The following is a 72,089-nucleotide window of genomic DNA, read 5'->3' as shown; positions in this document are numbered from 1 at the left end:
ACTTGGTTCCCCAAATTTTGTTCTTCTATGTTGAAGCGTTCGTTTCCAGTAACAGTTTGAATTTTTAGGTTTCACTCTGTTTTCTCCTATATAGATAGATGTATTTGGAACTATAAATCCAACACGGTTTGTGCTAGCTTCTTGAAACTTGACACAATAAAGTAGTTTCACGTTCTATCTCTATGTTTTGTTTCCTCTTGATGTAGCCCTAAGCAGTGACTGGCGAGAAACACTTTCATGGAAAGGGGTTGCCGGGCTTCCCAAAATGACGAATCTCCAGAAATCTCAGCAAATATTTTTTCACCCAAACTGGATGATACTTTCAGGTAATGATCAGTACACTAAGGCGACTTGGTTCCCCAGATTTCGTTCTTCTATGTTGAAGCGTTCGTTTCCAGTAACAGTTTGAATTTTTAGGTTTCACTCTGTTTTCTCCTATATTCATAGATGTATTTGGAACTCTAAATCCAACACGGTTTGTGCTAGCTTCTTGAAACTTGACACAATAAAGTAGTTTCACATTCTATCTCTATGTTTTGTTTCCTCTTGATGTAGCCCTAAGCAGTGACTGGCGAGAAACACTTTCATGGAAAGGGGTTGCCAGGCTTCCCAAAATGACGAATCTCCAGAAATCTCAGCAAATATTTTTTCACCCAAACTGGATGATACTTTCAGGTAATTATCAGTACACTAAGGCGAATTGGTTCCCCAGATTTCGTTCTTCTATGTTGAAGCGTTCGTTTCCAGTAACAGTTTGAATTTTAAGTTTCACTCTGTTTTCTCCTATATTGATAGATGTATTTGCAACTCTAAATCCAACACGGTTTGTGCTAGCTTCTTGAAACTTGACACAATAAAGTAGTTTCACGTTCTATCTCTATGTTTTGTTTCCTCTTTTTGTAGCCCTAAGCAGTGACTGGCGAGGAACACTTTCATGGAAAGGGGTTGCCAAGCTTCCCAAAATTAGGAATCTACAGAAATCTCAGCAAATATTTTTTCTCCCAAACTGGATGATACTTTCAGGTAATGATCAGTACACTAAGGCGACTTGGTTCCCCAAATTTTGTTCTTCTATGTTGAAGCGTTCGTTTCCAGTAACAGTTTGAATTTTTAGGTTTCACTCTGTTTTCTCCTATATTGATAGATGTATTTGGAACTCTAAATCCAACACGGTTTGTGCTAGCTTCTTGAAACTTGACACAATAAAGTAGTTTCACGTTCTATCTCTATGTTTTGTTTCCTCTTGATGTAGCCCTAAGCAGTGACTGGCGAGAAACACTTTCATGGAAAGGGGTTGCCAAGCTTCCAAAAATTACGAATCTACAGAAATCTCAGCAAATATTTTTTCACCCAAACTGGATGATGCTTTCAGGTAATGATCAGTACACTAAGGCGACTTGGTTCCCCAAATTTCGTTCTTCTATGTTGAAGCGTTCGTTTCCAGTAACAGTTTGAATTTTTAGGTTTCACTCTGTTTTCTCCTATATTGATAGATGTATTTGGAACTCTAAATCCAACACGTTTTGTGCTAGCTTCTTGAAACTTGACACAATAAAGTAGTTTCACGTTCTATCTCTATGTTTTGTTTCCTCTTGATGTAGCCCTAAGCAGTGACTGGCGAGAAACACTTTCATGGAAAGGGGTTGCCAGGCTTCCCAAAATGACGAATCTCCAGAAATCTCAGCAAATATTTTTTCACCCAAACTGGATGATACTTTCAGGTAATGAGCAGTACACTAAGGCGACTTGGTTCCCCAGATTTTGTTCTTCTATGTTGAAGCGTTCGTTTCCAGTAACAGTTTGAATTTTTAGGTTTCACTCTGTTTTCTCCTATATAGATAGATGTATTTGGAACTATAAATCCAACACGGTTTGTGCTAGCTTCTTGAAACTTGACACAATAAAGTAGTTTCACGTTCTATCTCTATGTTTTGTTTCCTCTTGATGTAGCCCTAAGCAGTGACTGGCGAGAAACACTTTCATGGAAAGGGGTTGCCGGGCTTCCCAAAATGACGAATCTCCAGAAATCTCAGCAAATATTTTTTCACCCAAACTGGATGATACTTTCAGGTAATGATCAGTACACTAAGGCGACTTGGTTCCCCAGATTTCGTTCTTCTATGTTGAAGCGTTCGTTTCCAGTAACAGTTTGAATTTTTAGGTTTCACTCTGTTTTCTCCTATATAGATAGATGTATTTGGAACTCTAAATCCAACACGGTTTGTGCTAGCTTCTTGAAACTTGACACAATAAAGTAGTTTCACGTTCTATCTCTCTGTTTTGTTTCCTCTTGATGTAGCCCTAAGCAGTGACTGGCGAGAAACACTGTCATGGAAAGGGGTTGCCGGGCTTCCCAAAATGACGAATCTCCAGAAATCTCAGCAAATATTTTTTCACCCAAACTGGATGATACTTTCAGGTAATGATCAGTACACTAAGGCGACTTGGTTCCCCAGATTTCGTTCTTGTATGTTGAAGCGTTCGTTTCCAGTAGCAGTTTGAATTTTTAGGTTTCACTCTGTTTTCTCCTATATTCATAGATGTATTTGGAACTCTAAATCCAACACGGTTTGTGCTAGCTTCTTGAAACTTGACACAATAAAGTAGTTTCACGTTCTATCTCTATGTTTTGTTTCCTCTTTTTGTAGCCCTAAGCAGTGACTGGCGAGGAACACTTTCATGGAAAGGGGTTGCCAAGCTTCCCAAAATTAGGAATCTACAGAAATCTCAGCAAATATTTTTTCACCCAAACTGGATGATACTTTCAGGTAATGATCAGTACACTAAGGCGACTTGGGTCCCCAAATTTCGTTCTTCTATGTTGAAGCGTTCGTTTCCAGTAACAGTTTGAATTTTTAGGTTTCACTCTGTTTTCTCCTATATTCATAGATGTATTTGGAACTCTAAATCCAACACGGTTTGTGCTAGCTTCTTGAAACTTGACACAATAAAGTAGTTTCACGTTCTATCTCTATGTTTTGTTTCCTCTTGATGTAGCCCTAAGCAGTGACTGGCGAGAAACACTTTCATGGAAAGGGGTTGCCAAGCTTCCAAAAATTACGAATCTACAGAAATCTCAGCAAATATTTTTTCACCCAAACTGGATGATACTTTCAGGTAATGATCAGTACACTAAGGCGACTTGGTTCCCCAAATTTCGTTCTTCTATGTTGAAGCGTTCGTTTCCAGTAACAGTTTGAATTTTTAGGTTTCACTCTGTTTTCTCCTATATTGATAGATGTATTTGGAACTCTAAATCCAACACGGTTTGTGCTAGCTTCTTGAAACTTGACACAATAAAGTAGTTTCACGTTCTATCTCTATGTTTTGTTTCCTCTTGATGTATCCCTAAGCAGTGACTGGCGAGAAACACTTTCATGGAAAGGGGTTGCCAGGCTTCCCAAAATTACGAATCTCCAGAAATCTCAGCAAATATTTTTTCACCCAAAATGGATGATACTTTCAGGTAATGAGCAGTACACTAAGGCGACTTGGTTCCCCAAATTTTGTTCTTCTATGTTGAAGCGTTCGTTTCCAGTAACAGTTTGAATTTTTAGGTTTCACTCTGTTTTCTCCTATATAGATAGATGTATTTGGAACTATAAATCCAACACGGTTTGTGCTAGCTTCTTGAAACTTGACACAATAAAGTAGTTTCACGTTCTATCTCTATGTTTTGTTTCCTCTTGATGTAGCCCTAAGCAGTGACTGGCGAGAAACACTTTCATGGAAAGGGGTTGCCGGGCTTCCCAAAATGACGAATCTCCAGAAATCTCAGCAAATATTTTTTCACCCAAACTGGATGATACTTTCAGGTAATGATCAGTACACTAAGGCGACTTGGTTCCCCAGATTTCGTTCTTCTATGTTGAAGCGTTCGTTTCCAGTAACAGTTTGAATTTTTAGGTTTCACTCTGTTTTCTCCTATATTCATAGATGTATTTGGAACTCTAAATCCAACACGGTTTGTGCTAGCTTCTTGAAACTTGACACAATAAAGTAGTTTCACATTCTATCTCTATGTTTTGTTTCCTCTTGATGTAGCCCTAAGCAGTGACTGGCGAGAAACACTTTCATGGAAAGGGGTTGCCAGGCTTCCCAAAATGACGAATCTCCAGAAATCTCAGCAAATATTTTTTCACCCAAACTGGATGATACTTTCAGGTAATTATCAGTACACTAAGGCGAATTGGTTCCCCAGATTTCGTTCTTCTATGTTGAAGCGTTCGTTTCCAGTAACAGTTTGAATTTTAAGTTTCACTCTGTTTTCTCCTATATTGATAGATGTATTTGCAACTCTAAATCCAACACGGTTTGTGCTAGCTTCTTGAAACTTGACACAATAAAGTAGTTTCACGTTCTATCTCTATGTTTTGTTTCCTCTTTTTGTAGCCCTAAGCAGTGACTGGCGAGGAACACTTTCATGGAAAGGGGTTGCCAAGCTTCCCAAAATTAGGAATCTACAGAAATCTCAGCAAATATTTTTTCTCCCAAACTGGATGATACTTTCAGGTAATGATCAGTACACTAAGGCGACTTGGTTCCCCAAATTTTGTTCTTCTATGTTGAAGCGTTCGTTTCCAGTAACAGTTTGAATTTTTAGGTTTCACTCTGTTTTCTCCTATATTGATAGATGTATTTGGAACTCTAAATCCAACACGGTTTGTGCTAGCTTCTTGAAACTTGACACAATAAAGTAGTTTCACGTTCTATCTCTATGTTTTGTTTCCTCTTGATGTAGCCCTAAGCAGTGACTGGCGAGAAACACTTTCATGGAAAGGGGTTGCCAAGCTTCCAAAAATTACGAATCTACAGAAATCTCAGCAAATATTTTTTCACCCAAACTGGATGATACTTTCAGGTAATGATCAGTACACTAAGGCGACTTGGTTCCCCAAATTTCGTTCTTCTATGTTGAAGCGTTCGTTTCCAGTAACAGTTTGAATTTTTAGGTTTCACTCTGTTTTCTCCTATATTGATAGATGTATTTGGAACTCTAAATCCAACACGTTTTGTGCTAGCTTCTTGAAACTTGACACAATAAAGTAGTTTCCCGTTCTATCTCTATGTTTTGTTTCCTCTTGATGTAGCCCTAAGCAGTGACTGGCGAGAAACACTTTCATGGAAAGGGGTTGCCGGGCTTCCCAAAATGACGAATCTCCAGAAATCTCAGCAAATATTTTTTCACCCAAACTGGATGATACTTTCAGGTAATGATCAGTACACTAAGGCGACTTGGTTCCCCAGATTTCGTTCTTCTATGTTGAAGCGTTCGTTTCCAGTAACAGTTTGAATTTTTAGGTTTCACTCTGTTTTCTCCTATATTCATAGATGTATTTGGAACTCTAAATCCAACACGGTTTGTGCTAGCTTCTTGAAACTTGACACAATAAAGTAGTTTCACATTCTATCTCTATGTTTTGTTTCCTCTTGATGTAGCCCTAAGCAGTGACTGGCGAGAAACACTTTCATGGAAAGGGGTTGCCAGGCTTCCCAAAATGACGAATCTCCAGAAATCTCAGCAAATATTTTTTCACCCAAACTGGATGATACTTTCAGGTAATTATCAGTACACTAAGGCGAATTGGTTCCCCAGATTTCGTTCTTCTATGTTGAAGCGTTCGTTTCCAGTAACAGTTTGAATTTTAAGTTTCACTCTGTTTTCTCCTATATTGATAGATGTATTTGCAACTCTAAATCCAACACGGTTTGTGCTAGCTTCTTGAAACTTGACACAATAAAGTAGTTTCACGTTCTATCTCTATGTTTTGTTTCCTCTTTTTGTAGCCCTAAGCAGTGACTGGCGAGGAACACTTTCATGGAAAGGGGTTGCCAAGCTTCCCAAAATTAGGAATCTACAGAAATCTCAGCAAATATTTTTTCTCCCAAACTGGATGATACTTTCAGGTAATGATCAGTACACTAAGGCGACTTGGTTCCCCAAATTTTGTTCTTCTATGTTGAAGCGTTCGTTTCCAGTAACAGTTTGAATTTTTAGGTTTCACTCTGTTTTCTCCTATATTGATAGATGTATTTGGAACTCTAAATCCAACACGGTTTGTGCTAGCTTCTTGAAACTTGACACAATAAAGTAGTTTCACGTTCTATCTCTATGTTTTGTTTCCTCTTGATGTAGCCCTAAGCAGTGACTGGCGAGAAACACTTTCATGGAAAGGGGTTGCCAAGCTTCCAAAAATTACGAATCTACAGAAATCTCAGCAAATATTTTTTCACCCAAACTGGATGATACTTTCAGGTAATGATCAGTACACTAAGGCGACTTGGTTCCCCAAATTTCGTTCTTCTATGTTGAAGCGTTCGTTTCCAGTAACAGTTTGAATTTTTAGGTTTCACTCTGTTTTCTCCTATATTGATAGATGTATTTGGAACTCTAAATCCAACACGTTTTGTGCTAGCTTCTTGAAACTTGACACAATAAAGTAGTTTCCCGTTCTATCTCTATGTTTTGTTTCCTCTTGATGTAGCCCTAAGCAGTGACTGGCGAGAAACACTTACATGGAAAGGGGTTGCCAGGCTTTGCAAAATTACGAATCTCCAGAAATCTCAGCAAATATTTTTTCACCCAAACTGGATGATACTTTCAGGTAATGATCAGTACACTAAGGCAACGTGGTTCCCCAAATTTCGTTCTTCTATGTTGAAGCGTTCGTTTCCAGTAACAGTTTGAATTTTTAGGTTTCACTCTGTTTTCTCCTATATTGATAGATGTATTTGGAACTCTAAATCCAACACGGTTTGTGCTAGCTTCTTGAAACTTGACACAATAAAGTAGTTTCACGTTCTATCTCTATGTTTTGTTTCCTCTTGATGTAGCCCTAAGCAGTGACTGGCGAGAAACACTTTCATGGAAAGGGGTTGCCAGGCTTCCCAAAATTACGAATCTCCAGAAATCTCAGCAAATATTTTTTCACCCAAAATGGATGATACTTTCAGGTAATGAGCAGTACACTAAGGCGACTTGGTTCCCCAGATTTCGTTCTTCTATGTTGAAGCGTTCGTTTCCAGTAACAGTTTGAATTTTTAGGTTTCACTCTGTTTTCTCCTATATTGATAGATGTATTTGGAACTCTAAATCCAACACGGTTTGTGCTAGCTTCTTGAAACTTGACACAATAAAGTAGTTTCACGTTCTATCTCTATGTTTTGTTTCCTGATGATGTAGCCCTAAGCAGTGACTGGCGAGAAACACTTTCATGGAAAGGGGTTTCCAAGCTTCCCAAAATTACGAATCTCCAGAAATCTCAGCAAATATTTTTTCACCCAAACTGGATGATACTTTCAGGTAATGATCAGTACACTAAGGCGACTTGGTTCCCCAAATTTCGTTCTTCTATGATGAAGCGTTCGTTTCCAGTAACAGTTTGAATTTTTAGGTTTCACTCTGTTTTCTCCTATATAGATAGATGTATTTGGAACTATAAATCCAACACGGTTTGTGCTAGCTTCTTGAAACTTGACACAATAAAGTAGTTTCACGTTCTATCTCTATGTTTTGTTTCCTCTTGATGTAGCCCTAAGCAGTGACTGGCGAGAAACACTTTCATGGAAAGGGGTTGCCGGGCTTCCCAAAATGACGAATCTCCAGAAATCTCAGCAAATATTTTTTCACCCAAACTGGATGATACTTTCAGGTAATGATCAGTACACTAAGGCGACTTGGTTCCCCAGATTTCGTTCTTCTATGTTGAAGCGTTCGTTTCCAGTAACAGTTTGAATTTTTAGGTTTCACTCTGTTTTCTCCTATATTCATAGATGTATTTGGAACTCTAAATCCAACACGGTTTGTGCTAGCTTCTTGAAACTTGACACAATAAAGTAGTTTCACGTTCTATCTCTATGTTTTGTTTCCTCTTGATGTAGCCCTAAGCAGTGACTGGCGAGAAACACTTTCATGGAAAGGGGTTGCCAGGCTTCCCAAAATGACGAATCTCCAGAAATCTCAGCAAATATTTTTTCACCCAAACTGGATGATACTTTCAGGTAATTATCAGTACACTAAGGTGACTTGGTTCCCCAGATTTCGTTCTTGTATGTTGAAGCGTTCGTTTCCAGTAGCAGTTTGAATTTTTAGGTTTCACTCTGTTTTCTCCTATATTCATAGATGTATTTGGAACTCTAAATCCAACACGGTTTGTGCTAGCTTCTTGAAACTTGACACAATAAAGTAGTTTCACGTTCTATCTCTATGTTTTGTTTCCTCTTTTTGTAGCCCTAAGCAGTGACTGGCGAGGAACACTTTCATGGAAAGGGGTTGCCAAGCTTCCCAAAATTAGGAATCTACAGAAATCTCAGCAAATATTTTTTCACCCAAACTGGATGATACTTTCAGGTAATGATCAGTACACTAAGGCGACTTGGTTCCCCAAATTTCGTTCTTCTATGTTGAAGCGTTCGTTTCCAGTAACAGTTTGAATTTTTAGGTTTCACTCTGTTTTCTCCTATATTGATAGATGTATTTGGAACTCTAAATCCAACACGGTTTGTGCTAGCTTCTTGAAACTTGACACAATAAAGTAGTTTCACGTTCTATCTCTATGTTTTGTTTCCTCTTGATGTAGCCCTAAGCAGTGACTGGCGAGAAACACTTTCATGGAAAGGGGTTGCCAGGCTTCCCAAAATTACGAATCTCCAGAAATCTCAGCAAATATTTTTTTACCCAAAATGGATGATACTTTCAGGTAATGAGCAGTACACTAAGGCGACTTGGTTCCCCAGATTTTGTCCTTCTATGTTGAAGCGTTCGTTTCCAGTAACAGTTTGAATTTTTAGGTTTCACTCTGTTTTCTCCTATATAGATAGATGTATTTGGAACTATAAATCCAACACGGTTTGTGCTAGCTTCTTGAAACTTGACACAATAAAGTAGTTTCACGTTCTATCTCTATGTTTTGTTTCCTCTTGATGTAGCCCTAAGCAGTGACTGGCGAGAAACACTTTCATGGAAAGGGGTTGCCGGGCTTCCCAAAATGACGAATCTCCAGAAATCTCAGCAAATATTTTTTCACCCAAACTGGATGATACTTTCAGGTAATGATCAGTACACTAAGGCAACTTGGTTCCCCAGATTTCGTTCTTCTATGTTGAAGCGTTCGTTTCCAGTAACAGTTTGAATTTTTAGGTTTCACTCTGTTTTCTCCTATATTCATAGATGTATTTGGAACTCTAAATCCAACACGGTTTGTGCTAGCTTCTTGAAACTTGACACAATAAAGTAGTTTCACATTCTATCTCTATGTTTTGTTTCCTCTTGATGTAGCCCTAAGCAGTGACTGGCGAGAAACACTTTCATGGAAAGGGGTTGCCAGGCTTCCCAAAATGACGAATCTCCAGAAATCTCAGCAAATATTTTTTCACCCAAACTGGATGATACTTTCAGGTAATTATCAGTACACTAAGGCGACTTGGTTCCCCAGATTTCGTTCTTCTACGTTGAAGCGTTCGTTTCCAGTAACAGTTTGAATTTTTAGGTTTCACTCTGTTTTCTCCTATATTGATAGATGTATTTGCAACTCTAAATCCAACACGGTTTGTGCTAGCTTCTTGAAACTTGACACAATAAAGTAGTTTCACGTTCTATCTCTATGTTTTGTTTCCTCTTTTTGTAGCCCTAAGCAGTGACTGGCGAGAAACACTTTCATGGAAAGGGGTTGCCAAGCTTCCCAAAATTAGGAATCTACAGAAATCTCAGCAAATATTTTTTCACCCAAAATGGATGATACTTTCAGGTAATGATCAGTACACTAAGGCGACTTGGTTCCCCAAATTTCGTTCTTCTATGTTGAAGCGTTCGTTTCCAGTAACAGTTTGAATTTTTAGGTTTCACTCTGTTTTCTCCTATATTGATAGATGTATTTGGAACTCTAAATCCAACACGGTTTGTGCTAGCTTCTTGAAACTTGACACAATAAAGTAGTTTCACGTTCTATCTCTATGTTTTGTTTCCTCTTGATGTAGCCCTAAGCAGTGACTGGCGAGAAACACTTTCATGGAAAGGGGTTGCCAAGCTTCCAAAAATTACGAATCTACAGAAATCTCAGCAAATATTTTTTCACCCAAACTGGATGATACTTTCAGGTAATGATCAGTACACTAAGGCGACTTGGTTCCCCAAATTTCGTTCTTCTATGTTGAAGCGTTCGTTTCCAGTAACAGTTTGAATTTTTAGGTTTCACTCTGTTTTCTCCTATATTGATAGATGTATTTGGAACTCTAAATCCAACACGGTTTGTGCTAGCTTCTTGAAACTTGACACAATAAAGTAGTTTCACGTTCTATCTCTATGTTTTGTTTCCTCTTGATGTAGCCCTAAGCAGTGACTGGCGAGAAACACTTTCATGGAAAGGGGTTGCCAAGCTTCCAAAAATTACGAATCTACAGAAATCTCAGCAAATATTTTTTCACCCAAACTGGATGATACTTTCAGGTAATGATCAGTACACTAAGGCGACTTGGTTCCCCAAATTTCGTTCTTCTATGTTGAAGCGTTCGTTTCCAGTAACAGTTTGAATTTTTAGGTTTCACTCTGTTTTCTCCTATATTGATAGATGTATTTGGAACTCTAAATCCAACACGGTTTGTGCTAGCTTCTTGAAACTTGACACAATAAAGTAGTTTCACGTTCTATCTCTATGTTTTGTTTCCTCTTGATGTAGCCCTAAGCAGTGACTGGCGAGAAACACTTTCATGGAAAGGGGTTGCCAGGCTTCCCAAAATTACGAATCTCCAGAAATCTCAGCAAATATTTTTTCACCCAAAATGGATGATACTTTCAGGTAATGATCAGTACAATAAGGCGACTTGGTTCCCCAGATTTTGTTCTTCTATGTTGAAGCGTTCGTTTCCAGTAACAGTTTGAATTTTTAGGTTTCACTCTGTTTTCTCCTATATAGATAGATGTATTTGGAACTATAAATCCAACACGGTTTGTGCTAGCTTCTTGAAACTTGACACAATAAAGTAGTTTCACGTTCTATCTCTATGTTTTGTTTCCTCTTGATGTAGCCCTAAGCAGTGACTGGCGAGAAACACTTTCATGGAAAGGGGTTGCCGGGCTTCCCAAAATGACGAATCTCCAGAAATCTCAGCAAATATTTTTTCACCCAAACTGGATGATACTTTCAGGTAATGATCAGTACACTAAGGCGACTTGGTTCCCCAGATTTCGTTCTTCTATGTTGAAGCGTTCGTTTCCAGTAACAGTTTGAATTTTTACGTTTCACTCTGTTTTCTCCTATATTCATAGATGTATTTGGAACTCTAAATCCAACACGGTTTGTGCTAGCTTCTTGAAACTTGACACAATAAAGTAGTTTCACATTCTATCTCTATGTTTTGTTTCCTCTTGATGTAGCCCTAAGCAGTGACTGGCGAGAAACACTTTCATGGAAAGGGGTTGCCAGGCTTCCCAAAATGACGAATCTCCAGAAATCTCAGCAAATATTTTTTCACCCAAACTGGATGATACTTTCAGGTAATTATCAGTACACTAAGGCGACTTGGTTCCCCAGATTTCGTTCTTCTATGTTGAAGCGTTCGTTTCCAGTAACAGTTTGAATTTTTAGGTTTCACTCTGTTTTCTCCTATATTGATAGATGTATTTGCAAATCTAAATCCAACACGGTTTGTGCTAGCTTCTTGAAACTTGACACAATAAAGTAGTTTCACGTTCTATCTCTATGTTTTGTTTCCTCTTTTTGTAGCCCTAAGCAGTGACTGGCGAGGAACACTTTCATGGAAAGGGGTTGCCAAGCTTCCCAAAATTAGGAATCTACAGAAATCTCAGCAAATATTTTTTCTCCCAAACTGGATGATACTTTCAGGTAATGATCAGTACACTAAGGCGACTTGGTTCCCCAAATTTCGTTCTTCTATGTTGAAGCGTTCGTTTCCAGTAACAGTTTGAATTTTTAGGTTTCACTCTGTTTTCTCCTATATTGATAGATGTATTTGGAACTCTAAATCCAACACGGTTTGTGCTAGCTTCTTGAAACTTGACACAATAAAGTAGTTTCACGTTCTATCTCTATGTTTTGTTTCCTCTTGATGTAGCCCTAAGCAGTGACTGGCGAGAAACACTTTTATGGAAAGGGGTTGCCAAGCTTCCAAAAATTACGAATCTACAGAAATCTCAGCAAATATTTTTTCACCCAAACTGGATGATACTTTCAGGTAATGATCAGTACACTAAGGCGACTTGGTTCCCCAAATTTCGTTCTTCTATGTTGAAGCGTTCGTTTCCAGTAACAGTTTGAATTTTTAGGTTTCACTCTGTTTTCTCCTATATTGATAGTTGTATTTGGAACTCTAAATAAAACACGTTTTGTGATAGCTTCTTGAAACTTGACACAATAAAGTAGTTTCACGTTCTATCTCTATGTTTTGTTTCCTCTTGATGTAGCCCTAAGCAGTGACTGGCGAGAAACACTTACATGGAAAGGGGTTGCCAGGCTTTGCAAAATTACGAATCTCCAGAAATCTCAGCAAATATTTTTTCACCCAAACTGGATGATACTTTCAGGTAATGATCAGTACACTAAGGCGACTTGGTTCCCCAAATTTCGTTCTTGTATGTTGAAGCGTTCGTTTCCAGTAACAGTTTGAATTTTTAGGTTTCACTCTGTTTTCTCCTATATTGATAGATGTATTTGGAACTCTAAATCCAACACGGTTTGTGCTAGCTTCTTGAAACTTGACACAATAAAGTAGTTTCACGTTCTATCTCTATGTTTTGTTTCCTCTTGATGTAGCCCTAAGCAGTGACTGGCGAGAAACACTTTCATGGAAAGGGGTTGCCAGGCTTCCCAAAATTACGAATCTCCAGAAATCTCAGCAAATATTTTTTCACCCAAAATGGATGATACTTTCAGGTAATGAGCAGTACACTAAGGCGACTTGGTTCCCCAGATTTCGTTCTTCTATGTTGAAGCGTTCGTTTCCAGTAACAGTTTGAATTTTTAGCTTTCACTCTGTTTTCTCCTATATTGATAGATGTATTTGGAACTCTAAATCCAACACGGTTTGTGCTAGCTTCTTGAAACTTGACACAATAAAGTAGTTTCACGTTCTATCTCTATGTTTTGTTTCCTGATGATGTATCCCTAAGCAGTGACTGGCGAGAAACACTTTCATGGAAAGGGGTTTCCAAGCTTCCCAAAATTACGAATCTACAGAAATCTCAGCAAATATTTTTTCACCCAAACTGGATGATACTTTCAAGTAATGATCAGTACACTAAGGCGACTTGGTTCCCCAAATTTCGTTCTTCTATGATGAAGCGTTCGTTTCCAGTAACAGTTTGAATTTTTAGGTTTCACTCTGTTTTCTCCTATATAGATAGATGTATTTGGAACTATAAATCCAACACGGTTTGTGCTAGCTTCTTGAAACTTGACACAATAAAGTAGTTTCACGTTCTATCTCTATGTTTTGTTTCCTCTTGATGTAGCCCTAAGCAGTGACTGGCGAGAAACACTTTCATGGAAAGGGGTTGCCGGGCTTCCCAAAATGACGAATCTCCAGAAATCTCAGCAAATATTTTTTCACCCAAACTGGATGATACTTTCAGGTAATGATCAGTACACTAAGGCGACTTGGTTCCCCAGATTTCGTTCTTGTATGTTGAAGCGTTCGTTTCCAGTAGCAGTTTGAATTTTTAGGTTTCACTCTGTTTTCTCCTATATTCATAGATGTATTTGGAACTCTAAATCCAACACGGTTTGTGCTAGCTTCTTGAAACTTGACACAATAAAGTAGTTTCACGTTCTATCTCTATGTTTTGTTTCCTCTTTTTGTAGCCCTAAGCAGTGACTGGCGAGGAACACTTTCATGGAAAGGGGTTGCCAAGCTTCCCAAAATTAGGAATCTACAGAAATCTCAGCAAATATTTTTTCACCCAAACTGGATGATACTTTCAGGTAATGATCAGTACACTAAGTCGACTTGGTTCCCCAAATTTCGTTCTTCTATGTTGAAGCGTTCGTTTCCAGTAACAGTTTGAATTTTTAGGTTTCACTCTGTTTTCTCCTATATTCATAGATGTATTTGGAACTCTAAATCCAACACGGTTTGTGCTAGCTTCTTGAAACTTGACACAATAAAGTAGTTTCACGTTCTATCTCTATGTTTTGTTTCCTCTTGATGTATCCCTAAGCAGTGACTGGCGAGAAACACTTTCATGGAAAGGGGTTGCCAAGCTTCCAAAAATTACGAATCTACAGAAATCTCAGCAAATATTTTTTCACCCAAAATGGATGATACTTTCAGGTAATGATCAGTACACTAAGGCGACTTGGTTCCCCAAATTTCGTTATTCTATGTTGAAGCGTTCGTTTCCAGTAACAGTTTGAATTTTTAGGTTTCACTCTGTTTTCTCCTATATTGATAGATGTATTTGGAACTCTAAATCCAACACGGTTTGTGCTAGCTTCTTGAAACTTGACACAATAAAGTAGTTTCACGTTCTATCTCTATGTTTTGTTTCCTCTTGATGTAGCACTAAGCAGTGTCTGGCGAGAAACCCTTTCATGGAAAGGGGTTGCCAGGCTTCCCAAAATTACGAATCTCCAGAAATCTCAGCAAATATTTTTTCACCCAAAATGGATGATACTTTCAGGTAATGAGCAGTACACTAAGGCGACTTGGTTCCCCAGATTTTGTTCTTCTATGTTGAAGCGTTCGTTTCCAGTAACAGTTTGAATTTTTAGCTTTCACTCTGTTTTCTCCTATATTGATAGATGTATTTGGAACTCTAAATCCAACACGGTTTGTGCTAGCTTCTTGAAACTTGACACAATAAAGTAGTTTCACGTTCTATCTCTATGTTTTGTTTCCTCTTGATGTAGCCCTAAGCAGTGACTGGCGAGAAACACTTTCATGGAAAGGGGTTGCCAGGCTTCCCAAAATGACGAATCTCCAGAAATCTCAGCAAATATTTTTTCACCCAAACTGGATGATACTTTCAGGTAATTATCAGTACACTAAGGCGACTTGGTTCCCCAGATTTCGTTCTTCTATGTTGAAGCGTTCGTTTCCAGTAACAGTTTGAATTTTTAGGTTTCACTCTGTTTTCTCCTATATTGATAGATGTATTTGCAACTCTAAATCCAACACGGTTTGTGCTAGCTTCTTGAAACTTGACACAATAAAGTAGTTTCACGTTCTATCTCTATGTTTTGTTTCCTCTTTTTGTAGCCCTAAGCAGTGACTGGCGAGGAACACTTTCATGGAAAGGGGTTGCCAAGCTTCCCAAAATTAGGAATCTACAGAAATCTCAGCAAATATTTTTTCTCCCAAACTGGATGATACTTTCAGGTAATGATCAGTACACTAAGGCGACTTGGTTCCCCAAATTTCGTTATTCTATGTTGAAGCGTTCGTTTCCAGTAACAGTTTGAATTTTTAGGTTTCACTCTGTTTTCTCCTATATTGATAGATGTATTTGGAACTCTAAATCCAACACGGTTTGTGCTAGCTTCTTGAAACTTGACACAATAAAGTAGTTTCACGTTCTATCTCTATGTTTTGTTTCCTCTTGATGTAGCACTAAGCAGTGTCTGGCGAGAAACCCTTTCATGGAAAGGGGTTGCCAGGCTTCCCAAAATTACGAATCTCCAGAAATCTCAGCAAATATTTTTTCACCCAAAATGGATGATACTTTCAGGTAATGAGCAGTACACTAAGGCGACTTGGTTCCCCAGATTTTGTTCTTCTATGTTGAAGCGTTCGTTTCCAGTAACAGTTTGAATTTTTAGCTTTCACTCTGTTTTCTCCTATATTGATAGATGTATTTGGAACTCTAAATCCAACACGGTTTGTGCTAGCTTCTTGAAACTTGACACAATAAAGTAGTTTCACGTTCTATCTCTATGTTTTGTTTCCTGATGATGTATCCCTAAGCAGTGACTGGCGAGAAACACTTTCATGGAAAGGGGTTTCCAAGCTTCCCAAAATTACGAATCTACAGAAATCTCAGCAAATATTTTTTCACCCAAACTGGATGATACTTTCAGGTAATGATCAGTACACTAAGGCGACTTGGTTCCCCAAATTTCGTTCTTCTATGATGAAGCGTTCGTTTCCAGTAACAGTTTGAATTTTTAGGTTTCACTTTGTTTTCTCCTATATAGATAGATGTATTTGGAACTATAAATCCAACACGGTTTGTGCTAGCTTCTTGAAACTTGACACAATAAAGTAGTTTCAGGTTCTATCTCTATGTTTTGTTTCCTCTTGATGTAGCCCTAAGCAGTGACTGGCGAGAAACACTTTCATGGAAAGGGGTTGCCAGGCTTCCCAAAATTACGAATCTCCAGAAATCTCAGCAAATATTTTTTCACCCAAAATGGATGATACTTTCAGGTAATGATCAGTACACTAAGGCGACTTGGTTCCCCAGATTTTGTTCTTCTATGTTGAAGCGTTCGTTTCCAGTAACAGTTTGAATTTTTAGGTTTCACTCTGTTTTCTCCTATATAGATAGATGTATTTGGAACTATAAATCCAACACGGTTTGTGCTAGCTTCTTGAAACTTGACACAATAAAGTAGTTTCACGTTCTATCTCTATGTTTTGTTTCCTCTTGATGTAGCCCTAAGCAGTGACTGGCGAGAAACACTTTCATGGAAAGGGGTTGCCGGGCTTCCCAAAATGACGAATCTCCAGAAATCTCAGCAAATATTTTTTCACCCAAACTGGATGATACTTTCAGGTAATGATCAGTACACTAAGGCGACTTGGTTCCCCAGATTTCGTTCTTCTATGTTGAAGCGTTCGTTTCCAGTAACAGTTTGAATTTTTACGTTTCACTCTGTTTTCTCCTATATTCATAGATGTATTTGGAACTCTAAATCCAACACGGTTTGTGCTAGCTTCTTGAAACTTGACACAATAAAGTAGTTTCACATTCTATCTCTATGTTTTGTTTCCTCTTGATGTAGCCCTAAGCAGTGACTGGCGAGAAACACTTTCATGGAAAGGGGTTGCCAGGCTTCCCAAAATGACGAATCTCCAGAAATCTCAGCAAATATTTTTTCACCCAAACTGGATGATACTTTCAGGTAATTATCAGTACACTAAGGCGACTTGGTTCCCCAGATTTCGTTCTTCTATGTTGAAGCGTTCGTTTCCAGTAACAGTTTGAATTTTTAGGTTTCACTCTGTTTTCTCCTATATTGATAGATGTATTTGCAACTCTAAATCCAACACGGTTTGTGCTAGCTTCTTGAAACTTGACACAATAAAGTAGTTTCACGTTCTATCTCTATGTTTTGTTTCCTCTTTTTGTAGCCCTAAGCAGTGACTGGCGAGGAACACTTTCATGGAAAGGGGTTGCCAAGCTTCCCAAAATTAGGAATCTACAGAAATCTCAGCAAATATTTTTTCACCCAAACTGGATGATACTTTCAGGTAATGATCAGTACACTAAGGCGACTTGGTTCCCCAAATTTCGTTCTTCTATGTTGAAGCGTTCGTTTCCAGTAACAGTTTGAATTTTTAGGTTTCACTCTGTTTTCTCCTATATTGATAGATGTATTTGGAACTCTAAATCCAACACGGTTTGTGCTAGCTTCTTGAAACCTGACACAATAAAGTAGTTTCACGTTCTATCTCTATGTTTTGTTTCCTCTTGATGTAGCCCTAAGCAGTGACTGGCGAGAAACACTTTTATGGAAATGGGTTGCCAAGCTTCCAAAAATTACGAATCTACAGAAATCTCAGCAAATATTTTTTCACCCAAACTGGATGATACTTTCAGGTAATGATCAGTACACTAAGGCGACTTGGTTCCCCAAATTTCGTTCTTCTATGTTGAAGCGTTCGTTTCCAGTAACAGTTTGAAATTTTAGGTTTCACTCTGTTTTCTCCTATATTGATAGATGTATTTGGAACTCTAAATCCAACACGTTTTGTGCTAGCTTCTTGAAACTTGACACAATAAAGTAGTTTCACGTTCTATCTCTATGTTTTGTTTCCTCTTGATGTAGCCCTAAGCAGTGACAGGCGAGAAACACTTCAATGGAAAGGGGTTGCCAGGCTTTGCAAAATTACGAATCTCCAGAAATCTCAGCAAATATTTTTTCACCCAAACTGGATGATACTTTCAGGTAATGATCAGTACACTAAGGCGACTTGGTTCCCCAAATTTCGTTCTTGTATGTTGAAGCGTTCGTTTCCAGTAACAGTTTGAATTTTTAGGTTTCACTCTGTTTTCTCCTATATTGATAGATGTATTTGGAACTCTAAATCCAACACGGTTTGTGCTAGCTTCTTGAAACTTGACACAATAAAGTAGTTTCACGTTCTATCTCTCTGTTTTGTTTCCTCTTGATGTAGCCCTAAGCAGTGACTGGCGAGAAACACTGTCATGGAAAGGGGTTGCCGGGCTTCCCAAAATGACGAATCTCCAGAAATCTCAGCAAATATTTTTTCACCCAAACTGGATGATACTTTCAGGTAATGATCAGTACACTAAGGCGACTTGGTTCCCCAGATTTCGTTCTTGTATGTTGAAGCGTTCGTTTCCAGTAGCAGTTTGAATTTTTAGGTTTCACTCTGTTTTCTCCTATATTCATAGATGTATTTGGAACTCTAAATCCAACACGGTTTGTGCTAGCTTCTTGAAACTTGACACAATAAAGTAGTTTCACGTTCTATCTCTATGTTTTGTTTCCTCTTTTTGTAGCCCTAAGCAGTGACTGGCGAGGAACACTTTCATGGAAAGGGGTTGCCAAGCTTCCCAAAATTAGGAATCTACAGAAATCTCAGCAAATATTTTTTCACCCAAACTGGATGATACTTTCAGGTAATGATCAGTACACTAAGGCGACTTGGTTCCCCAAATTTCGTTCTTCTATGTTGAAGCGTTCGTTTCCAGTAACAGTTTGAATTTTTAGGTTTCACTCTGTTTTCTCCTATATTCATAGATGTATTTGGAACTCTAAATCCAACACGGTTTGTGCTAGCTTCTTGAAACTTGACACAATAAAGTAGTTTCACGTTCTATCTCTATGTTTTGTTTCCTCTTGATGTAGCCCTAAGCAGTGACTGGCGAGAAACACTTTCATGGAAAGGGGTTGCCAAGCTTCCAAAAATTACGAATCTACAGAAATCTCAGCAAATATTTTTTCACCCAAACTGGATGATACTTTCAGGTAATGATCAGTACACTAAGGCGACTTGGTTCCCCAAATTTCGTTCTTCTATGTTGAAGCGTTCGTTTCCAGTAACAGTTTGAATTTTTAGGTTTCACTCTGTTTTCTCCTATATTGATAGATGTATTTGGAACTCTAAATCCAACACGGTTTGTGCTAGCTTCTTGAAACTTGACACAATAAAGTAGTTTCACGTTCTATCTCTATGTTTTGTTTCCTCTTGATGTATCCCTAAGCAGTGACTGGCGAGAAACACTTTCATGGAAAGGGGTTGCCAGGCTTCCCAAAATTACGAATCTCCAGAAATCTCAGCAAATATTTTTTCACCCAAAATGGATGATACTTTCAGGTAATGAGCAGTACACTAAGGCGACTTGGTTCCCCAAATTTTGTTCTTCTATGTTGAAGCGTTCGTTTCCAGTAACAGTTTGAATTTTTAGGTTTCACTCTGTTTTCTCCTATATAGATAGATGTATTTGGAACTATAAATCCAACACGGTTTGTGCTAGCTTCTTGAAACTTGACACAATAAAGTAGTTTCACGTTCTATCTCTATGTTTTGTTTCCTCTTGATGTAGCCCTAAGCAGTGACTGGCGAGAAACACTTTCATGGAAAGGGGTTGCCGGGCTTCCCAAAATGACGAATCTCCAGAAATCTCAGCAAATATTTTTTCACCCAAACTGGATGATACTTTCAGGTAATGATCAGTACACTAAGGCGACTTGGTTCCCCAGATTTCGTTCTTCTATGTTGAAGCGTTCGTTTCCAGTAACAGTTTGAATTTTTAGGTTTCACTCTGTTTTCTCCTATATTCATAGATGTATTTGGAACTCTAAATCCAACACGGTTTGTGCTAGCTTCTTGAAACTTGACACAATAAAGTAGTTTCACATTCTATCTCTATGTTTTGTTTCCTCTTGATGTAGCCCTAAGCAGTGACTGGCGAGAAACACTTTCATGGAAAGGGGTTGCCAGGCTTCCCAAAATGACGAATCTCCAGAAATCTCAGCAAATATTTTTTCACCCAAACTGGATGATACTTTCAGGTAATTATCAGTACACTAAGGCGAATTGGTTCCCCAGATTTCGTTCTTCTATGTTGAAGCGTTCGTTTCCAGTAACAGTTTGAATTTTAAGTTTCACTCTGTTTTCTCCTATATTGATAGATGTATTTGCAACTCTAAATCCAACACGGTTTGTGCTAGCTTCTTGAAACTTGACACAATAAAGTAGTTTCACGTTCTATCTCTATGTTTTGTTTCCTCTTTTTGTAGCCCTAAGCAGTGACTGGCGAGGAACACTTTCATGGAAAGGGGTTGCCAAGCTTCCCAAAATTAGGAATCTACAGAAATCTCAGCAAATATTTTTTCTCCCAAACTGGATGATACTTTCAGGTAATGATCAGTACACTAAGGCGACTTGGTTCCCCAAATTTTGTTCTTCTATGTTGAAGCGTTCGTTTCCAGTAACAGTTTGAATTTTTAGGTTTCACTCTGTTTTCTCCTATATTGATAGATGTATTTGGAACTCTAAATCCAACACGGTTTGTGCTAGCTTCTTGAAACTTGACACAATAAAGTAGTTTCACGTTCTATCTCTATGTTTTGTTTCCTCTTGATGTAGCCCTAAGCAGTGACTGGCGAGAAACACTTTCATGGAAAGGGGTTGCCAAGCTTCCAAAAATTACGAATCTACAGAAATCTCAGCAAATATTTTTTCACCCAAACTGGATGATACTTTCAGGTAATGATCAGTACACTAAGGCGACTTGGTTCCCCAAATTTCGTTCTTCTATGTTGAAGCGTTCGTTTCCAGTAACAGTTTGAATTTTTAGGTTTCACTCTGTTTTCTCCTATATTGATAGATGTATTTGGAACTCTAAATCCAACACGTTTTGTGCTAGCTTCTTGAAACTTGACACAATAAAGTAGTTTCCCGTTCTATCTCTATGTTTTGTTTCCTCTTGATGTAGCCCTAAGCAGTGACTGGCGAGAAACACTTACATGGAAAGGGGTTGCCAGGCTTTGCAAAATTACGAATCTCCAGAAATCTCAGCAAATATTTTTTCACCCAAACTGGATGATACTTTCAGGTAATGATCAGTACACTAAGGCAACGTGGTTCCCCAAATTTCGTTCTTCTATGTTGAAGCGTTCGTTTCCAGTAACAGTTTGAATTTTTAGGTTTCACTCTGTTTTCTCCTATATTGATAGATGTATTTGGAACTCTAAATCCAACACGGTTTGTGCTAGCTTCTTGAAACTTGACACAATAAAGTAGTTTCACGTTCTATCTCTATGTTTTGTTTCCTCTTGATGTAGCCCTAAGCAGTGACTGGCGAGAAACACTTTCATGGAAAGGGGTTGCCAGGCTTCCCAAAATTACGAATCTCCAGAAATCTCAGCAAATATTTTTTCACCCAAAATGGATGATACTTTCAGGTAATGAGCAGTACACTAAGGCGACTTGGTTCCCCAGATTTCGTTCTTCTATGTTGAAGCGTTCGTTTCCAGTAACAGTTTGAATTTTTAGGTTTCACTCTGTTTTCTCCTATATTGATAGATGTATTTGGAACTCTAAATCCAACACGGTTTGTGCTAGCTTCTTGAAACTTGACACAATAAAGTAGTTTCACGTTCTATCTCTATGTTTTGTTTCCTGATGATGTAGCCCTAAGCAGTGACTGGCGAGAAACACTTTCATGGAAAGGGGTTTCCAAGCTTCCCAAAATTACGAATCTCCAGAAATCTCAGCAAATATTTTTTCACCCAAACTGGATGATACTTTCAGGTAATGATCAGTACACTAAGGCGACTTGGTTCCCCAAATTTCGTTCTTCTATGATGAAGCGTTCGTTTCCAGTAACAGTTTGAATTTTTAGGTTTCACTCTGTTTTCTCCTATATAGATAGATGTATTTGGAACTATAAATCCAACACGGTTTGTGCTAGCTTCTTGAAACTTGACACAATAAAGTAGTTTCACGTTCTATCTCTATGTTTTGTTTCCTCTTGATGTAGCCCTAAGCAGTGACTGGCGAGAAACACTTTCATGGAAAGGGGTTGCCGGGCTTCCCAAAATGACGAATCTCCAGAAATCTCAGCAAATATTTTTTCACCCAAACTGGATGATACTTTCAGGTAATGATCAGTACACTAAGGCGACTTGGTTCCCCAGATTTCGTTCTTCTATGTTGAAGCGTTCGTTTCCAGTAACAGTTTGAATTTTTAGGTTTCACTCTGTTTTCTCCTATATTCATAGATGTATTTGGAACTCTAAATCCAACACGGTTTGTGCTAGCTTCTTGAAACTTGACACAATAAAGTAGTTTCACGTTCTATCTCTATGTTTTGTTTCCTCTTGATGTAGCCCTAAGCAGTGACTGGCGAGAAACACTTTCATGGAAAGGGGTTGCCAGGCTTCCCAAAATGACGAATCTCCAGAAATCTCAGCAAATATTTTTTCACCCAAACTGGATGATACTTTCAGGTAATTATCAGTACACTAAGGTGACTTGGTTCCCCAGATTTCGTTCTTGTATGTTGAAGCGTTCGTTTCCAGTAGCAGTTTGAATTTTTAGGTTTCACTCTGTTTTCTCCTATATTCATAGATGTATTTGGAACTCTAAATCCAACACGGTTTGTGCTAGCTTCTTGAAACTTGACACAATAAAGTAGTTTCACGTTCTATCTCTATGTTTTGTTTCCTCTTTTTGTAGCCCTAAGCAGTGACTGGCGAGGAACACTTTCATGGAAAGGGGTTGCCAAGCTTCCCAAAATTAGGAATCTACAGAAATCTCAGCAAATATTTTTTCACCCAAACTGGATGATACTTTCAGGTAATGATCAGTACACTAAGGCGACTTGGTTCCCCAAATTTCGTTCTTCTATGTTGAAGCGTTCGTTTCCAGTAACAGTTTGAATTTTTAGGTTTCACTCTGTTTTCTCCTATATTGATAGATGTATTTGGAACTCTAAATCCAACACGGTTTGTGCTAGCTTCTTGAAACTTGACACAATAAAGTAGTTTCACGTTCTATCTCTATGTTTTGTTTCCTCTTGATGTAGCCCTAAGCAGTGACTGGCGAGAAACACTTTCATGGAAAGGGGTTGCCAGGCTTCCCAAAATTACGAATCTCCAGAAATCTCAGCAAATATTTTTTTACCCAAAATGGATGATACTTTCAGGTAATGAGCAGTACACTAAGGCGACTTGGTTCCCCAGATTTTGTCCTTCTATGTTGAAGCGTTCGTTTCCAGTAACAGTTTGAATTTTTAGGTTTCACTCTGTTTTCTCCTATATAGATAGATGTATTTGGAACTATAAATCCAACACGGTTTGTGCTAGCTTCTTGAAACTTGACACAATAAAGTAGTTTCACGTTCTATCTCTATGTTTTGTTTCCTCTTGATGTAGCCCTAAGCAGTGACTGGCGAGAAACACTTTCATGGAAAGGGGTTGCCGGGCTTCCCAAAATGACGAATCTCCAGAAATCTCAGCAAATATTTTTTCACCCAAACTGGATGATACTTTCAGGTAATGATCAGTACACTAAGGCAACTTGGTTCCCCAGATTTCGTTCTTCTATGTTGAAGCGTTCGTTTCCAGTAACAGTTTGAATTTTTAGGTTTCACTCTGTTTTCTCCTATATTCATAGATGTATTTGGAACTCTAAATCCAACACGGTTTGTGCTAGCTTCTTGAAACTTGACACAATAAAGTAGTTTCACATTCTATCTCTATGTTTTGTTTCCTCTTGATGTAGCCCTAAGCAGTGACTGGCGAGAAACACTTTCATGGAAAGGGGTTGCCAGGCTTCCCAAAATGACGAATCTCCAGAAATCTCAGCAAATATTTTTTCACCCAAACTGGATGATACTTTCAGGTAATTATCAGTACACTAAGGCGACTTGGTTCCCCAGATTTCGTTCTTCTACGTTGAAGCGTTCGTTTCCAGTAACAGTTTGAATTTTTAGGTTTCACTCTGTTTTCTCCTATATTGATAGATGTATTTGCAACTCTAAATCCAACACGGTTTGTGCTAGCTTCTTGAAACTTGACACAATAAAGTAGTTTCACGTTCTATCTCTATGTTTTGTTTCCTCTTTTTGTAGCCCTAAGCAGTGACTGGCGAGAAACACTTTCATGGAAAGGGGTTGCCAAGCTTCCCAAAATTAGGAATCTACAGAAATCTCAGCAAATATTTTTTCACCCAAAATGGATGATACTTTCAGGTAATGATCAGTACACTAAGGCGACTTGGTTCCCCAAATTTCGTTCTTCTATGTTGAAGCGTTCGTTTCCAGTAACAGTTTGAATTTTTAGGTTTCACTCTGTTTTCTCCTATATTGATAGATGTATTTGGAACTCTAAATCCAACACGGTTTGTGCTAGCTTCTTGAAACTTGACACAATAAAGTAGTTTCACGTTCTATCTCTATGTTTTGTTTCCTCTTGATGTAGCCCTAAGCAGTGACTGGCGAGAAACACTTTCATGGAAAGGGGTTGCCAAGCTTCCAAAAATTACGAATCTACAGAAATCTCAGCAAATATTTTTTCACCCAAACTGGATGATACTTTCAGGTAATGATCAGTACACTAAGGCGACTTGGTTCCCCAAATTTCGTTCTTCTATGTTGAAGCGTTCGTTTCCAGTAACAGTTTGAATTTTTAGGTTTCACTCTGTTTTCTCCTATATTGATAGATGTATTTGGAACTCTAAATCCAACACGGTTTGTGCTAGCTTCTTGAAACTTGACACAATAAAGTAGTTTCACGTTCTATCTCTATGTTTTGTTTCCTCTTGATGTAGCCCTAAGCAGTGACTGGCGAGAAACACTTTCATGGAAAGGGGTTGCCAAGCTTCCAAAAATTACGAATCTACAGAAATCTCAGCAAATATTTTTTCACCCAAACTGGATGATACTTTCAGGTAATGATCAGTACACTAAGGCGACTTGGTTCCCCAAATTTCGTTCTTCTATGTTGAAGCGTTCGTTTCCAGTAACAGTTTGAATTTTTAGGTTTCACTCTGTTTTCTCCTATATTGATAGATGTATTTGGAACTCTAAATCCAACACGGTTTGTGCTAGCTTCTTGAAACTTGACACAATAAAGTAGTTTCACGTTCTATCTCTATGTTTTGTTTCCTCTTGATGTAGCCCTAAGCAGTGACTGGCGAGAAACACTTTCATGGAAAGGGGTTGCCAGGCTTCCCAAAATTACGAATCTCCAGAAATCTCAGCAAATATTTTTTCACCCAAAATGGATGATACTTTCAGGTAATGATCAGTACAATAAGGCGACTTGGTTCCCCAGATTTTGTTCTTCTATGTTGAAGCGTTCGTTTCCAGTAACAGTTTGAATTTTTAGGTTTCACTCTGTTTTCTCCTATATAGATAGATGTATTTGGAACTATAAATCCAACACGGTTTGTGCTAGCTTCTTGAAACTTGACACAATAAAGTAGTTTCACGTTCTATCTCTATGTTTTGTTTCCTCTTGATGTAGCCCTAAGCAGTGACTGGCGAGAAACACTTTCATGGAAAGGGGTTGCCGGGCTTCCCAAAATGACGAATCTCCAGAAATCTCAGCAAATATTTTTTCACCCAAACTGGATGATACTTTCAGGTAATGATCAGTACACTAAGGCGACTTGGTTCCCCAGATTTCGTTCTTCTATGTTGAAGCGTTCGTTTCCAGTAACAGTTTGAATTTTTACGTTTCACTCTGTTTTCTCCTATATTCATAGATGTATTTGGAACTCTAAATCCAACACGGTTTGTGCTAGCTTCTTGAAACTTGACACAATAAAGTAGTTTCACATTCTATCTCTATGTTTTGTTTCCTCTTGATGTAGCCCTAAGCAGTGACTGGCGAGAAACACTTTCATGGAAAGGGGTTGCCAGGCTTCCCAAAATGACGAATCTCCAGAAATCTCAGCAAATATTTTTTCACCCAAACTGGATGATACTTTCAGGTAATTATCAGTACACTAAGGCGACTTGGTTCCCCAGATTTCGTTCTTCTATGTTGAAGCGTTCGTTTCCAGTAACAGTTTGAATTTTTAGGTTTCACTCTGTTTTCTCCTATATTGATAGATGTATTTGCAAATCTAAATCCAACACGGTTTGTGCTAGCTTCTTGAAACTTGACACAATAAAGTAGTTTCACGTTCTATCTCTATGTTTTGTTTCCTCTTTTTGTAGCCCTAAGCAGTGACTGGCGAGGAACACTTTCATGGAAAGGGGTTGCCAAGCTTCCCAAAATTAGGAATCTACAGAAATCTCAGCAAATATTTTTTCTCCCAAACTGGATGATACTTTCAGGTAATGATCAGTACACTAAGGCGACTTGGTTCCCCAAATTTCGTTCTTCTATGTTGAAGCGTTCGTTTCCAGTAACAGTTTGAATTTTTAGGTTTCACTCTGTTTTCTCCTATATTGATAGATGTATTTGGAACTCTAAATCCAACACGGTTTGTGCTAGCTTCTTGAAACTTGACACAATAAAGTAGTTTCACGTTCTATCTCTATGTTTTGTTTCCTCTTGATGTAGCCCTAAGCAGTGACTGGCGAGAAACACTTTTATGGAAAGGGGTTGCCAAGCTTCCAAAAATTACGAATCTACAGAAATCTCAGCAAATATTTTTTCACCCAAACTGGATGATACTTTCAGGTAATGATCAGTACACTAAGGCGACTTGGTTCCCCAAATTTCGTTCTTCTATGTTGAAGCGTTCGTTTCCAGTAACAGTTTGAATTTTTAGGTTTCACTCTGTTTTCTCCTATATTGATAGTTGTATTTGGAACTCTAAATAAAACACGTTTTGTGATAGCTTCTTGAAACTTGACACAATAAAGTAGTTTCACGTTCTATCTCTATGTTTTGTTTCCTCTTGATGTAGCCCTAAGCAGTGACTGGCGAGAAACACTTACATGGAAAGGGGTTGCCAGGCTTTGCAAAATTACGAATCTCCAGAAATCTCAGCAAATATTTTTTCACCCAAACTGGATGATACTTTCAGGTAATGATCAGTACACTAAGGCGACTTGGTTCCCCAAATTTCGTTCTTGTATGTTGAAGCGTTCGTTTCCAGTAACAGTTTGAATTTTTAGGTTTCACTCTTTTTTCTCCTATATTGATAGATGTATTTGGAACTCTAAATCCAACACGGTTTGTGCTAGCTTCTTGAAACTTGACACAATAAAGTAGTTTCACGTTCTATCTCTATGTTTTGTTTCCTCTTGATGTAGCCCTAAGCAGTGACTGGCGAGAAACACTTTCATGGAAAGGGGTTGCCAGGCTTCCCAAAATTACGAATCTCCAGAAATCTCAGCAAATATTTTTTCACCCAAAATGGATGATACTTTCAGGTAATGAGCAGTACACTAAGGCGACTTGGTTCCCCAGATTTCGTTCTTCTATGTTGAAGCGTTCGTTTCCAGTAACAGTTTGAATTTTTAGCTTTCACTCTGTTTTCTCCTATATTGATAGATGTATTTGGAACTCTAAATCCAACACGGTTTGTGCTAGCTTCTTGAAACTTGACACAATAAAGTAGTTTCACGTTCTATCTCTATGTTTTGTTTCCTGATGATGTATCCCTAAGCAGTGACTGGCGAGAAACACTTTCATGGAAAGGGGTTTCCAAGCTTCCCAAAATTACGAATCTACAGAAATCTCAGCAAATATTTTTTCACCCAAACTGGATGATACTTTCAAGTAATGATCAGTACACTAAGGCGACTTGGTTCCCCAAATTTCGTTCTTCTATGATGAAGCGTTCGTTTCCAGTAACAGTTTGAATTTTTAGGTTTCACTCTGTTTTCTCCTATATAGATAGATGTATTTGGAACTATAAATCCAACACGGTTTGTGCTAGCTTCTTGAAACTTGACACAATAAAGTAGTTTCACGTTCTATCTCTACGTTTTGTTTCCTCTTGATGTAGCCCTAAGCAGTGACTGGCGAGAAACACTTTCATGGAAAGGGGTTGCCGGGCTTCCCAAAATGACGAATCTCCAGAAATCTCAGCAAATATTTTTTCACCCAAACTGGATGATACTTTCAGGTAATGATCAGTACACTAAGGCGACTTGGTTCCCCAGATTTCGTTCTTGTATGTTGAAGCGTTCGTTTCCAGTAGCAGTTTGAATTTTTAGGTTTCACTCTGTTTTCTCCTATATTCATAGATGTATTTGGAACTCTAAATCCAACACGGTTTGTGCTAGCTTCTTGAAACTTGACACAATAAAGTAGTTTCACGTTCTATCTCTATGTTTTGTTTCCTCTTTTTGTAGCCCTAAGCAGTGACTGGCGAGGAACACTTTCATGGAAAGGGGTTGCCAAGCTTCCCAAAATTAGGAATCTACAGAAATCTCAGCAAATATTTTTTCACCCAAACTGGATGATACTTTCAGGTAATGATCAGTACACTAAGTCGACTTGGTTCCCCAAATTTCGTTCTTCTATGTTGAAGCGTTCGTTTCCAGTAACAGTTTGAATTTTTAGGTTTCACTCTGTTTTCTCCTATATTCATAGATGTATTTGGAACTCTAAATCCAACACGGTTTGTGCTAGCTTCTTGAAACTTGACACAATAAAGTAGTTTCACGTTCTATCTCTATGTTTTGTTTCCTCTTGATGTATCCCTAAGCAGTGACTGGCGAGAAACACTTTCATGGAAAGGGGTTGCCAAGCTTCCAAAAATTACGAATCTACAGAAATCTCAGCAAATATTTTTTCACCCAAAATGGATGATACTTTCAGGTAATGATCAGTACACTAAGGCGACTTGGTTCCCCAAATTTCGTTATTCTATGTTGAAGCGTTCGTTTCCAGTAACAGTTTGAATTTTTAGGTTTCACTCTGTTTTCTCCTATATTGATAGATGTATTTGGAACTCTAAATCCAACACGGTTTGTGCTAGCTTCTTGAAACTTGACACAATAAAGTAGTTTCACGTTCTATCTCTATGTTTTGTTTCCTCTTGATGTAGCACTAAGCAGTGTCTGGCGAGAAACCCTTTCATGGAAAGGGGTTGCCAGGCTTCCCAAAATTACGAATCTCCAGAAATCTCAGCAAATATTTTTTCACCCAAAATGGATGATACTTTCAGGTAATGAGCAGTACACTAAGGCGACTTGGTTCCCCAGATTTTGTTCTTCTATGTTGAAGCGTTCGTTTCCAGTAACAGTTTGAATTTTTAGCTTTCACTCTGTTTTCTCCTATATTGATAGATGTATTTGGAACTCTAAATCCAACACGGTTTGTGCTAGCTTCTTGAAACTTGACACAATAAAGTAGTTTCACGTTCTATCTCTATGTTTTGTTTCCTCTTGATGTAGCCCTAAGCAGTGACTGGCGAGAAACACTTTCATGGAAAGGGGTTGCCAGGCTTCCCAAAATGACGAATCTCCAGAAATCTCAGCAAATATTTTTTCACCCAAACTGGATGATACTTTCAGGTAATTATCAGTACACTAAGGCGACTTGGTTCCCCAGATTTCGTTCTTCTATGTTGAAGCGTTCGTTTCCAGTAACAGTTTGAATTTTTAGGTTTCACTCTGTTTTCTCCTATATTGATAGATGTATTTGCAACTCTAAATCCAACACGGTTTGTGCTAGCTTCTTGAAACTTGACACAATAAAGTAGTTTCACGTTCTATCTCTATGTTTTGTTTCCTCTTTTTGTAGCCCTAAGCAGTGACTGGCGAGGAACACTTTCATGGAAAGGGGTTGCCAAGCTTCCCAAAATTAGGAATCTACAGAAATCTCAGCAAATATTTTTTCTCCCAAACTGGATGATACTTTCAGGTAATGATCAGTACACTAAGGCGACTTGGTTCCCCAAATTTCGTTATTCTATGTTGAAGCGTTCGTTTCCAGTAACAGTTTGAATTTTTAGGTTTCACTCTGTTTTCTCCTATATTGATAGATGTATTTGGAACTCTAAATCCAACACGGTTTGTGCTAGCTTCTTGAAACTTGACACAATAAAGTAGTTTCACGTTCTATCTCTATGTTTTGTTTCCTCTTGATGTAGCACTAAGCAGTGTCTGGCGAGAAACCCTTTCATGGAAAGGGGTTGCCAGGCTTCCCAAAATTACGAATCTCCAGAAATCTCAGCAAATATTTTTTCACCCAAAATGGATGATACTTTCAGGTAATGAGCAGTACACTAAGGCGACTTGGTTCCCCAGATTTTGTTCTTCTATGTTGAAGCGTTCGTTTCCAGTAACAGTTTGAATTTTTAGCTTTCACTCTGTTTTCTCCTATATTGATAGATGTATTTGGAACTCTAAATCCAACACGGTTTGTGCTAGCTTCTTGAAACTTGACACAATAAAGTAGTTTCACGTTCTATCTCTATGTTTTGTTTCCTGATGATGTATCCCTAAGCAGTGACTGGCGAGAAACACTTTCATGGAAAGGGGTTTCCAAGCTTCCCAAAATTACGAATCTACAGAAATCTCAGCAAATATTTTTTCACCCAAACTGGATGATACTTTCAGGTAATGATCAGTACACTAAGGCGACTTGGTTCCCCAAATTTCGTTCTTCTATGATGAAGCGTTCGTTTCCAGTAACAGTTTGAATTTTTAGGTTTCACTTTGTTTTCTCCTATATAGATAGATGTATTTGGAACTATAAATCCAACACGGTTTGTGCTAGCTTCTTGAAACTTGACACAATAAAGTAGTTTCAGGTTCTATCTCTATGTTTTGTTTCCTCTTGATGTAGCCCTAAGCAGTGACTGGCGAGAAACACTTTCATGGAAAGGGGTTGCCAGGCTTCCCAAAATTACGAATCTCCAGAAATCTCAGCAAATATTTTTTCACCCAAAATGGATGATACTTTCAGGTAATGATCAGTACACTAAGGCGACTTGGTTCCCCAGATTTTGTTCTTCTATGTTGAAGCGTTCGTTTCCAGTAACAGTTTGAATTTTTAGGTTTCACTCTGTTTTCTCCTATATAGATAGATGTATTTGGAACTATAAATCCAACACGGTTTGTGCTAGCTTCTTGAAACTTGACACAATAAAGTAGTTTCACGTTCTATCTCTATGTTTTGTTTCCTCTTGATGTAGCCCTAAGCAGTGACTGGCGAGAAACACTTTCATGGAAAGGGGTTGCCGGGCTTCCCAAAATGACGAATCTCCAGAAATCTCAGCAAATATTTTTTCACCCAAACTGGATGATACTTTCAGGTAATGATCAGTACACTAAGGCGACTTGGTTCCCCAGATTTCGTTCTTCTATGTTGAAGCGTTCGTTTCCAGTAACAGTTTGAATTTTTACGTTTCACTCTGTTTTCTCCTATATTCATAGATGTATTTGGAACTCTAAATCCAACACGGTTTGTGCTAGCTTCTTGAAACTTGACACAATAAAGTAGTTTCACATTCTATCTCTATGTTTTGTTTCCTCTTGATGTAGCCCTAAGCAGTGACTGGCGAGAAACACTTTCATGGAAAGGGGTTGCCAGGCTTCCCAAAATGACGAATCTCCAGAAATCTCAGCAAATATTTTTTCACCCAAACTGGATGATACTTTCAGGTAATTATCAGTACACTAAGGCGACTTGGTTCCCCAGATTTCGTTCTTCTATGTTGAAGCGTTCGTTTCCAGTAACAGTTTGAATTTTTAGGTTTCACTCTGTTTTCTCCTATATTGATAGATGTATTTGCAACTCTAAATCCAACACGGTTTGTGCTAGCTTCTTGAAACTTGACACAATAAAGTAGTTTCACGTTCTATCTCTATGTTTTGTTTCCTCTTTTTGTAGCCCTAAGCAGTGACTGGCGAGGAACACTTTCATGGAAAGGGGTTGCCAAGCTTCCCAAAATTAGGAATCTACAGAAATCTCAGCAAATATTTTTTCACCCAAACTGGATGATACTTTCAGGTAATGATCAGTACACTAAGGCGACTTGGTTCCCCAAATTTCGTTCTTCTATGTTGAAGCGTTCGTTTCCAGTAACAGTTTGAATTTTTAGGTTTCACTCTGTTTTCTCCTATATTGATAGATGTATTTGGAACTCTAAATCCAACACGGTTTGTGCTAGCTTCTTGAAACCTGACACAATAAAGTAGTTTCACGTTCTATCTCTATGTTTTGTTTCCTCTTGATGTAGCCCTAAGCAGTGACTGGCGAGAAACACTTTTATGGAAATGGGTTGCCAAGCTTCCAAAAATTACGAATCTACAGAAATCTCAGCAAATATTTTTTCACCCAAACTGGATGATACTTTCAGGTAATGATCAGTACACTAAGGCGACTTGGTTCCCCAAATTTCGTTCTTCTATGTTGAAGCGTTCGTTTCCAGTAACAGTTTGAAATTTTAGGTTTCACTCTGTTTTCTCCTATATTGATAGATGTATTTGGAACTCTAAATCCAACACGTTTTGTGCTAGCTTCTTGAAACTTGACACAATAAAGTAGTTTCACGTTCTATCTCTATGTTTTGTTTCCTCTTGATGTAGCCCTAAGCAGTGACTGGCGAGAAACACTTCAATGGAAAGGGGTTGCCAGGCTTTGCAAAATTACGAATCTCCAGAAATCTCAGCAAATATTTTTTCACCCAAACTGGATGATACTTTCAGGTAATGATCAGTACACTAAGGCGACTTGGTTCCCCAAATTTCGTTCTTGTATGTTGAAGCGTTCGTTTCCAGTAACAGTTTGAATTTTTAGGTTTCACTCTGTTTTCTCCTATATTGATAGATGTATTTGGAACTCTAAATCCAACACGGTTTGTGCTAGCTTCTTGAAACTTGACACAATAAAGTAGTTTCACGTTCTATCTCTATGTTTTGTTTCCTCTTGATGTAGCCCTAAGCAGTGACTGGCGAGAAACACTTTCATGGAAAGGGGTTGCCAGGCTTCCCAAAATTACGAATCTCCAGAAATCTCAGCAAATATTTTTTCACCCAAAATGGATGATACTTTCAGGTAATGAGCAGTACACTAAGGCGACTTGGTTCCCCAGATTTCGTTCTTCTATGTTGAAGCGTTCGTTTCCAGTAACAGTTTGAATTTTTAGCTTTCACTCTGTTTTCTCCTATATTGATAGATGTATTTGGAACTCTAAATCCAACACGGTTTGTGCTAGCTTCTTGAAACTTGACACAATAAAGTAGTTTCACGTTCTATCTCTATGTTTTGTTTCCTGATGATGTATCCCTAAGCAGTGACTGGCGAGAAACACTTTCATGGAAAGGGGTTTCCAAGCTTCCCAAAATTACGAATCTACAGAAATCTCAGCAAATATTTTTTCACCCAAACTGGATGATACTTTCAAGTAATGATCAGTACACTAAGGCGACTTGGTTCCCCAAATTTCGTTCTTCTATGATGAAGCGTTCGTTTCCAGTAACAGTTTGAATTTTTAGGTTTCACTCTGTTTTCTCCTATATAGATAGATGTATTTGGAACTATAAATCCAACACGGTTTGTGCTAGCTTCTTGAAACTTGACACAATAAAGTAGTTTCACGTTCTATCTCTATGTTTTGTTTCCTCTTGATGTAGCCCTAAGCAGTGACTGGCGAGAAACACTTTCATGGAAAGGGGTTGCCGGGCTTCCCAAAATGACGAATCTCCAGAAATCTCAGCAAATATTTTTTCACCCAAACTGGATGATACTTTCAGGTAATGATCAGTACACTAAGGCGACTTGGTTCCCCAGATTTCGTTCTTGTATGTTGAAGCGTTCGTTTCCAGTAGCAGTTTGAATTTTTAGGTTTCACTCTGTTTTCTCCTATATTCATAGATGTATTTGGAACTCTAAATCCAACACGGTTTGTGCTAGCTTCTTGAAACTTGACACAATAAAGTAGTTTCACGTTCTATCTCTATGTTTTGTTTCCTCTTTTTGTAGCCCTAAGCAGTGACTGGCGAGGAACACTTTCATGGAAAGGGGTTGCCAAGCTTCCCAAAATTAGGAATCTACAGAAATCTCAGCAAATATTTTTTCACCCAAACTGGATGATACTTTCAGGTAATGATCAGTACACTAAGGCGACTTGGTTCCCCAAATTTCGTTCTTCTATGTTGAAGCGTTCGTTTCCAGTAACAGTTTGAATTTTTAGGTTTCACTCTGTTTTCTCCTATATTCATAGATGTATTTGGAACTCTAAATCCAACACGGTTTGTGCTAGCTTCTTGAAACTTGACACAATAAAGTAGTTTCACGTTCTATCTCTATGTTTTGTTTCCTCTTGATGTATCCCTAAGCAGTGACTGGCGAGAAACACTTTCATGGAAAGGGGTTGCCAAGCTTCCAAAAATTACGAATCTACAGAAATCTCAGCAAATATTTTTTCACCCAAACTGGATGATACTTTCAGGTAATGATCAGTACACTAAGGCGACTTGGTTCCCCAAATTTCGTTATTCTATGTTGAAGCGTTCGTTTCCAGTAACAGTTTGAATTTTTAGGTTTCACTCTGTTTTCTCCTATATTGATAGATGTATTTGGAACTCTAAATCCAACACGGTTTGTGCTAGCTTCTTGAAACTTGACACAATAAAGTAGTTTCACGTTCTATCTCTATGTTTTGTTTCCTCTTGATGTAGCCCTAAGCAGTGTCTGGCGAGAAACACTTTCATGGAAAGGGGTTGCCAGGCTTCCCAAAATTACGAATCTCCAGAAATCTCAGCAAATATTTTTTCACCCAAAATGGATGATACTTTCAGGTAATGAGCAGTACACTAAGGCGACTTGGTTCCCCAGATTTTGTTCTTCTATGTTGAAGCGTTCGTTTCCAGTAACAGTTTGAATTTTTAGCTTTCACTCTGTTTTCTCCTATATTGATAGATGTATTTGGAACTCTAAATCCAACACGGTTTGTGCTAGCTTCTTGAAACTTGACACAATAAAGTAGTTTCACGTTCTATCTCTATGTTTTGTTTCCTGATGATGTATCCCTAAGCAGTGACTGGCGAGACACACTTTCATGGAAAGGGGTTTCCAAGCTTCCCAAAATTACGAATCTACAGAAATCTCAGCAAATATTTTTTCACCCAAACTGGATGATACTTTCAGGTAATGATCAGTACACTAAGGCGACTTGGTTCCCCAAATTTCGTTCTTCTATGATGAAGCGTTCGTTTCCAGTAACAGTTTGAATTTTTAGGTTTCACTCTGTTTTCTCCTATATAGATAGATGTATTTGGAACTATAAATCCAACACGGTTTGTGCTAGCTTCTTGAAACTTGACACAATAAAGTAGTTTCAGGTTCTATCTCTATGTTTTGTTTCCTCTTGATGTAGCCCTAAGCAGTGACTGGCGAGAAACACTTTCATGGAAAGGGGTTGCCGGGCTTCCCAAAATGACGAATCTCCAGAAATCTCAGCAAATATTTTTTCACCCAAACTGGATGATACTTTCAGGTAATGATCAGTACACTAAGGCGACTTGGTTCCCCAGATTTCGTTCTTCTATGTTGAAGCGTTCGTTTCCAGTAACAGTTTGAATTTTTAGGTTTCACTCTGTTTTCTCCTATATTGATAGATGTATTTGCAACTCTAAATCCAACACGGTTTGTGCTAGCTTCTTGAAACTTGACACAATAAAGTAGTTTCACGTTCTATCTCTATGTTTTGTTTCCTCTTTTTGTAGCCCTAAGCAGTGACTGGCGAGGAACACTTTCATGGAAAGGGGTTGCCAAGCTTCCCAAAATTAGGAATCTACAGAAATCTCAGCAAATATTTTTTCTCCCAAACTGGATGATACTTTCAGGTAATGATCAGTACACTAAGGCGACTTGGTTCCCCAAATTTCGTTCTTCTATGTTGAAGCGTTCGTTTGCAGTAACAGTTTGAATTTTTAGGTTTCACTCTGTTTTCTCCTATATTGATAGATGTATTTGGAACTCTAAATCCAACACGGTTTGTGCTAGCTTCTTGAAACTTGACACAATAAAGTAGTTTCACGTTCTATCTCTATGTTTTGTTTCCTCTTGATGTAGCCCTAAGCAGTGACTGGCGTGAAACACTTTCATGGAAAGGGGTTGCCAAGCTTCCAAAAATTACGAATCTACAGAAATCTCAGCAAATATTTTTTCACCCAAACTGGATGATACTTTCAGGTAATGATCAGTACACTAAGGCGACTTGGTTCCCCAAATTTCGTTATTCTATGTTGAAGCGTTCGTTTCCAGTAACAGTTTGAATTTTTAGGTTTCACTCTGTTTTCTCCTATATTGATAGATGTATTTGGAACTCTAAATCCAACAGGTTTTGTGCTAGCTTCTTGAAACTTGACACAATAAAGAAGTTTCACCTTCTATCTCTATGTTTTGTTTCCTCTTGATGTAGCCCTAAGCAGTGACTGGCGAGAAACACTTACATGGAAAGGGGTTGCCAGGCTTTGCAAAATTACGAATCTCCAGAAATATCAGCAAATATTTTTTCACCCAAACTGGATGATACATTCAGGTAATGATCAGTACACTAAGGCGACTTGGTTCCCCAAATTTCGTTATTCTATGTTGAAGCGTTCGTTTCCAGTAACAGTTTGAATTTTTAGGTTTCACTCTGTTTTCTCCTATATTGATAGATGTATTTGGAACTCTAAATCCAACACGTTTTGTGCTAGCTTCTTGAAACTTGACACAATAAAGAAGTTTCACGTTCTATCTCTATGTTTTGTTTCCTCTTGATGTAGCCCTAAGCAGTGACTGGCGAGAAACACTTACATGGAAAGGGGTTGCCAGGCTTTGCAAAATTACGAATCTCCAGAAATCTCAGCAAATATTTTTTCACCCAAACTGGATGATACTTTCAGGTAATGATCAGTACACTAAGGCGACTTGGTTCCCCAAATTTCGTTCTTCTATGTTGAAGCGTTCGTTTCCAGTAACAGTTTGAATTTTTAGGTTTCACTCTGTTTTCTCCTATATTGATAGATGTATTTGGAACTCTAAATCCAACACGGTTTGTGCTAGCTTCTTGAAACTTGACACAATAAAGTAGTTTCACGTTCTATCTCTATGTTTTGTTTCCTCTTGATGTAGCCCTAAGCAGTGACTGGCGAGAAACACTTTCATGGAAAGGGGTTGCCAGGCTTCCCAAAATTACGAATCTCCAGAAATCTCAGCAAATATTTTTTCACCCAAAATGGATGATACTTTCAGGTAATGAGCAGTACACTAAGGCGACTTGGTTCCCCAGATTTCGTTCTTCTATGTTGAAGCGTTCGTTTCCAGTAACAGTTTGAATTTTTAGCTTTCACTCTGTTTTCTCCTATATTGATAGATGTATTTGGAACTCTAAATCCAACACGGTTTGTGCTAGCTTCTTGAAACTTGACACAATAAAGTAGTTTCACGTTCTATCTCTATGTTTTTTTTCCTGATGATGTATCCCTAAGCAGTGACTGGCGAGAAACACTTTCATGGAAAGGGGTTTCCAAGCTTCCCAAAATTACGAATCTACAGAAATCTCAGCAAATATTTTTTCACCCAAACTGGATGATACTTTCAAGTAATGATCAGTACACTAAGGCGACTTGGTTCCCCAAATTTCGTTCTTCTATGATGAAGCGTTCGTTTCCAGTAACAGTTTGAATTTTTAGGTTTCACTCTGTTTTCTCCTATATAGATAGATGTATTTGGAACTATAAATCCAACACGGTTTGTGCTAGCTTCTTGAAACTTGACACAATAAAGTAGTTTCACGTTCTATCTCTATGTTTTGTTTCCTCTTGATGTAGCCCTAAGCAGTGACTGGCGAGAAACACTTTCATGGAAAGGGGTTGCCGGGCTTCTCAAAATGACGAATCTCCAGAAATCTCAGCAAATATTTTTTCACCCAAACTGGATGATACTTTCAGGTAATGATCAGTACACTAAGGCGACTTGGTTCCCCAGATTTCGTTCTTGTATGTTGAAGCGTTCGTTTCCAGTAACAGTTTGAATTTTTAGGTTTCACTCTGTTTTCTCCTATATTCATAGATGTATTTGGAACTCTAAATCCAACACGGTTTGTGCTAGCTTCTTGAAACTTGACACAATAAAGTAGTTTCACGTTCTATCTCTATGTTTTGTTTCCTCTTTTTGTAGCCCTAAGCAGTGACTGGCGAGGAACACTTTCATGGAAAGGGGTTGCCAAGCTTCCCAAAATTAGGAATCTACAGAAATCTCAGCAAATATTTTTTCACCCAAACTGGATGATACTTTCAGGTAATGATCAGTACACTAAGGCGACTTGGTTCCCCAAATTTCGTTCTTCTATGTTGAAGCGTTCGTTTCCAGTAACAGTTTGAATTTTTAGGTTTCACTCTGTTTTCTCCTATATTCATAGATGTATTTGGAACTCTAAATCCAACACGGTTTGTGCTAGCTTCTTGAAACTTGACACAATAAAGTAGTTTCACGTTCTATCTCTATGTTTTGTTTCCTCTTGATGTAGCCCTAAGCAGTGACTGGCGTGAAACACTTTCATGGAAAGGGGTTGCCAAGCTTCCAAAAATTACGAATCTACAGAAATCTCAGCAAATATTTTTTCACCCAAACTGGATGATACTTTCAGGTAATGATCAGTACACTAAGGCGACTTGGTTCCCCAAATTTCGTTATTCTATGTTGAAGCGTTCGTTTCCAGTAACAGTTTGAATTTTTAGGTTTCACTCTGTTTTCTCCTATATTGATAGATGTATTTGGAACTCTAAATCCAACACGGTTTGTGCTAGCTTCTTGAAACTTGACACAATAAAGTAGTTTCACGTTCTATCTCTATGTTTTGTTTCCTCTTGATGTAGCCCTAAGCAGTGACTGGCGAGAAACACTTTCATGGAAAGGGGTTGCCAGGCTTCCCAAAATTACGAATCTCCAGAAATCTCAGCAAATATTTTTTCACACAAAATGGATGATACTTTCAGGTAATGAGCAGTACACTAAGGCGACTTGGTTCCCCAGATTTCGTTCTTCTATGTTGAAGCGTTCGTTTCCAGTAACAGTTTGAATTTTTAGCTTTCACTCTGTTTTCTCCTATATTGATAGATGTATTTGGAACTCTAAATCCAACACGGTTTGTGCTAGCTTCTTGAAACTTGACACAATAAAGTAGTTTCACGTTCTATCTCTATGTTTTTTTTCCTGATGATGTATCCCTAAGCAGTGACTGGCGAGAAACACTTTCATGGAAAGGGGTTTCCAAGCTTCCCAAAATTACGAATCTACAGAAATCTCAGCAAATATTTTTTCACCCAAACTGGATGATACTTTCAAGTAATGATCAGTACACTAAGGCGACTTGGTTCCCCAAATTTCGTTCTTCTATGATGAAGCGTTCGTTTCCAGTAACAGTTTGAATTTTTAGGTTTCACTCTGTTTTCTCCTATATAGATAGATGTATTTGGAACTATAAATCCAACACGGTTTGTGCTAGCTTCTTGAAACTTGACACAATAAAGTAGTTTCACGTTCTATCTCTATGTTTTGTTTCCTCTTGATGTAGCCCTAAGCAGTGACTGGCGAGAAACACTTTCATGGAAAGGGGTTGCCGGGCTTCCCAAAATGACGAATCTCCAGAAATCTCAGCAAATATTTTTTCACCCAAACTGGATGATACTTTCAGGTAATGATCAGTACACTAAGGCGACTTGGTTCCCCAGATTTCGTTCTTCTATGTTGAAGCGTTCGTTTCCAGTAACAGTTTGAATTTTTAGGTTTCACTCTGTTTTCTCCTATATTGATAGATGTATTTGCAACTCTAAATCCAACACGGTTTGTGCTAGCTTCTTGAAACTTGACACAATAAAGTAGTTTCACGTTCTATCTCTATGTTTTGTTTCCTCTTTTTGTAGCCCTAAGCAGTGACTGGCGAGGAACACTTTCATGGAAAGGGGTTGCCAAGCTTCCCAAAATTAGGAATCTACAGAAATCTCAGCAAATATTTTTTCTCCCAAACTGGATGATACTTTCAGGTAATGATCAGTACACTAAGGCGACTTGGTTCCCCAAATTTCGTTCTTCTATGTTGAAGCGTTCGTTTCCAGTAACAGTTTGAATTTTTAGGTTTCACTCTGTTTTCTCCTATATTCATAGATGTATTTGGAACTCTAAATCCAACACGGTTTGTGCTAGATTCTTGAAACTTGACACAATAAAGTAGTTTCACGTTCTATATCTATGTTTTGTTTCCTCTTGATGTAGCCCTAAGCAGTGACTGGCGAGAAACACTTTCATGGAAAGGGGTTGCCAAGCTTCCCAAAATTACGAATCTCCAGAAATCTCAGCAAATATTTTTTCACCCAAAATGGATGATACTTTCAGGTAATGATCAGTACACTAAGGCGACTTGGTTCCCCAAATTTCGTTCTTCTATGTTGAAGCGTTCGTTTCCAGTAACAGTTTGAATTTTTAGGTTTCACTCTGTTTTCTCCTATATTGATAGATGTATTTGGAACTCTAAATCCAACACGGTTTGTGCTAGCTTCTTGAAACTTGACACAATAAAGTAGTTTCACGTTCTATCTCTATGTTTTGTTTCCTCTTGATGTAGCCCTAAGCAGTGACTGGCGAGAAACACTTTCATGGAAAGGGGTTGCCAAGCTTCCAAAAATTACGAATCTACAGAAATCTCAGCAAATATTTTTTCACCCAAACTGGATGATACTTTCAGGTAATGATCAGTACACTAAGGCGACTTGGTTCCCCAAATTTCGTTATTCTATGTTGAAGCGTTCGTTTCCAGTAACAGTTTGAATTTTTAGGTTTCACTCTGTTTTCTCCTATATTGATAGATGTATTTGGAACTCTAAATCCAACACGGTTTGTGCTAGCTTCTTGAAACTTGACACAATAAAGTAGTTTCACGTTCTATCTCTATGTTTTGTTTCCTCTTGATGTAGCCCTAAGCAGTGACTGGCGAGAAACACTTTCATGGAAAGGGGTTGCCAGGCTTCCCAAAATTACGAATCTCCAGAAATCTCAGCAAATATTTTTTCACCCAAAATGGATGATACTTTCAGGTAATGAGCAGTACACTAAGGCGACTTGGTTCCCCAGATTTCGTTCTTCTATGTTGAAGCGTTCGTTTCCAGTAACAGTTTGAATTTTTAGCTTTCACTCTGTTTTCTCCTATATTGATAGATGTATTTGGAACTCTAAATCCAACACGGTTTGTGCTAGCTTCTTGAAACTTGACACAATAAAGTAGTTTCACGTTCTATCTCTATGTTTTTTTTCCTGATGATGTATCCCTAAGCAGTGACTGGCGAGAAACACTTTCATGGAAAGGGGTTTCCAAGCTTCCCAAAATTACGAATCTACAGAAATCTCAGCAAATATTTTTTCACCCAAACTGGATGATACTTTCAAGTAATGATCAGTACACTAAGGCGACTTGGTTCCCCAAATTTCGTTCTTCTATGATGAAGCGTTCGTTTCCAGTAACAGTTTGAATTTTTAGGTTTCACTCTGTTTTCTCCTATATAGATAGATGTATTTGGAACTATAAATCCAACACGGTTTGTGCTAGCTTCTTGAAACTTGACACAATAAAGTAGTTTCACGTTCTATCTCTATGTTTTGTTTCCTCTTGATGTAGCCCTAAGCAGTGACTGGCGAGAAACACTTTCATGGAAAGGGGTTGCCGGGCTTCTCAAAATGACGAATCTCCAGAAATCTCAGCAAATATTTTTTCACCCAAACTGGATGATACTTTCAGGTAATGATCAGTACACTAAGGCGACTTGGTTCCCCAGATTTCGTTCTTGTATGTTGAAGCGTTCGTTTCCAGTAACAGTTTGAATTTTTAGGTTTCACTCTGTTTTCTCCTATATTCATAGATGTATTTGGAACTCTAAATCCAACACGGTTTGTGCTAGCTTCTTGAAACTTGACACAATAAAGTAGTTTCACGTTCTATCTCTATGTTTTGTTTCCTCTTTTTGTAGCCCTAAGCAGTGACTGGCGAGGAACACTTTCATGGAAAGGGGTTGCCAAGCTTCCCAAAATTAGGAATCTACAGAAATCTCAGCAAATATTTTTTCACCCAAACTGGATGATACTTTCAGGTAATGATCAGTACACTAAGGCGACTTGGTTCCCCAAATTTCGTTCTTCTATGTTGAAGCGTTCGTTTCCAGTAACAGTTTGAATTTTTAGGTTTCACTCTGTTTTCTCCTATATTCATAGATGTATTTGGAACTCTAAATCCAACACGGTTTGTGCTAGCTTCTTGAAACTTGACACAATAAAGTAGTTTCACGTTCTATCTCTATGTTTTGTTTCCTCTTGATGTAGCCCTAAGCAGTGACTGGCGTGAAACACTTTCATGGAAAGGGGTTGCCAAGCTTCCAAAAATTACGAATCTACAGAAATCTCAGCAAATATTTTTTCACCCAAACTGGATGATACTTTCAGGTAATGATCAGTACACTAAGGCGACTTGGTTCCCCAAATTTCGTTATTCTATGTTGAAGCGTTCGTTTCCAGTAACAGTTTGAATTTTTAGGTTTCACTCTGTTTTCTCCTATATTGATAGATGTATTTGGAACTCTAAATCCAACACGGTTTGTGCTAGCTTCTTGAAACTTGACACAATAAAGTAGTTTCACGTTCTATCTCTATGTTTTGTTTCCTCTTGATGTAGCCCTAAGCAGTGACTGGCGAGAAACACTTTCATGGAAAGGGGTTGCCAGGCTTCCCAAAATTACGAATCTCCAGAAATCTCAGCAAATATTTTTTCACACAAAATGGATGATACTTTCAGGTAATGAGCAGTACACTAAGGCGACTTGGTTCCCCAGATTTCGTTCTTCTATGTTGAAGCGTTCGTTTCCAGTAACAGTTTGAATTTTTAGCTTTCACTCTGTTTTCTCCTATATTGATAGATGTATTTGGAACTCTAAATCCAACACGGTTTGTGCTAGCTTCTTGAAACTTGACACAATAAAGTAGTTTCACGTTCTATCTCTATGTTTTTTTTCCTGATGATGTATCCCTAAGCAGTGACTGGCGAGAAACACTTTCATGGAAAGGGGTTTCCAAGCTTCCCAAAATTACGAATCTACAGAAATCTCAGCAAATATTTTTTCACCCAAACTGGATGATACTTTCAAGTAATGATCAGTACACTAAGGCGACTTGGTTCCCCAAATTTCGTTCTTCTATGATGAAGCGTTCGTTTCCAGTAACAGTTTGAATTTTTAGGTTTCACTCTGTTTTCTCCTATATAGATAGATGTATTTGGAACTATAAATCCAACACGGTTTGTGCTAGCTTCTTGAAACTTGACACAATAAAGTAGTTTCACATTCTATCTCTATGTTTTGTTTCCTGATGATGTATCCCTAAGCAGTGACTGGCGAGAAACACTTTCATGGAAAGGGGTTGCCAAGCTTCCCAAAATTACGAATCTACAGAAATCTCAGCAAATATTTTTTCACGCAAAATGGATGATACTTTCAGCTAATGAGCAGTACACTAAGGCGACTTGGTTCCCCAGATTTCGTTCTTCTATGTTGAAGCGTTCGTTTCCAGTAACAGTTTGAATTTTTAGGTTTCACTCTGTTTTCTCCTATATAGATAGATGTATTTGGAACTCTAAATCCAACACGGTTTGTGCTAGCTTCTTGAAACTTGACACAATAAAGTAGTTTCACGTTCTATCTCTATGTTTTGTTTCCTCTTGATGTAGCCCTAAGCAGTGAATGGAGAGGAACACTTTCATGGAAAGGGGTTGCCAGGCTTCCCAAAATTACGAATCTACAGAAATCTCAGCAAATATTTTTTCAACCAAACTGGATGATACTTTCAGGTAATGATCAGTACACTAAGGCGACTTGGTTCCCCAGATTTCGTTCTTCTATGTTGAAGCGTTCGTTTCCAGTAACAGTTTGAATTTTTAGGTTTCACTCTGTTTTCTCCTATATTGATAGATGTATTTGGAACTCTAAATCCAACACGGTTTGTGCTAGCTTCTTGAAACTTGACACAATAAAGTAGTTTCACGTTCTATCTCTATGTTTTGTTTCCTGATGATGTATCCCTAAGCAGTGACTGGCGAGACACACTTTCATGGAAAGGGGTTTCCAAGCTTCCCAAAATTACGAATCTACAGAAATCTCAGCAAATATTTTTTCACCCAAACTGGATGATACTTTCAGGTAATGATCAGTACACTAAGGCGACTTGGTTCCCCAAATTTCGTTCTTCTATGATGAAGCGTTCGTTTCCAGTAACAGTTTGAATTTTTAGGTTTCACTCTGTTTTCTCCTATATAGATAGATGTATTTGGAACTATAAATCCAACACGGTTTGTGCTAGCTTCTTGAAACTTGACACAATAAAGTAGTTTCAGGTTCTATCTCTATGTTTTGTTTCCTCTTGATGTAGCCCTAAGCAGTGACTGGCGAGAAACACTTTCATGGAAAGGGGTTGCCGGGCTTCCCAAAATGACGAATCTCCAGAAATCTCAGCAAATATTTTTTCACCCAAACTGGATGATACTTTCAGGTAATGATCAGTACACTAAGGCGACTTGGTTCCCCAGATTTCGTTCTTCTATGTTGAAGCGTTCGTTTCCAGTAACAGTTTGAATTTTTAGGTTTCACTCTGTTTTCTCCTATATTGATAGATGTATTTGCAACTCTAAATCCAACACGGTTTGTGCTAGCTTCTTGAAACTTGACACAATAAAGTAGTTTCACGTTCTATCTCTATGTTTTGTTTCCTCTTTTTGTAGCCCTAAGCAGTGACTGGCGAGGAACACTTTCATGGAAAGGGGTTGCCAAGCTTCCCAAAATTAGGAATCTACAGAAATCTCAGCAAATATTTTTTCTCCCAAACTGGATGATACTTTCAGGTAATGATCAGTACACTAAGGCGACTTGGTTCCCCAAATTTCGTTCTTCTATGTTGAAGCGTTCGTTTCCAGTAACAGTTTGAATTTTTAGGTTTCACTCTGTTTTCTCCTATATTGATAGATGTATTTGGAACTCTAAATCCAACACGGTTTGTGCTAGCTTCTTGAAACTTGACACAATAAAGTAGTTTCACGTTCTATCTCTATGTTTTGTTTCCTCTTGATGTAGCCCTAAGCAGTGACTGGCGTGAAACACTTTCATGGAAAGGGGTTGCCAAGCTTCCAAAAATTACGAATCTACAGAAATCTCAGCAAATATTTTTTCACCCAAACTGGATGATACTTTCAGGTAATGATCAGTACACTAAGGCGACTTGGTTCCCCAAATTTCGTTATTCTATGTTGAAGCGTTCGTTTCCAGTAACAGTTTGAATTTTTAGGTTTCACTCTGTTTTCTCCTATATTGATAGATGTATTTGGAACTCTAAATCCAACAGGTTTTGTGCTAGCTTCTTGAAACTTGACACAATAAAGAAGTTTCACCTTCTATCTCTATGTTTTGTTTCCTCTTGATGTAGCCCTAAGCAGTGACTGGCGAGAAACACTTACATGGAAAGGGGTTGCCAGGCTTTGCAAAATTACGAATCTCCAGAAATATCAGCAAATATTTTTTCACCCAAACTGGATGATACATTCAGGTAATGATCAGTACACTAAGGCGACTTGGTTCCCCAGATTTCGTTCTTCTATGTTGAAGCGTTCGTTTCCAGTAACAGTTTGAATTTTTAGGTTTCACTCTGTTTTCTCCTATATTGATAGATGTATTTGGAACTCTAAATCCAACACGGTTTGTGCTAGCTTCTTGAAACGTGACACAATAAAGTAGTTTCACGTTCTATCTCTATGTTTTGTTTCCTCTTTTTGTAGCCCTAAGCAGTGACTGGCGAGAAACACTTTCATGGAAAGGGGTTGCCAAGTTTCCCAAAATTACGAATCTACAGAAATCTCAGCAAATATTTTTTCACCCAAACTGGATGATACTTTCAGGTAATGATCAGTACACTAAGGCGACTTGGTTCCCCAAATTTCGTTCTTCTATGTTGAAGCGTTCGTTTCCAGTAACAGTTTGAATTTTTAGGTTTCACTCTGTTTTCTCCTATATTGATAGATGTATTTGGAACTCTAAATCCAACACGGTTTGTGCTAGCTTCTTGAAACTTGACACAATAAAGTAGTTTCACCTTCTATCTCTATGTTTTGTTTCCTCTTGATGTAGCCCTAAGCAGTGACTGGCGAGAAACACTTTCATGGAAAGGGGTTGCCAAGCTTCCCAAAATTACGAATCTCCAGAATTCTCAGCAAATATTTTTTCACCCAAACTGGATGATACTTTCAGGTAATGATCAGTACACTAAGGCGACTTGGTTCCCCAAATTTCGTTCTTCTATGATGAAGCGTTCGTTTCCAGTAACAGTTTGAATTTTTAGGTTTCACTCTGTTTTCTCCTATATTGATAGATGTATTTGGAACTCTAAATCCAACACGGTTTGTGCTAGCTTCTTGAAACTTGACACAATAAAGTAGTTTCACGTTCTATCTCCATGTTTTGTTTCCTCTTGATGTAGCCCTAAGCAGTGACTGGCGAGAAACACTTTCATGGAAAGGGGTTGCCAGGCTTCCCAAAATTACGAATCTCCAGAAATCTCAGCAAATATTTTTTCACCCAAACTGGATGATACTTTCTGGTAATGATCAGTACACTAAGGCGACTTGGTTCCCCAGATTTCGGTCTTCTATTTTGCAGCGTTCGTTTCCAGTAACAGTTTGAATTTTTAGGTTTCACTCTGTTTTCTCCTATATTGATAGATGTATTTGGAACTCTAAATCCAACACGGTTTGTGCTAGCTTCTTGAAACTTGACACAATAAAGTACTTTCACGTTCTATCTCTATGTTTTTTTTCTGATGATGTAGCCCTAAGCAGTGACTGGCGAGAAACACTTTCATGGAAAGGGGTTGCCACGCTTCCCAAAATTACGAATCTCCAGAAATCTCAGCAAATATTTTTTCACCCAAACTGGATGATACTTTCAGGTAATGATCAGTACACTAAGGCGATTTGGTTCCCCAAATTTCGTTTTTCTATGATGAAGTGTTCGTTTCCAGTAACAGTTTGAATTTTTAGGTTTCACTCTGTTTTCTCCTATATGGATAGATGTATTTGGAACTCTAAATCCAACACGGTTTGTGCTAGCTTCTTGAAACTTGACACAATAAAGTAGTTTCACGTTCTATCTCTATGTTTTGTTTCCTCTTGATGTAGCCCTAAGCAGTGACTGGCGAGAAACCCTTTCATGGAAAGGGGTTGCCAGGCTTCCCAAAATTATGAATCTCCAGAAATCTCAGCAAATATTTTTTCACCCAAAATGGATGATACTTTCAGGTAATGAGCAGTACACTAAGGCGACTTGGTTCCCCAGATTTCATTCTTGTATGTTGAAGCGTTCGTTTCCAGTAACAGTTTGATTTTTTAGGTTTCACTCTGTTTTCTCCTATATTGATAGATGTATTTGGAACTCTAAATCCAACACTGTTTGAGCTAGCTTCTTGAAACTTGAAACAATAAAGTAGTTTCACGTTATATCTCTATGTTTTGTTTCCTCTTGATGTAGCCCTAAGCAGTGACTGGCGAGAAACACTTTCATGGAAAGGGGTTGCCAGGCTTCCCAAAATTACGAATCTCCAGAAATCTCAGCAAATATTTTTTCACCCAAACTGGATGATACTTTCAGGTAATGATCACTACACTAAGGTGACTTGGTTCCCCAAATTTCGTTCTTCTATGTTGAAGCGTTCGTTTCCAGTAACAGTTTGAATTTTTAGGTTTCACTCTGTTTTCTCCTATATTGATAGATGTATTTGGAACTCTAAATCCAACACGGTTTGTGCTAGCTTCTTGAAACTTGACACAATAAAGTAGTTTCACCTTCTATCTCTATGTTTTGTTTCCTCTTGATGTAGCCCTAAGCAGTGACTGGCGAGAAACACTTTCATGGAAAGGGGTTGCCAAGCTTCCCAAAATTACGAATCTCCAGAATTCTCAGCAAATATTTTTTCACGCAAACTGGATGATACTTTCAGGTAATGATCAGTACACTAAGGCGACTTGGTTCCCCAAATTTCGTTCTTCTATGATGAAGCGTTCGTTTCCAGTAACAGTTTGAATTTTTAGGTTTCACTCTGTTTTCTCCTATATTGATAGATGTATTTGGAACTCTAAATCCAACACAGTTTGTGCTAGCTTCTTGAAACTTGACACAATAAAGTAGTTTCACGTTCTATCTCTATGTTTTGTTTCCTCTTGATGTAGCCCTAAGCAGTGACTGGCGAGAAACACTTTCATGGAAAGGGGTTGCCGGGCTTCCCAAAATTACGAATCTCCAGAAATCTCAGCAAATATTTTTTCACCCAAACAGGATGATACTTTCTGGTAATGATCAGTACACTAAGGCGACTTGGTTCCCCAAATTTCGTTCTTCTATGTTGAAGCGTTCGTTTCCAGTAAGAGTTTGAATTTTTAGGTTTCACTCTGTTTTCTCCTATATTGATAGATGTATTTGGAACTCTAAATCCAACACGGTTTGTGCTAGCTTCTTGAAACTTGACACAATAAAGTAGTTTCACCTTCTATCTCTATGTTTTGTTTCCTCTTGATGTAGCCCTAAGCAGTGACTGGCGAGAAACACTTTCATGGAAAGGGGTTGCCAAGCTTCCCAAAATTACGAATCTCCAGAATTCTCAGCAAATATTTTTTCACCCAAACTGGATGATACTTTCAGGTAATGATCAGTACACTAAGGCGACTTGGTTCCCCAAATTTCGTTCTTCTATGATGAAGCGTTCGTTTCCAGTAACAGTTTGAATTTTTAGGTTTCACTCTGTTTTCTCCTATATTGATAGATGTATTTGGAACTCTAAATCCAACACGGTTTGTGCTAGCTTCTTGAAACTTGACACAATAAAGTAGTTTCACGTTCTATCTCTATGTTTTGTTTCCTCTTGATGTAGCCCTAAGCAGTGACTGGCGAGAAACACTTTCATGGAAAGGGGTTGCCAGGCTTCCCAAAATTACGAATCTCCAGAAATCTCAGCAAATATTTTTTCACCCAAACTGGATGATACTTTCTGGTAATGATCAGTACACTAAGGCGACTTGGTTCCCCAGATTTCGGTCTTCTATTTTGAAGCGTTCGTTTCCAGTAACAGTTTGAATTTTTAGGTTTCACTCTGTTTTCTCCTATATTGATAGATGTATTTGGAACTCTAAATCCAACACGGTTTGTGCTAGCTTCTTGAAACTTGACACAATAAAGTACTTTCACGTTCTATCTCTATATTTTTTTTCTGATGATGTAGCCCTAAGCAGTGACTGGCGAGAAACACTTTCATGGAAAGGGGTTGCCACGCTTCCCAAAATTACGAATCTCCAGAAATCTCAGCAAATATTTTTTCACCCAAACTGGATGATACTTTCAGGTAATGATCAGTACACTAAGGCGATTTGGTTCCCCAAATTTCGTTCTTCTATGATGAAGTGTTCGTTTCCAGTAACAGTTTGAATTTTTAGGTTTCACTCTGTTTTCTCCTATATGGATAGATGTATTTGGAACTCTAAATCCAACACGGTTTGTGCTAGCTTCTTGAAACTTGACACAATAAAGTAGTTTCACGTTCTATCTCTATGTTTTGTTTCCTCTTGATGTAGCCCTAAGCAGTGACTGGCGAGAAACCCTTTCATGGAAAGGGGTTGCCAGGCTTCCCAAAATTATGAATCTCCAGAAATCTCAGCAAATATTTTTTCACCCAAAATGGATGATACTTTCAGGTAATGAGCAGTACACTAAGGCGACTTGGTTCCCCAGATTTCATTCTTGTATGTTGAAGCGTTCGTTTCCAGTAACAGTTTGATTTTTTAGGTTTCACTCTGTTTTCTCCTATATTGATAGATGTATTTGGAACTCTAAATCCAACACTGTTTGAGCTAGCTTCTTGAAACTTGAAACAATAAAGTAGTTTCACGTTATATCTCTATGTTTTGTTTCCTCTTGATGTAGCCCTAAGCAGTGACTGGCGAGAAACACTTTCATGGAAAGGGGTTGCCAGGCTTCCCAAAATTACGAATCTCCAGAAATCTCAGCAAATATTTTTTCACCCAAACTGGATGATACTTTCAGGTAATGATCACTACACTAAGGTGACTTGGTTCCCCAAATTTCGTTCTTCTATGTTGAAGCGTTCGTTTCCAGTAACACTTTGAATTTTTAGGTTTCACTCTGTTTTCTCCTATATTGATAGATGTATTTGGAACTCTAAATCCAACACGGTTTGTGCTAGCTTCTTGAAACTTGACACAATAAAGTAGTTTCACCTTCTATCTCTATGTTTTGTTTCCTCTTGATGTAACCCTAAGCAGTGACTGGCGAGAAACACTTTCATGGAAAGGGGTTGCCAAGCTTCCCAAAATTACGAATCTCCAGAATTCTCAGCAAATATTTTTTCACGCAAACTGGATGATACTTTCAGGTAATGATCAGTACACTAAGGCGACTTGGTTCCCCAAATTTCGTTCTTCTATGATGAAGCGTTCGTTTCCAGTAACAGTTTGAATTTTTAGGTTTCACTCTGTTTTCTCCTATATTGATAGATGTATTTGGAACTCTAAATCCAACACGGTTTGTGCTAGCTTCTTGAAACTTGACACAATAAAGTAGTTTCACGTTCTATCTCTATGTTTTGTTTCCTCTTGATGTAGCCCTAAGCAGTGACTGGCGAGAAACACTTTCATGGAAAGGGGTTGCCAGGCTTCCCAAAATTACGAATCTCCAGAAATCTCAGCAAATATTTTTTCACCCAAACTGGATGATACTTTCTGGTAATGATCAGTACACTAAGGCGACTTGGTTCCCCAGATTTCGGTCTTCTATTTTGAAGCGTTCGTTTCCAGTAACAGTTTGAATTTTTAGGTTTCACTCTGTTTTCTCCTATATTGATAGATGTATTTGGAACTCTAAATCCAACACGGTTTGTGCTAGCTTCTTGAAACTTGACACAATAAAGTACTTTCACGTTCTATCTCTATGTTTTTTTTTCTGATGATGTAGCCCTAAGCAGTGACTGGCGAGAAACACTTTCATGGAAAGGGGTTGCCACGCTTCCCAAAATTACGAATCTCCAGAAATCTCAGCAAATATTTTTTCACCCAAACTGGATGATACTTTCAGGTAATGATCAGTACACTAAGGCGACTTGGTTCCCCAAATTTCGTTCTTCTATGATGAAGTGTTCGTTTCCAGTAACAGTTTGAATTTTTAGGTTTCACTCTGTTTTCTCCTATATGGATAGATGTATTTGGAACTCTAAATCCAACACGGTTTGTGCTAGCTTCTTGAAACTTGACACAACAAAGTAGTTTCACGTTCTATCTCTATGTTTTGTTTCCTCTTGATGTAGCCCTAAGCAGTGACTGGCGAGAAACACTTTCATGGAAAGGGGTTGCCAGGCTTCCCAAAATTATGAATCTCCAGAAATCTCAGCAAATATTTTTTCACCCAAAATGGATGATACTTTCAGGTAATGAGCAGTACACTAAGGCGACTTGGTTCCCCAGATTTCATTCTTGTATGTTGAAGCGTTCGTTTCCAGTAACAGTTTGATTTTTTAGGTTTCACTCTGTTTTCTCCTATATTGATAGATGTATTTGGAACTCTAAATCCAACACTGTTTCTGCTAGCTTCTTGAAACTTGAAACAATAAAGTAGTTTCACGTTATATCTCTATGTTTTGTTTCCTCTTGATGTAGCCCTAAGCAGTGACTGGCGAGAAACACTTTCATGGAAAGGGGTTGCCAGGCTTCCCAAAATGACGAATCTCCAGAAATCTCAGCAAATATTTTTTCACCCAAACTGGATGATACTTTCAGGTAATGATCACTACACTAAGGTGACTTGGTTCCCCAAATTTCGTTCTTCTATGTTGAAGCGTTCGTTTCCAGTAACAGTTTGAATTTTTAGGTTTCACTCTGTTTTCTCCTATATTGATAGATGTATTTGGAACTCTAAATCCAACACGGTTTGTGCTAGCTTCTTGAAACTTGACACAATAAAGTAGTTTCACGTTCTATCTCTATGTTTTGTTTCCTCTTGATGTAGCCCTAAGCAGTGACTGGCAAGAAACACTTTCATGGAAAGGGGTTGCCAGGCTTCCCAAAATGATGAATCTCCAGAAATCTCAGCAAATATTTTTTCACCCAAACTGGATGATACTTTCAGGTAATGATCACTACACTAAGGTGACTTGGTTCCCCAAATTTCGTTCTTCTATGTTGAAGCGTTCGTTTCCAGTAACACTTTGAATTTTTAGGTTTCACTCTGTTTTCTCCTATATTGATAGATGTATTTGGAACTCTAAATCCAACACGGTTTGTGCTAGCTTCTTGAAACTTGACACAATAAAGTAGTTTCACCTTCTATCTCTATGTTTTGTTTCCTCTTGATGTAACCCTAAGCAGTGACTGGCGAGAAACACTTTCATGGAAAGGGGTTGCCAAGCTTCCCAAAATTACGAATCTCCAGAATTCTCAGCAAATATTTTTTCACGCAAACTGGATGATACTTTCAGGTAATGATCAGTACACTAAGGCGACTTGGTTCCCCAAATTTCGTTCTTCTATGATGAAGCGTTCGTTTCCAGTAACAGTTTGAATTTTTAGGTTTCACTCTGTTTTCTCCTATATTGATAGATGTATTTGGAACTCTAAATCCAACACGGTTTGTGCTAGCTTCTTGAAACTTGACACAATAAAGTAGTTTCACGTTCTATCTCTATGTTTTGTTTCCTCTTGATGTAGCCCTAAGCAGTGACTGGCGAGAAACACTTTCATGGAAAGGGGTTGCCAGGCTTCCCAAAATTACGAATCTCCAGAAATCTCAGCAAATATTTTTTCACCCAAACTGGATGATACTTTCTGGTAATGATCAGTACACTAAGGCGACTTGGTTCCCCAGATTTCGGTCTTCTATTTTGAAGCGTTCGTTTCCAGTAACAGTTTGAATTTTTAGGTTTCACTCTGTTTTCTCCTATATTGATAGATGTATTTGGAACTCTAAATCCAACACGGTTTGTGCTAGCTTCTTGAAACTTGACACAATAAAGTACTTTCACGTTCTATCTCTATGTTTTTTTTTCTGATGATGTAGCCCTAAGCAGTGACTGGCGAGAAACACTTTCATGGAAAGGGGTTGCCACGCTTCCCAAAATTACGAATCTCCAGAAATCTCAGCAAATATTTTTTCACCCAAACTGGATGATACTTTCAGGTAATGATCAGTACACTAAGGCGACTTGGTTCCCCAAATTTCGTTCTTCTATGATGAAGTGTTCGTTTCCAGTAACAGTTTGAATTTTTAGGTTTCACTCTGTTTTCTCCTATATGGATAGATGTATTTGGAACTCTAAATCCAACACGGTTTGTGCTAGCTTCTTGAAACTTGACACAACAAAGTAGTTTCACGTTCTATCTCTATGTTTTGTTTCCTCTTGATGTAGCCCTAAGCAGTGACTGGCGAGAAACACTTTCATGGAAAGGGGTTGCCAGGCTTCCCAAAATTATGAATCTCCAGAAATCTCAGCAAATATTTTTTCACCCAAAATGGATGATACTTTCAGGTAATGAGCAGTACACTAAGGCGACTTGGTTCCCCAGATTTCATTCTTGTATGTTGAAGCGTTCGTTTCCAGTAACAGTTTGATTTTTTAGGTTTCACTCTGTTTTCTCCTATATTGATAGATGTATTTGGAACTCTAAATCCAACACTGTTTCTGCTAGCTTCTTGAAACTTGAAACAATAAAGTAGTTTCACGTTATATCTCTATGTTTTGTTTCCTCTTGATGTAGCCCTAAGCAGTGACTGGCGAGAAACACTTTCATGGAAAGGGGTTGCCAGGCTTCCCAAAATGACGAATCTCCAGAAATCTCAGCAAATATTTTTTCACCCAAACTGGATGATACTTTCAGGTAATGATCACTACACTAAGGTGACTTGGTTCCCCAAATTTCGTTCTTCTATGTTGAAGCGTTCGTTTCCAGTAACAGTTTGAATTTTTAGGTTTCACTCTGTTTTCTCCTATATTGATAGATGTATTTGGAACTCTAAATCCAACACGGTTTGTGCTAGCTTCTTGAAACTTGACACAATAAAGTAGTTTCACGTTCTATCTCTATGTTTTGTTTCCTCTTGATGTAGCCCTAAGCAGTGACTGGCAAGAAACACTTTCATGGAAAGGGGTTGCCAGGCTTCCCAAAATGATGAATCTCCAGAAATCTCAGCAAATATTTTTTCACCCAAACTGGATGATACTTTCAGGTAATGATCAGTACACTAAGGCGACTTGGTTCCCCAAATTTCGTTCTTCTATGTTGAAGCGTTCGTTTCCAGTAACAGTTTGAATTTTTAGGTTTCACTCTGTTTTCTCCTATATTCATAGATGTATTTGGAACTCTAAATCCAACACGGTTTGTGCTAGCTTCTTGAAACTTGACACAATAAAGTAGTTTCACGTTCTATCTCTATGTTTTGTTTCCTCTTGATGTAGCCCTAAGCAGTGACTGGCTAGAAACACTTTCATGGAAAGGGGTTGCCAAGCTTCCAAAAATTACGAATCTCCAGAAATCTCAGCAAATATTTTTTCACCCAAACTGGATGATACTTTCAGGTAATGATCAGTACACTAAGGCGACTTGGTTCCCCAAATTTCGTTCTTCTATGTTGAAGCGTTCGTTTCCAGTAACAGTTTGAATTTTTAGGTTTCACTCTGTTTTCTCCTATATTGATAGATGTATTTGGAACTCTAAATCCAACACGGTTTGTGCTAGCTTCTTGAAACTTGACACAATAAAGTAGTTTCAACTTCTATCTCTGTTTTGTTTCCTCTTGATGTAGCCCTAAGCAGTGACTGGCGAGAAACACTTCAATGGAAAGGGGTTGCCAGGCTTTGCAAAATTACGAATCTCCAGAAATCTCAGCAAATATTTTTTCACCCAAACTGGATGATACTTTCAGGTAATGATCAGTACACAAAGGCGACATGGTTCCCCAAATTTCGTTCTTCTATGTTGAAGCGTTCATTTCCAGTAACAGTTTGAATTTTTAGGTTTCACTCTGTTTTCTCCTATATTGATAGATGTATTTGGAACTCTAAATCCAACACGGTTTGTGCTAGCTTCTTGAAACGTGACACAATAAAGTAGTTTCACGTTCTATCTCTATGTTTTGTTTCCTCTTGATGTAGCCCTAAGCAGTGACTGGCGAAAAACCCTTTCATGGAAAGGGGTTGCCAGGCTTCCCAAAATGACGAATCTCCAGAAATCTCAGCAAATATTTTTTCACCCAAACTGGATGATACTTTCAGGTAATGATCAGTACACTAAGGCGACTTGGTTCCCCAGATTTCGTTCTTCTATGTTGAAGCGTTCGTTTCCAGTAACAGTTTGAATTTTTAGGTTTCACTCTGTTTTCTCCTATATAGATAGATGTATTTGGAACTCTAAATCCAACACGGTTTGTGCTAGCTTCTTGAAACGTGACACAATAAAGTAGTTTCACGTTCTATCTCTATGTTTTGTTTCCTCTTGATGTAGCCCTAAGCAGTGACTGGCGAGAAACACTTCAATGGAAAGGGGTTGCCAGGCTTTGCAAAATTACGAATCTCCAGAAATCTCAGCAAATATTTTTTCACCCAAACTGGATGATACTTTCAGGTAATGATCAGTACACTAAGGCGACTTGGTTCCCCAAATTTCGTTCTTCTATGATGAAGCGTTCGTTTCCAGTAACAGTTTGAATTTTTAGGTTTCACTCTGTTTTCTCCTATATTGATAGATGTATTTGGAACTCTAAATCCAACACGGTTTGTGCTAGCTTCTTGAAACTTGACACAATAAAGTAGTTTCACGTTCTATCTCTATGTTTTGTTTCCTCTTGATGTAGCCCTAAGCAGTGACTGGCGAGAAACACTTTCATGGAAAGGGGTTGCCAGGCTTCCCAAAATTACGAATCTCCAGAAATCTCAGCAAATATTTTTTCACCCAAAATGGATGATACTTTCAGGTAATGAGCAGTACACTAAGGTGACTTGGTTCCCCAGATTTCGTTCTTCTATGTTGAAGCGTTCGTTTCCAGTAACAGTTTGAATTTTTAGGTTTCACTCTGTTTTCTCCTATATTGATAGATGTATTTGGAACTCTAAATCCAACACGGTTTGTGCTAGCTTCTTGAAACTTGACACAATAAAGTAGTTTCACGATCTATCTCTATGTTTTTTTTCCTGATGATGTAGCCCTCAGCAGTGACTGGCGAGAAACACTTTCATGGAAAGGGGTTGCCAGGCTTTGCAAAATTACGAATCTCCAGAAATCTCAGCAAATATTTTTTCACCCAAAATGGATGATACTTTCAGGTAATGAGCAGTACACTAAGGCGACTTGGTTCCCCAGATTTCGTTCTTCTATGTTGAAGCGTTCGTTTCCAGTAACAGTTTGAATTTTTAGGTTTCACTCTGTTTTCTCCTATATTGATAGATGTATTTGGAACTCTAAATCCAACACGGTTTGTGCTAGCTTCTTGAAACTTGACACAATAAAGTAGTTTCACGTTCTATCTCTATGTTTTGTTTCCTCTTGATGTAGCCCTAAGCAGTGACTGGCAAGAAACACTTTCATCGAAAGGGGTTGCCAGGCTTCCCAAAATGATGAATCTCCAGAAATCTCAGCAAATATTTTTTCACCCAAACTGGATGATACTTTCAGGTAATGATCAGTACACTAAGGCGACTTGGTTCCCCAAATTTCGTTCTTCTATGTTGAAGCGTTCGTTTCCAGTAACAGTTTGAATTTTTAGGTTTCACTCTGTTTTCTCCTATATTCATAGATGTATTTGGAACTCTAAATCCAACACGGTTTGTGCTAGCTTCTTGAAACTTGACACAATAAAGTAGTTTCACGTTCTATCTCTATGTTTTGTTTCCTCTTGATGTAGCCCTAAGCAGTGACTGGCTAGAAACACTTTCATGGAAAGGGGTTGCCAAGCTTCCAAAAATTACGAATCTCCAGAAATCTCAGCAAATATTTTTTCACCCAAACTGGATGATACTTTCAGGTAATGATCAGTACACTAAGGCGACTTGGTTCCCCAAATTTCGTTCTTCTATGTTGAAGCGTTCGTTTCCAGTAACAGTTTGAATTTTTAGGTTTCACTCTGTTTTCTCCTATATTGATAGATGTATTTGGAACTCTAAATCCAACACGGTTTGTGCTAGCTTCTTGAAACTTGACACAATAAAGTAGTTTCAACTTCTATCTCTGTTTTGTTTCCTCTTGATGTAGCCCTAAGCAGTGACTGGCGAGAAACACTTCAATGGAAAGGGGTTGCCAGGCTTTGCAAAATTACGAATCTCCAGAAATCTCAGCAAATATTTTTTCACCCAAACTGGATGATACTTTCAGGTAATGATCAGTACACAAAGGCGACATGGTTCCCCAAATTTCGTTCTTCTATGTTGAAGCGTTCATTTCCAGTAACAGTTTGAATTTTTAGGTTTCACTCTGTTTTCTCCTATATTGATAGATGTATTTGGAACTCTAAATCCAACACGGTTTGTGCTAGCTTCTTGAAACGTGACACAATAAAGTAGTTTCACGTTCTATCTCTATGTTTTGTTTCCTCTTGATGTAGCCCTAAGCAGTGACTGGCGAAAAACCCTTTCATGGAAAGGGGTTGCCAGGCTTCCCAAAATGACGAATCTCCAGAAATCTCAGCAAATATTTTTTCACCCAAACTGGATGATACTTTCAGGTAATGATCAGTACACTAAGGCGACTTGGTTCCCCAGATTTCGTTCTTCTATGTTGAAGCGTTCGTTTCCAGTAACAGTTTGAATTTTTAGGTTTCACTCTGTTTTCTCCTATATAGATAGATGTATTTGGAACTCTAAATCCAACACGGTTTGTGCTAGCTTCTTGAAACGTGACACAATAAAGTAGTTTCACGTTCTATCTCTATGTTTTGTTTCCTCTTGATGTAGCCCTAAGCAGTGACTGGCGAGAAACACTTCAATGGAAAGGGGTTGCCAGGCTTTGCAAAATTACGAATCTCCAGAAATCTCAGCAAATATTTTTTCACCCAAACTGGATGATACTTTCAGGTAATGATCAGTACACTAAGGCGACTTGGTTCCCCAAATTTCGTTCTTCTATGATGAAGCGTTCGTTTCCAGTAACAGTTTGAATTTTTAGGTTTCACTCTGTTTTCTCCTATATTGATAGATGTATTTGGAACTCTAAATCCAACACGGTTTGTGCTAGCTTCTTGAAACTTGACACAATAAAGTAGTTTCACGTTCTATCTCTATGTTTTGTTTCCTCTTGATGTAGCCCTAAGCAGTGACTGGCGAGAAACACTTTCATGGAAAGGGGTTGCCAGGCTTCCCAAAATTACGAATCTCCAGAAATCTCAGCAAATATTTTTTCACCCAAAATGGATGATACTTTCAGGTAATGAGCAGTACACTAAGGTGACTTGGTTCCCCAGATTTCGTTCTTCTATGTTGAAGCGTTCGTTTCCAGTAACAGTTTGAATTTTTAGGTTTCACTCTGTTTTCTCCTATATTGATAGATGTATTTGGAACTCTAAATCCAACACGGTTTGTGCTAGCTTCTTGAAACTTGACACAATAAAGTAGTTTCACGATCTATCTCTATGTTTTTTTTCCTGATGATGTAGCCCTCAGCAGTGACTGGCGAGAAACACTTTCATGGAAAGGGGTTGCCAGGCTTTGCAAAATTACGAATCTCCAGAAATCTCAGCAAATATTTTTTCACCCAAAATGGATGATACTTTCAGGTAATGAGCAGTACACTAAGGCGACTTGGTTCCCCAGATTTCGTTCTTGTATGTTGAAGCGTTCGTTTCCAGTAACAGTTTGATTTTTTAGGTTTCACTCTGTTTTCTCCTATATTGATAGATGTATTTGGAACTCTAAATCCAACACTGTTTGTGCTAGCTTCTTGAAACTTGAAACAATAAAGTAGTTTCACGTTATATCTCTATGTTTTGTTTCCTTTTGATGTAGCCCTAAGCAGTGACTGGCGAGAAACACTTTCATGGAAAGGGGTTGCCAGGCTTCCCAAAATTACGAATCTCCAGAAATCTCAGCAAAAATTTTTTACCCAAAATGGATGATACTTTCAGGTAATGAGCAGTACACTAAGGCGACTTGGTTCCCCAGATTTCATTCTTGTATGTTGAAGCGTTCATTTCCAGTAACAGTTTGATTTTTTAGGTTTCACTCTGTTTTCTCCTATATTGATAGATGTATTTGGAACTCTAAATCCAACACGGTTTGTGCTAGCTTCTGGAAACTTGACACAATAAAGTAGTTTCACGTTCTATCTCTATGTTTTGTTTCCTCTTGATGTAGCCCTAAGCAGTGACTGGCGAGAAACACTTTCATGGAAAGGGGTTGCCAGGCTTCCCAAAATGACGAATCTCCAGAAATCTCAGCAAATATTTTTTCACCCAAACTGGATGATACTTTCAGGTAATGATCAGTACACTAAGGTGACTTGGTTCCCCAAATTTCGTTCTTCTATGTTGAAGCGTTCGTTTCCAGTAACAGTTTGAATTTTTAGGTTTCACTCTGTTTTCTCCTATATTGATAGATGTATTTGGAACTCTAAATCCAACACGGTTTGTGCTAGCTTCTTGAAACTTGACACAATAAAGTAGTTTCACGTTCTATCTCTATGTTTTGTTTCCTCTTGATGTAGCCCTAAGCAGTGACTGGCAAGAAACACTTTCATGGAAAGGGGTTGCCAGGCTTCCCAAAATGATGAATCTCCAGAAATCTCAGCAAATATTTTTTCACCCAAACTGGATGATACTTTCAGGTAATGATCAGTACACTAAGGCGACTTGGTTCCCCAAATTTCGTTCTTCTATGTTGAAGCGTTCGTTTCCAGTAACAGTTTGAATTTTTAGGTTTCACTCTGTTTTCTCCTATATTCATAGATGTATTTGGAACTCTAAATCCAACACGGTTTGTGCTAGCTTCTTGAAACTTGACACAATAAAGTAGTTTCACGTTCTATCTCTATGTTTTGTTTCCTCTTGATGTAGCCCTAAGCAGTGACTGGCTAGAAACACTTTCATGGAAAGGGGTTGCCAAGCTTCCAAAAATTACGAATCTCCAGAAATCTCAGCAAATATTTTTTCACCCAAACTGGATGATACTTTCAGGTAATGATCAGTACACTAAGGCGACTTGGTTCCCCAAATTTCGTTCTTCTATGTTGAAGCGTTCGTTTCCAGTAACAGTTTGAATTTTTAGGTTTCACTCTGTTTTCTCCTATATTGATAGATGTATTTGGAACTCTAAATCCAACACGGTTTGTGCTAGCTTCTTGAAACTTGACACAATAAAGTAGTTTCACCTTCTATCTCTATGTTTTGTTTCCTCTTGATGTAGCCCTAAGCAGTGACTGGCGAGAAACACTTTCATGGAAAGGGGTTGCCAAGCTTCCCAAAATTACGAATCTCCAGAATTCTCAGCAAATATTTTTTCACCCAAACTGGATGATACTTTCAGGTAATGATCAGTACACTAAGGCGACTTGGTTCCCCAAATTTCGTTCTTCTATGATGAAGCGTTCGTTTCCAGTAACAGTTTGAATTTTTAGGTTTCACTCTGTTTTCTCCTATATTGATAGATGTATTTGGAACTCTAAATCCAACACGGTTTGTGCTAGCTTCTTGAAACTTGACACAATAAAGTAGTTTCACGTTCTATCTCTATGTTTTGTTTCCTCTTGATGTAGCCCTAAGCAGTGACTGGCGAGAAACACTTTCATGGAAAGGGGTTGCCAGGCTTCCCAAAATTACGAATCTCCAGAAATCTCAGCAAATATTTTTTCACCCAAACTGGATGATACTTTCTGGTAATGATCAGTACACTAAGGCGACTTGGTTCCCCAGATTTCGGTCTTCTATTTTGAAGCGTTCGTTTCCAGTAACAGTTTGAATTTTTAGGTTTCACTCTGTTTTCTCCTATATTGATAGATGTATTTGGAACTCTAAATCCAACACGGTTTGTGCTAGCTTCTTGAAACTTGACACAATAAAGTACTTTCACGTTCTATCTCTATATTTTTTTTCTGATGATGTAGCCCTAAGCAGTGACTGGCGAGAAACACTTTCATGGAAAGGGGTTGCCACGCTTCCCAAAATTACGAATCTCCAGAAATCTCAGCAAATATTTTTTCACCCAAACTGGATGATACTTTCAGGTAATGATCAGTACACTAAGGCGATTTGGTTCCCCAAATTTCGTTCTTCTATGATGAAGTGTTCGTTTCCAGTAAGAGTTTGAATTTTTAGGTTTCACTCTGTTTTCTCCTATATGGATAGATGTATTTGGAACTCTAAATCCAACACGGTTTGTGCTAGCTTCTTGAAACTTGACACAATAAAGTAGTTTCACGTTCTATCTCTATGTTTTGTTTCCTCTTGATGTAGCCCTAAGCAGTGACTGGCGAGAAACCCTTTCATGGAAAGGGGTTGCCAGGCTTCCCAAAATTATGAATCTCCAGAAATCTCAGCAAATATTTTTTCACCCAAAATGGATGATACTTTCAGGTAATGAGCAGTACACTAAGGCGACTTGGTTCCCCAGATTTCATTCTTGTATGTTGAAGCGTTCGTTTCCAGTAACAGTTTGATTTTTTAGGTTTCACTCTGTTTTCTCCTATATTGATAGATGTATTTGGAACTCTAAATCCAACACTGTTTGAGCTAGCTTCTTGAAACTTGAAACAATAAAGTAGTTTCACGTTATATCTCTATGTTTTGTTTCCTCTTGATGTAGCCCTAAGCAGTGACTGGCGAGAAACACTTTCATGGAAAGGGGTTGCCAGGCTTCCCAAAATTACGAATCTCCAGAAATCTCAGCAAATATTTTTTCACCCAAACTGGATGATACTTTCAGGTAATGATCACTACACTAAGGTGACTTGGTTCCCCAAATTTCGTTCTTCTATGTTGAAGCGTTCGTTTCCAGTAACAGTTTGAATTTTTAGGTTCACTCTGTTTTCTCCTATATTGATAGATGTATTTGGAACTCTAAATCCAACACGGTTTGTGCTAGCTTCTTGAAACTTGACACAATAAAGTAGTTTCACCTTCTATCTCTATGTTTTGTTTCCTCTTGATGTAACCCTAAGCAGTGACTGGCGAGAAACACTTTCATGGAAAGGGGTTGCCAAGCTTCCCAAAATTACGAATCTCCAGAATTCTCAGCAAATATTTTTTCACGCAAACTGGATGATACTTTCAGGTAATGATCACTACACTAAGGCGACTTGGTTCCCCAAATTTCGTTCTTCTATGATGAAGCGTTCGTTTCCAGTAACAGTTTGAATTTTTAGGTTTCACTCTGTTTTCTCCTATATTGATAGATGTATTTGGAACTCTAAATCCAACACGGTTTGTGCTAGCTTCTTGAAACTTGACACAATAAAGTAGTTTCACGTTCTATCTCTATGTTTTGTTTCCTCTTGATGTAGCCCTAAGCAGTGACTGGCGAGAAACACTTTCATGGAAAGGGGTTGCCAGGCTTCCCAAAATTACGAATCTCCAGAAATCTCAGCAAATATTTTTTCACCCAAACTGGATGATACTTTCTGGTAATGATCAGTACACTAAGGCGACTTGGTTCCCCAGATTTCGGTCTTCTATTTTGAAGCGTTCGTTTCCAGTAACAGTTTGAATTTTTAGGTTTCACTCTGTTTTCTCCTATATTGATAGATGTATTTGGAACTCTAAATCCAACACGGTTTGTGCTAGCTTCTTGAAACTTGACACAATAAAGTACTTTCACGTTCTATCTCTATGTTTTTTTTTTCTGATGATGTAGCCCTAAGCAGTGACTGGCGAGAAACACTTTCATGGAAAGGGGTTGCCACGCTTCCCAAAATTACGAATCTCCAGAAATCTCAGCAAATATTTTTTCACCCAAACTGGATGATACTTTCAGGTAATGAGCAGTACACTAAGGCGACTTGGTTCCCCAGATTTCATTCTTGTATGTTGAAGCGTTCGTTTCCAGTAACAGTTTGATTTTTTAGGTTTCACTCTGTTTTCTCCTATATTGATAGATGTATTTGGAACTCTAAATCCAACACTGTTTCTGCTAGCTTCTTGAAACTTGAAACAATAAAGTAGTTTCACGTTATATCTCTATGTTTTGTTTCCTCTTGATGTAGCCCTAAGCAGTGACTGGCGAGAAACACTTTCATGGAAAGGGGTTGCCAGGCTTCCCAAAATGACGAATCTCCAGAAATCTCAGCAAATATTTTTTCACCCAAACTGGATGATACTTTCAGGTAATGATCACTACACTAAGGTGACTTGGTTCCCCAAATTTCGTTCTTCTATGTTGAAGCGTTCGTTTCCAGTAACAGTTTGAATTTTTAGGTTTCACTCTGTTTTCTCCTATATTGATAGATGTATTTGGAACTCTAAATCCAACACGGTTTGTGCTAGCTTCTTGAAACTTGACACAATAAAGTAGTTTCACGTTCTATCTCTATGTTTTGTTTCCTCTTGATGTAGCCCTAAGCAGTGACTGGCAAGAAACACTTTCATGGAAAGGGGTTGCCAGGCTTCCCAAAATGATGAATCTCCAGAAATCTCAGCAAATATTTTTTCACCCAAACTGGATGATACTTTCAGGTAATGATCAGTACACTAAGGCGACTTGGTTCCCCAAATTTCGTTCTTCTATGTTGAAGCGTTCGTTTCCAGTAACAGTTTGAATTTTTAGGTTTCACTCTGTTTTCTCCTATATTGATAGATGTATTTGGAACTCTAAATCCAACACGGTTTGTGCTAGCTTCTTGAAACTTGACACAATAAAGTAGTTTCAACTTCTATCTCTGTTTTGTTTCCTCTTGATGTAGCCCTAAGCAGTGACTGGCGAGAAACACTTCAATGGAAAGGGGTTGCCAGGCTTTGCAAAATTACGAATCTCCAGAAATCTCAGCAAATATTTTTTCACCCAAACTGGATGATACTTTCAGGTAATGATCAGTACACAAAGGCGACATGGTTCCCCAAATTTCGTTCTTCTATGTTGAAGCGTTCATTTCCAGTAACAGTTTGAATTTTTAGGTTTCACTCTGTTTTCTCCTATATTCATAGATGTATTTGGAACTCTAAATCCAACACGGTTTGTGCTAGCTTCTTGAAACGTGACACAATAAAGTAGTTTCACGTTCTATCTCTATGTTTTGTTTCCTCTTGATGTAGCCCTAAGCAGTGACTGGCGAAAAACCCTTTCATGGAAAGGGGTTGCCAGGCTTCCCAAAATGACGAATCTCCAGAAATCTCAGCAAATATTTTTTCACCCAAACTGGATGATACTTTCAGGTAATGATCAGTACACTAAGGCGACTTGGTTCCCCAGATTTCGTTCTTCTATGTTGAAGCGTTCGTTTCCAGTAACAGTTTGAATTTTTAGGTTTCACTCTGTTTTCTCCTATATAGATAGATGTATTTGGAACTCTAAATCCAACACGGTTTGTGCTAGCTTCTTGAAACGTGACACAATAAAGTAGTTTCACGTTCTATCTCTATGTTTTGTTTCCTCTTGATGTAGCCCTAAGCAGTGACTGGCGAGAAACACTTCAATGGAAAGGGGTTGCCAGGCTTTGCAAAATTACGAATCTCCAGAAATCTCAGCAAATATTTTTTCACCCAAACTGGATGATACTTTCAGGTAATGATCAGTACACTAAGGCGACTTGGTTCCCCAAATTTCGTTCTTCTATGATGAAGCGTTCGTTTCCAGTAACAGTTTGAATTTTTAGGTTTCACTCTGTTTTCTCCTATATTGATAGATGTATTTGGAACTCTAAATCCAACACGGTTTGTGCTAGCTTCTTGAAACTTGACACAATAAAGTAGTTTCACGTTCTATCTCTATGTTTTGTTTCCTCTTGATGTAGCCCTAAGCAGTGACTGGCGAGAAACACTTTCATGGAAAGGGGTTGCCAGGCTTCCCAAAATTACGAATCTCCAGAAATCTCAGCAAATATTTTTTCACCCAAAATGGATGATACTTTCAGGTAATGAGCAGTACACTAAGGAGACTTGGTTCCCCAGATTTCGTTCTTCTATGTTGAAGCGTTCGTTTCCAGTAACAGTTTGAATTTTTAGGTTTCACTCTGTTTTCTCCTATATTGATAGATGTATTTGGAACTCTAAATCCAACACGGTTTGTGCTAGCTTCTTGAAACTTGACACAATAAAGTAGTTTCACGATCTATCTCTATGTTTTTTTTCCTGATGATGTAGCCCTCAGCAGTGACTGGCGAGAAACACTTTCATGGAAAGGGGTTGCCAGGCTTTGCAAAATTACGAATCTCCAGAAATCTCAGCAAATATTTTTTCACCCAAAATGGATGATACTTTCAGGTAATGAGCAGTACACTAAGGCGACTTGGTTCCCCAGATTTCGTTCTTGTATGTTGAAGCGTTCGTTTCCAGTAACAGTTTGATTTTTTAGGTTTCACTCTGTTTTCTCCTATATTGATAGATGTATTTGGAACTCTAAATCCAACACTGTTTGTGCTAGCTTCTTGAAACTTGAAACAATAAAGTAGTTTCACGTTATATCTCTATGTTTTGTTTCCTTTTGATGTAGCCCTAAGCAGTGACTGGCGAGAAACACTTTCATGGAAAGGGGTTGCCAGGCTTCCCAAAATTACGAATCTCCAGAAATCTCAGCAAAAATTTTTTACCCAAAATGGATGATACTTTCAGGTAATGAGCAGTACACTAAGGCGACTTGGTTCCCCAGATTTCATTCTTGTATGTTGAAGCGTTCATTTCCAGTAACAGTTTGATTTTTTAGGTTTCACTCTGTTTTCTCCTATATTGATAGATGTATTTGGAACTCTAAATCCAACACGGTTTGTGCTAGCTTCTGGAAACTTGACACAATAAAGTAGTTTCACGTTCTATCTCTATGTTTTGTTTCCTCTTGATGTAGCCCTAAGCAGTGACTGGCGAGAAACACTTTCATGGAAAGGGGTTGCCAGGCTTCCCAAAATGACGAATCTCCAGAAATCTCAGCAAATATTTTTTCACCCAAACTGGATGATACTTTCAGGTAATGATCAGTACACTAAGGTGACTTGGTTCCCCAAATTTCGTTCTTCTATGTTGAAGCGTTCGTTTCCAGTAACAGTTTGAATTTTTAGGTTTCACTCTGTTTTCTCCTATATTGATAGATGTATTTGGAACTCTAAATCCAACACGGTTTGTGCTAGCTTCTTGAAACTTGACACAATAAAGTAGTTTCACGTTCTATCTCTATGTTTTGTTTCCTCTTGATGTAGCCCTAAGCAGTGACTGGCAAGAAACACTTTCATGGAAAGGGGTTGCCAGGCTTCCCAAAATGATGAATCTCCAGAAATCTCAGCAAATATTTTTTCACCCAAACTGGATGATACTTTCAGGTAATGATCAGTACACTAAGGCGACTTGGTTCCCCAAATTTCGTTCTTCTATGTTGAAGCGTTCGTTTCCAGTAACAGTTTGAATTTTTAGGTTTCACTCTGTTTTCTCCTATATTCATAGATGTATTTGGAACTCTAAATCCAACACGGTTTGTGCTAGCTTCTTGAAACTTGACACAATAAAGTAGTTTCACGTTCTATCTCTATGTTTTGTTTCCTCTTGATGTAGCCCTAAGCAGTGACTGGCTAGAAACACTTTCATGGAAAGGGGTTGCCAAGCTTCCAAAAATTACGAATCTCCAGAAATCTCAGCAATTATTTTTTCACCCAAACTGGATGATACTTTCAGGTAATGATCAGTACACTAAGGCGACTTGGTTCCCCAAATTTCGTTCTTCTATGTTGAAGCGTTCGTTTCCAGTAACAGTTTGAATTTTTAGGTTTCACTCTGTTTTCTCCTATATTGATAGATGTATTTGGAACTCTAAATCCAACACGGTTTGTGCTAGCTTCTTGAAACTTGACACAATAAAGTAGTTTCAACTTCTATCTCTATGTTTTGTTTCCTCTTGATGTAGCCCTAAGCAGTGACTGGCGAGAAACACTTCAATGGAAAGGGGTTGCCAGGCTTTGCAAAATTACGAATCTCCAGAAATCTCAGCAAATATTTTTTCACCCAAACTGGATGATACTTTCAGGTAATGATCAGTACACAAAGGCGACATGGTTCCCCAAATTTCGTTATTCTATGTTGAAGCGTTCATTTCCAGTAACAGTTTGAATTTTTAGGTTTCACTCTGTTTTCTCCTATATGGATAGATGTATTTGGAACTCTAAATCCAACACGGTTTGTGCTAGCTTCTTGAAACTTGACACAATAAAGTAGTTTCACCTTCTATCTCTATGTTTTGTTTCCTCTTGATGTAGCCCTAAGCAGTGACTGGCGAAAAACCCTTTCATGGACAGGGGTTGCCAGGCTTCCCAAAATGACGAATCTCCAGAAATCTCAGCAAATATTTTTTCACCCAAACTGGATGATACTTTCAGGTAATGATCAGTACACTAAGGCGACTTGGTTCCCCAGATTTCGTTCTTCTATGTTGAAGCGTTCGTTTCCAGTAACAGTTTGAATTTTTAGGTTTCACTCTGTTTTCTCCTATATTGATAGATGTATTTGGAACTCTAAATCCAACACGGTTTGTGCTAGCTTCTTGAAACGTGACACAATAAAGTAGTTTCACGTTCTATCTCTATGTTTTGTTTCCTCTTTTTGTAGCCCTAAACAGTGACTGGCGAGAAACACTTTCATGGAAAGGGGTTGCCAAGTTTCCCAAAATTACGAATCTACAGAAATCTCAGCAAATATTTTTTCACCCAAACTAGATGATACTTTCAGGTAATGATCAGTACACTAAGGCGACTTGGTTCCCCAAATTTCGTTCTTCTATGTTGAAGCGTTCGTTTCCAGTAACAGTTTGAATTTTTAGGTTTCACTCTGTTTTCTCCTATATTGATAGATGTATTTGGAACTCTAAATCCAACACGGTTTGTGCTAGCTTCTTGAAACTTGACACAATAAAGTAGTTTCACGTTCTATCTCTATGTTTTGTTTCCTCTTGATGTAGCCCTAAGCAGTGACTGGCGAGAAACACTTTCATGGAAAGGGGTTGCCAAGCTTCCCAAAATTACGCATCTCCAGAAATCTCAGCAAATATTTTTTCACCCAAACTGGATGATACTTTCAGGTAATGATCAGTACACTAAGGCGACTTGGTTCCCCAAATTTCGTTCTTCTATGATGAAGCGTTCGTTTCCAGTAACAGTTTGAATTTTTAGGTTTCACTCTGTTTTCTCCTATATTGATAGATGTATTTGGAACTCTAAATCCAACACGGTTTGTGCTAGCTTCTTGAAACTTGACACAATAAAGTAGTTTCACGTTCTATCTCTATGTTTTGTTTCCTCTTGATGTAGCCCTAAGCAGTGACTGGCGAGAAACACTATCATGGAAAGGGGTTGCCAGGCTTCCCAAAATTACGAATCTCCAGAAATCTCAGCAAATATTTTTTCACCCAAACTGGATGATACTTTCAGGTAATGAGCAGTACACTAAGGCGACTTGGTTCCCCAGTTTTCGTTCTTGTATGTTGAAGCGTTCGTTTCCAGTAACAGTTTGATTTTTTAGGTTTCACTCTGTTTTCTCCTATATTGATAGATGTATTTGGAACTCTAAATCCAACACTGTTTGTGCTAGCTTCTTGAAACTTGAAACAATAAAGTAGTTTCACGTTATATCTCTATGTTTTGTTTCCTCTTGATGTAGCCCTAAGCAGTGACTGGCGAGAAACACTTTCATGGAAAGGGGTTGCCAGGCTTCCCAAAATTACGAATCTCCAGAAATCTCAGCAAATATTTTTTCACCCAAACTGGATGATACTTTCAGGTAATGATCAGTACACTAAGGCGACTTGGTTCCCCAGATTTCGGTCTTCTATGTTGAAGCGTTCGTTTCCAGTAACAGTTTGAATTTTTAGGTTTCACTCTGTTTTCTCCTATATTGATAGATGTATTTGGAACTCTAAATCCAACACGGTTTGTGCTAGCTTCTTGAAACTTGACACAATAAAGTAGTTTCACGTTCTATCTCTATGTTTTGTTTCCTCTTGATGTAGCCCTAAGCAGTGACTGGCGAGAAACCCTTTCATGGAAAGGGGTTGCCAGGCTTCCCAAAATTATGAATCTCCAGAAATCTCAGCAAATATTTTTTCACCCAAAATGGATGATACTTTCAGGTAATGAGCAGTTCACTAAGGCAACTTGGTTCCCCAGATTTCGTTCTTCTATGTTGAAGCGTTCGTTTCCAGTAACAGTTTGAATTTTTAGGTTTCACTCTGTTTTCTCCTATATTGATAGATGTATTTGGAACTCTAAATCCAACACGGTTTTTGCTAGCTTCTTGAAACTTGTCACAATAAAGTAGTTTCACGTTCTATCTCTATGTTTTGTTTCCTCTTGATGTAGCCCTAAGCAGTGACTGGCAAGAAACACTCTCATGGAAAGGGGTTGCCAGGCTTCCCAAAATGATGAATCTCCAGAAATCTCAGCAAATATTTTTTCACCCAAACTGGATGATACTTTCAGGTAATGATCAGTACACTAAGGCGACTTGGTTCCCCAAATTTCGTTCTTCTATGTTGAAGCGTTCGTTTCCAGTAACAGTTTGAATTTTTAGGTTTCACTCTGTTTTCTCCTATATTGATAGATGTATTTGGAACTCTAAATCCAACACGGTTTGTGCTAGCTTCTTGAAACTTGACACAATAAAGTAGTTTCACGTTCTATCTCTATGTTTTGTTTCCTCTTGATGTAGCCCTAAGCAGTGACTGGCGAGAAACACTTTCATGGAAAGGGGTTGCCAGGCTTCCCAAAATTACGAATCTCCAGAAATCTCAGCAAATATTTTTTCACCCAAAATGGATGATACTTTCAGGTAATGAGCAGTACACTAAGGCAACTTGGTTCCCCAGATTTCGTTCTTGTATGTTGAAGCGTTCGTTTCCAGTAACAGTTTGATTTTTTAGGTTTCACTCTGTTTTCTCCTATATTGATAGATGTATTTGGAACTCTAAATCCAACACTGTTTGTGCTAGCTTCTTGAAACTTGAAACAATAAAGTAGTTTCACGTTATATCTCTATGTTTTGTTTCCTCTTGATGTAGCCCTAAGCAGTGACTGGCGAGAAACACTTTCATGGAAAGGGGTTGCCAGGCTTCCCAAAATGACGAATCTCCAGAAATCTCAGCAAATATTTTTTCACCCAAATTGGATGATACTTTCAGGTAATGATCAGTACACTAAGGTGACTTGGTTCCCCAAATTTCGTTCTTCTATGTTGAAGCGTTCGTTTCCAGTAACAGTTTGAATTTTTAGGTTTCACTCTGTTTTCTCCTATATTCATAGATGTATTTGGAACTCTAAATCCAACACGGTTTGTGCTAGCTTCTTGAAACTTGACACAATAAAGTAGTTTCACCTTCTATCTCTATGTTTTGTTTCCTCTTGATGTAGCCCTAAGCAGTGACTGGCGAGAAACACTTCAATGGAAAGGGGTTGCCAGGCTTTGCAAAATTACGAATCTCCAGAAATCTCAGCAAATATTTTTTCACCCAAACTGGATGATACTTTCAGGTAATGATCAGTACACAAAGGCGACATGGTTCCCCAAATTTCGTTATTCTATGTTGAAGCGTTCATTTCCAGTAACAGTTTGAATTTTTAGGTTTCACTCTGTTTTCTCCTATATGGATAGATGTATTTGGAACTCTAAATCCAACACGGTTTGTGCTAGCTTCTTGAAACTTGACACAATAAAGTAGTTTCACCTTCTATCTCTATGTTTTGTTTCCTCTTGATGTAGCCCTAAGCAGTGACTGGCGAAAAACCCTTTCATGGACAGGGGTTGCCAGGCTTCCCAAAATGACGAATCTCCAGAAATCTCAGCAAATATTTTTTCACCCAAACTGGATGATACTTTCAGGTAATGATCAGTACACTAAGGCGACTTGGTTCCCCAGATTTCGTTCTTCTATGATGAAGCGTTCGTTTCCAGTAACAGTTTGAATTTTTAGGTTTCACTCTGTTTTCTCCTATATTGATAGATGTATTTGGAACTCTAAATCCAACACGGTTTGTGCTAGCTTCTTGAAACGTGACACAATAAAGTAGTTTCACGTTCTATCTCTATGTTTTGTTTCCTCTTTTTGTAGCCCTAAGCAGTGACTGGCGAGAAACACTTTCATGGAAAGGGGTTGCCAAGTTTCCCAAAATTACGAATCTACAGAAATCTCAGCAAATATTTTTTCACCCAAACTAGATGATACTTTCAGGTAATGATCAGTACACTAAGGCGACTTGGTTCCCCAAATTTCGTTCTTCTATGTTGAAGCGTTCGTTTCCAGTAACAGTTTGAATTTTTAGGTTTCACTCTGTTTTCTCCTATATTGATAGATGTATTTGGAACTCTAAATCCAACACGGTTTGTGCTAGCTTCTTGAAACTTGAACAATAAAGTAGTTTCACGTTCTATCTCTATGTTTTGTTTCCTCTTGATGTAGCCCTAAGCAGTGACTGGCGAGAAACACTTTCATGGAAAGGGGTTGCCAAGCTTCCCAAAATTACGCATCTCCAGAAATCTCAGCAAATATTTTTTCACCCAAACTGGATGATACTTTCAGGTAATGATCAGTACACTAAGGCGACTTGGTTCCCCAAATTTCGTTCTTCTATGATGAAGCGTTCGTTTCCAGTAACAGTTTGAATTTTTAGGTTTCACTCTGTTTTCTCCTATATTGATAGATGTATTTGGAACTCTAAATCCAACACGGTTTGTGCTAGCTTCTTGAAACTTGACACAATAAAGTAGTTTCACGTTCTATCTCTATGTTTTGTTTCCTCTTGATGTAGCCCTA

The sequence above is a fragment of the Spermophilus citellus genome, assembly GCF_964194105.1.
Source record: "Spermophilus citellus genome assembly, chromosome: 14".
NCBI classification, from domain to species: domain Eukaryota; kingdom Metazoa; phylum Chordata; class Mammalia; order Rodentia; family Sciuridae; genus Spermophilus; species Spermophilus citellus.
This window is presented reverse-complemented; position numbering follows the sequence as displayed.